Source organism: Acartia tonsa, chromosome 4 (genome assembly GCF_053477335.1).
Source record: "Acartia tonsa isolate MP-2025a chromosome 4, ASM5347733v1, whole genome shotgun sequence".
NCBI classification, from domain to species: Eukaryota; Metazoa; Arthropoda; class Copepoda; order Calanoida; family Acartiidae; genus Acartia; species Acartia tonsa.
In genome coordinates this window covers 32,710,841-32,782,929 of record NC_137263.1, presented here as the reverse complement: position 1 = coordinate 32,782,929, position 72,089 = coordinate 32,710,841, and the positions used below count along the sequence as shown (strand labels likewise).

The window sequence follows — 72,089 nt, the reverse complement described above, 5'->3', positions numbered from 1 at the left end:
TTTAGATGGGATTATGTTCACTTTCTATCCATAAAAAAGGATGATAATATCCATCAGTAAAAAAGCTTATGTATAAAAAACAAGTAACAAAATTATACCATTAGTAGGAACTGTATTTTATAACTTTTTCCCACAGAATCGATAGACATACCGACAAAGAGAGTATTAAGTTTATCAGATTGGTCGATAACGAGAATATTCCAGTGAAAATCTAAAGAAACTAGCAAACCACATTTCATCATTACCGTGTCTTACAGACACAAATGTACATTTAAAATTATGGAGTAGCTTCGCTTTCAAAGCAATAAAATTTCAATAATTTAAAATGCATAAGAAGAAAAAGTTGAATATGTAAATACCTTATTTTATTAGCAGTGCAGCGATTCTATAACTAAGGTCTGTCCGTAGTAGCATCTCTATTAGTACAAGATATTAAGCAATCAGGTTATCAAGCTTATTAAGCCATGAATTTAGATCAATGTGAAAACACATCCGCTAATTGTAGGGGTGGAGATCAGTTCAATTCTTGATCCAAACCACGTCTCAATTGAAATGACAAACATCTATTATATTGCTCCTAGTGTGTGTCAATATTAATTTTTAAAAGGGGGTTGGCTGCATTTTCTTTTTTCGCCCTTACAATTTTCACAATACATACCTCTTGCAAAACCCTGTGCATGCCACTGTTAACAACAAATTACCATCTACAGTTAATATGTAGTTAATGTTATAGTTTCATTATACTTCAAATTAGTCGATTTTATGTGAATCATGACCACTTTGTATTAAAACCAAATAGTTGACATAGACTGACGTATGACCGTGTCCTTGGTTTATTAAAAATTAGAGAAACTTAGAGAATTTTAGAGAAAATTCGGGTATAGTCCTTTTCACGACATCCCTCCATAAGGAGCGATTCTTCGTATTTTTTACAGTAGCTTTTCTCCTATTTCTAGCCCCTGCGGGGGGCTCTAACCCTGCGGGGCCAATTACCTAACCCTGTGGGGCAATCACCTAACACAATTTAAAAAAGGAAAAAAAAGGAAGTAGAAAAAAGATAGATTATTAGAATACAAGTTAGAGATAGAGACAGAGAGAGACAGAAGGAGAAAAGAGAGAGAAAAAAACAAAGATAGATGGATAGATAGCACTTTTGCAGATATTTAAACATATTTTGATTGCTATTCTAATGCAAATTACTTTGAAGATTTAAGAAAGCGATATCTCTTTATGCAGACGTTCAATTTTAAGATACTTTGAAGAGTTAAATAAAGAAATTAAGCTGTTTTCTGTACGGACCGTAGCAACCAAAATTAAAAAAATATTTTCGGGAGGATTATCACCCCATTACCCCCCCCCCTTACCGTGTACATCCTTGGCTTCAAGGCCCTAATATGTTTGATAATATGCTTTTATACTCCAAGTAACTTTAATTTTAGTTCGAAGAAGAAAAAAATAACGGGGTGATTTCTCTTCAAAGAGGAAAGGTAGCCGCCTTCAAAATAGATTTTAAAAAAATACCTGGTTCAATAAGAAGCTTAATCTTTAATATAGAGGAGAGAGCAGTTAGTGAGATCTTTCTTTGAAAACACACAAACAGACATCCTGCCTATTCATACAGAATAAAATTTTCAGTTTCAATATTAAAAATAGAATCATGTTAGCAAGAAAGTACTAGTTTTCTATTAAAAATTCTTTCTGTTTTTATTGTCTTTATTATTTGGAAAGTGGCAAAAACCTATTTTACTTCAACCAATTCTAAACAAGAAATCACAGAAAGCAACCAAGGACACGTAACAATTATTTCAATTTGATAATTTTAAAAAAAATCTTTAGTGCAACTTGATGGGCCAACATAAAAGATCTTAATCCTATGATTTTTATTTACGTTGGCTACCTGAAGCAATCAATATCTTTCAAGAACAATCATGTCTTATCAGTTCCTGCTGTTTACAGCCTTTGAGTAGCAATTTTTCAAGAATTTTTGAGAATAAGACATTATTTCATCTTTAACTTCATATCAAAATCAGCTGAAAATGATTCGATTTGATTCCCTTTTTATATATTAACATTTTCACAAAATGTTTGCTTTTCTAATACTAGTTGATGCGTTCCTAGCGTCTAGGGGTGGAGGAATATGTCACAATAACACATATATAAACCTACCCTAAAAAGATTTACCCATTCGGACCAATCATTCCCAAAATCTTTAGCTACAGACAAAAATACCTAACTACTTTATATTTTAGTATAAATATTTTATAGTATATCTCCCTACCCCAAAAATCTTGAGCAAAATTTCTTGGAATAATATTAGTTGTTGATAGAGTCGTTATTTCTGTTCTATTCTTTTCCCATAATTTTGTTACAAACTAATCAACGCAAAAACTATTTTTCCCCCTCTAAATATAGTCCTGAGCTCGGGCACTTTGAAGGCATTTTTAGGTATATTTACTATGTAGCAAATAAAGTTTTAGTTATGCGTATGTCTGTTAAGAGTATAGAAACAACTATACTAATTTGGATATAAATAGCATATAAGTGGATATTATGACAGGGGAAACACTTTAGTCAATTTAGTTTGCTAATATGGACATCATCTAATAGAATTGGAGAGGATGAGAGAAAAGGGGTGATTTGGAGTATCACTTTATTAGAGTACATGATAATTTGTTGTAAGATCCAAGTATTAATAAATCCATTATACTATGGAAAATTTAAAACCAGAAATCTTTTTTACCAAATTGAAGAAATCATTATTTTTAATCCCAATCACGCACACACACACACACACACACAAAAAATAAGCAAAAAACGCAAAAATTCAATCATTTTAATTTCAATATTTGCTTCAAAATATTTGAAGAAATTTCTGTTTTTGTTTAGAACGTTCAAAACAGTATTTCTAAATAAACTTTTTACTTTAATTATGGATTTAATAATACTTGGATCTTACACTATATTATCACGTGCTCTAGAAAAGTGAAAATGTAGCTGGCTAAAATAACGATCCCCCTCATTTACTGTACCATTCTCCATTCCCTCCTATTGGATGAATGAACGTACCAATAAGTGATGTCCATGTTAACAACTCAAATTGAGGTCAATTTTTCTCCTGTAATAATATCTACGTATATTCTTTATTCATAACTTATGCTTATCTTTTGTGTTTTTATTATTTTAAAATGATACTATTAAATTGTGATATAGTTTTCCATTAATAATGTTTATTGATCGATGTTGCTTATAATGTCAGTGTAAATTAATCATACAAAATCGCCTGCACATAAGTCAACAATATTCACGTCATGAAGTCGATATATTTAAAAATTGTACGTCAGCAGAATCTTCTTGAGTCTACATGTTGATTTTTTAAATGTTTCTTTTTAAATAGGATTTAGTTCATGAGAAAAAACATTGATAATCAAATTAAAAAATTCCCTAATCAAGTAATAATAGCATTTTATAGTAATAACCGATGCTAGGGGGCCTAAACCTGCAGTACCCTAATCTCTCCGGGCCTTCCCAATACCCAAAGAACCTAACCTGACCTAAAGTAATAAACAAACAATCAAATAACTACTCCCATCCCCGTATTTTTCGATTTTATTCCAATGATGTGGAGGGGGTTACTTTGCTAAACTTAGCACTTTGAGGGAATACGCCAAATAATTTAATATTGTTTAATTGAAATTTGTGAAATTTTGAGTGGAAAACACAATTGCGTATTTTGAACAGTTATAAACGACCGCACACACAGAAGCTCAAAAATATTTGGTAAAATCGCAGCATTGGGAGGTGGACCACCCCGACTAGAATAAAGAGGATGTACTTATTTTATTTAGAATGATTTTCTGTTGTTACTGACCCCAGGCTGACACAAATCTAAACTTTATAGGTGTAAAAAAATTGCTTTGCTCCTCACTCATCCCCTTAGAAAATTCTGGGGACGTTTCTGATCCTAAATTTTGTAAGTTGACCAAAAAATAACACTTATCTTTACCTAACTCGTGAAGGTATAGATAGCTAGCCTAAAACCTACGTGGCCTTTTTTAACACACACAATCTTTTAACCAAACGAAAATGACAACAGTATAAGGTTGTCAGTGGCGTGCGAAGCACTTTGTCTAGGGGGGGGCATTTTGAAGATTTTGTAAAATTTTGCCCCCCCCCTAAATCAAAGTGCCCCGGGGGGGTCACTTTGCTTTAGGGGGGGGCATTTTGATTATATATACTAATTTTAAATAAGGGCGTTTTAAGGGGTGGGATTATTTGATTATGGGCCTTCTAGTCCTTATCCCTTCTTCCCCATCCCTTCCCCCATCCCTATTTCCCATTTATATCCCCCATCTCTTCCCCCCCATCTCTTCCCCCCCATCTCTTCTCCCCCATCCCTTCTCCCCCACCCCTTCTCCCCCATCCCTTCTCCCCATCCCTTCTCCCCATCCCTTCTCCCTTATCCCTTCTCCCCCATCCCTTCTCCCCAATCCCTTCTCCCCACCCTGCAATGACTGAAGGGAAGGGAGCTAGAAAGCATCTTCGAAAAAAAAGTACAGAAGATAATTTAACCTTCCCCCCCCCCCCCCAATAAACATTTTTTATGGGTGGAAGGGGATGTTATAAAATCTCAGCAGGAAGGATGAATAACCCCATTAAAAAAAAATGGGGGGGGGGGGGAAGATTAAAACACTCATTTTGGAAATAATTTACCAAAAATTAACCTAATATGTAAAACTGATTTTAAATATTTCTTTATTGTATGACAACAAGGATGATAACATCTTTAAGTAGCCAAGCACAAAAAATCATTAATAAGAATACAGACAAGTAGATTTAAAGAGCATCTGTTGAAATAAATGTATATTTTAGATGGAAAAAGTCACAAATCCTTTTTCCTGTATGTTGTGTGATGACAGTCAAAGTAAATTACATACTGGATGCTCGAAACAGCGAGAATTTTTTTTTTTTTAATCTTATAAGAACTATGTAAAAAATAAAAAAATTACTTGTCCTTTCATCTACAGATAGTAAAATCTCTTAGAAATATGGAAAACTTTGGGGTATAGTCTCTTTTGTGGCAGCGCCTCTTAAGGGGCATTACGTTGTATTTTCATAGTAGCTTTTAATAGGTTATTCTAGGTTAAGTTAGGTCAGGTGATTTCCCCGCAGGGTTAGGCAATTGGCCTCGCAGGAGCTATAAATAGGTGAAAAGCTACTGTGAAAATACGACAAAATGCACCTTAAGAGGCAATGTCACAAAAGGGACTATACCCGAAATTTAAAAGATACAAAAATAGCCAAAAACGTCCTGAAAAGCAGTCCGACCTCCATGAATTTTTAATAGTTAATTATACTCCATAATGATGGGAATGTTAACATTAAGTTTTAGCCTTCTATCTTTAATTGCAATTGAAAAAATCACATTTCCCCCTTAGAATTACGTACTGACAGCCATAGTGAATTATAGAGAAGCTAAAAAGTTATATCAACATATCCTACCATCTTTAAATGGCACTTTAAAACTCTGTTAATTTTTGATTAAGTGGTGTTTCCAATGATTTATAAGGGCGGTGCGTGAAGCGCACCTAAAAATATTTACTTCCCCTTTGAACTAAAATCAATTAAAGACAACAAGAGTGGTGTATTTTATCAAGTTAGGAATATAGAGTGTAGTTAGTTTTAAGGGTTTTTAATGAAAATAGCCATATAAAAACATGTCTTTTTGTAAGGGTATGTACACAAAAAAATGATAAACTTATCCTGAAAATAATATGACATCATATATAGTTATTCATTTAGACAGACATACAGTGTTGAGAAAAAGGCTTAGATAAATATCAACGCTGTTTCTTTTTTATATAAAATAACTTTTTGATTAAATATTTGTTGTTTACGATTGTTTTTATAGAAATAAAAACAAATTATACAATGTGATAAAAAGCAGAAACCATTTGGAAGGATGCGAAGCGCAAATTTTTTCTTCAAATATGCAGGGAGGGAGGGGTTTTTGGGCTATTTATTACACTAGTCCCCAATATTACATATAAAATTTTCTTATTCGTTGGCTCAACAACTTTGGGGACTTTAATGGAATTTTGATTGGTTGGTTAATTAAGTCGAGTTTCCATACATTTCATCCACTAATTGTAATCTATATAAGGGGTAATTTTGTGTATCATCATTGGGGATGTACAAAATTTCTTTGGTAAAAAGTTTATATTATACAATATAAAATACTTCCTATTACCTGGTTTGTTATGTTCAGTGAAAAAAGATTATAACCTAATTTCTACACTAAATAAAAAATTTGGCAAGTTTAAATGAATAGTAATTGTCTGTTTGGCGCGAAGCGCCAAAATTTTTTTTTGAGTATTTCTTGATCTTTTTTTATGGAAACTGGGATAGTTTTGCTTTTTGTAGGGTAGGGGGCAAAAAGGGGCATTTTTGTTGACCAGGGGGGGGCAAAATGGGGCATTTTTCAACATTTAGGGGGGGGCAGGGGGGGCGGTGGCTAGGGGGGGGGGGGGCAGGGGGGGTCGTTTTGGTCGCTAGGGGGGGGCGATTGCCCCAAATGCCCCCTTCGGTTCGCACGCCACTGAAGGTTGTTTCCAAGAAAAGAAGAAAGGGTTGTTAAGTGAGTGTTTCAATTGAAAATCAGGGACATTACTAAATATTTTCATCGTCTTATCACAATGGATTGGAATAAAAGTACTAAGATTTTTTTTGTAATAATGAAACCATTTTTCCCAAGAGAGCAAAATCACATACTTGACCTATTATTATGTTTAATTAGTAGAATCATGTTTGGGTTATATTTATATTTTTAGTAGCGAAGCTACTCTATAATTTGAAATGTCCGTCTGTCCGTATGTCCGTCTGTCTTAGTTTGGGGGAAACGTGATTTTCTCAGCTCTTATAAAAGATAAAAGGCTGAAATTTTTTGACAACATTCCCTTTATTAAGGAGCACAATTAAATATAAAACATCAATGGCGATAGGACCGCTTTTTAGCAGGTTTTAGGCTAATTTTGTATTTTTCACATTTTTCTCCTTATCTTTGGTGTTTATGGTCCGATTTCCAAAATTTTTTCAGTTATAGTATCAAAATTAAATTTCCTGTCGTTTCAAGAAAACAACTATGACGGTCAAACTGCCTTTAAGCAGGTTTAAGGCTGTTTTTGTATTTTTCACATTTTTCTCACTACCTTTTATGTGTTTATGGTCCGATTTCCAAAGTTGTTCAGTTGTAGACATCAAAATTAAATTTACTGTCGTTTCAAGAAAACATCAAGGGCGGTCAGACTGCCTTTTTGCAGGTTTTTGGCTATTTTTATATTTTTCACATTTTTCCTCATATCTTTGGTGTTGGTCTGATTTTTTAAATTTTTTGTAGTAAAAAAATATCAAAATTAAATTTCCCGTTGTATTGAGCATCCAGTATGTAATTTACTTTTACCGTTGTCTGTTAGTCATAGTACTGAAATATAAATATTAAGAAATTAAAAACAAATGTTGAAAAGGTTTCGTGATTTTTTCCTAATATACATGCTTTTGACAACTAATATTTAAATTCTCATACATATTTTTTGTGCTTCGCTACTTATGGATGTTGTCATCCTTGTTTAGTATTGAGAACGCGGTAGTGTGGCTCTTATTCACAGTAAAAATAATTGATCATACGATAAATTTATACTTTTCAATTCATGTAAAATAATGAAATTAATTTCTAGAACTCTTATTCCAAATCCCCAGTCCTCTTTCCAAAAATGTAAAACTAAATATGTTTAGTTAACAAAGAATTTTTGCTCCAAACTTTTATCTATAAAATCGTCCAATTTAGTAACCAATTTAGAAGATAAATTGAAAAAAAGTAGCTTCATGTTTTTCAGTCCTTACTCTTTATTCCCTCATACCCCCCCCCCCCCCCCCCACCCCACATCCCAATCTTTAAATCTACGCTGTTGTAAAATAAGCAAAAAAAACTATTTTTAAAAAGGGATTATATTTGTCAATTAAGATATATGTACCTAAACAATTGTTGAAAAAGCTTTTACTGATTCTGTGCAGGTTTTGGGCTATTTCCTGAGTTTGATAATGAATAAGTGAGAGAAAAGGGAGGAGGGTTAAGGTTATTCAAATTTTTTCAGTCACTAGGATATCAGTTTGACTTTGTAGGCATGTAAAAATAAATTTATAATAAATTTACATTACAGGAAATTTTTGTTATCTAGAGAAAATCTAATGAAAATGTTTTTTATTTTATTTTGAAAATTAGAAAATAGGAAACCTTTTAAGGGTTATCTATTATTACTAATTTGCCTGTCCAACGTCTGTGTTTAACTTAATAAAAACCAGAACTTTGATTCGTCGACTATTGTATGAATGTTCTTTATAAAGGTAACAGGTAGCAGCAAAAGAAACATATAAAATTTGATCGTGTTTGAAACACTAGACTAACACACACTCTAGACTTCAAGCTATAATGTTATGCCATGGATCAGTCTAATGTTACTTTTCTATTGTATGTTTATAAGAATGAGGAGGTGGAAAGTTTATTGTTTTCATTGAGTCTATTGTTTCACACAAGAAATTTCATCAGTTCTTTTGAATTTAGGTTTGGACCCACCTTTCTTTTACTATGGTATGAAGTTGTATTAAGATTTATATGTATGATCATTAGGTATAGTCACTTTGAAAGGTCAGTCAAATTTTGGATTAAACAGTAAAAAATATAAAATCTAGTTTAAAACTTATTTTAGAAAAAAGTGATTTTAATAACGCTATCCTTTTAAAGTTACATTAAAGAATAGATTTTATTTCCAAAAATGTTATTCAAAGTATTCCCTTAAAGCAAAGGCAAGTTGGTTTAGCGGTTAGCAAGACCTTGATGGACAGACAGTAACAGATCTACTTTATGTAATTAGATATACATTTTAATGAAAAAAGTTCTACTTCTGAAAAAAGAGGTCTATTTTAAGTTTGCATGAATGTTGTATAAAATGTTTGTCTAAAGAATAGAAGGGCAGGAGTGTGGTGACCTTTTAAATCTTCACTTTAATAAAACCATTAATGGATGTACAATGAATATACTTGTTTTAAACAGTAGAAATTAAATACTTTTATACTTAACAAATTTATAATTTATAGAGCTAAAACTATATCAAACATTTGTAAAATGCCTACAATAAATAAGAACATACAGACAGACAGACGGTCGGACGGATAGACAACGTTCTACTTTGTACTATAGATCAATAGCATTGATTGATTGATTAAATAACCAAAACCAAAGACAGAAAATATTGGACATAACATTTATATTTCCTGAATGTTGTTAACTGAATGTACAACACAGGTCTTGACTCTTCTGTCATAAAAATCCAGGATCAAATGAATTATCCTTGTAAAACGCCACTGCTACATCTTGTCAAGATTTTCATATAAAACAGCCATTATAAAATTTACAAATGCATGGAAGAGGGGTGTCAACAACCCCTATTGAAATTTAAATTGGGAAGGCCTGCCTTTGATTTTTACCCCCTAATGGGTTTACACCCCCTTGGTCAATCGCTGTGCACGCTGATTTTTATAACAAGATATACATAATGATATAGAAACATTCTGCTACGAGGGTGTAAAACATTTGACTGCATAGATTCTGTAATATTAATAAACTTGCCTTATAAAAGCTTTTTGTATTTCTGAGAGTTCAATATTAACTCATAAACTCATAACAATATAAAGTTCATTTTTAAATTTTTGTTTAGATTTCTTCCTAAATTAGCAAGTTTATATGGTACACAACATGTAAATGTAAAATTATCAAGGTTCCATAGTTTTATCCTTGTTGTACACCTTATCTTTAAAAATATCAATAGGGCGAAAATTCTTTGGGATGTCAGCACTTTAAAGAAAAGTACACTTCACACATTCATAAAGTTATGTTTAAAGCTCTTCTACATCTGCAGTGTGTCTGTAAGCAGTAGCAAATAACTCAAATTTTTATATGTTAGAATTGTCCCATAGATCTTAAAAGTTTATGAAGATTTATGTACTGAATTCTATGTCAAAATTAATAGAATATTTGTTTTATTGACTAACTGATTTTTCCAAGACTTTAGTGGAGAAGTTGGGCTCTAGGAATAAATGGGAATGAAGCGTCTAAATCTACTGACTTTCATGAAACTTCCCAGGAAAGAAGAACTCCATCCCAATGTGCAGATTAACTCGTGGCAAAATATCTTGACCACCCTCTTATGAGACTCTTAGAAGTTTTTTTTTATATTTGAACTTTAGAAATCCTATACTGGACAATTAATGGATGTACAATGAATATACTTGTTTTAAACAGTAGAAATTAAATACTTTTATACTTAACAAATTTATAATTTATAGAGCTAAAACTATATCAAACATTTGTAAAATGCCTACAATAAATAAGAACATACAGACAGACAGACGGTCGGACGGATAGACAACGTTCTACTTTGTACTATAGATCAATAGCATTGATTGATTGATTAAATAACCAAAACCAAAGACAGAAAATATTGGACATAACATTTATATTTCCTGAATGTTGTTAACTGAATGTACAACACAGGTCTTGACTCTTCTGTCATAAAAATCCAGGATCAAATGAATTATCCTTGTAAAACGCCACTGCTACATCTTGTCAAGATTTTCATATAAAACAGCCATTATAAAATTTACAAATGCATGGAAGAGGGGTGTCAACAACCCCTATTGAAATTTAAATTGGGAAGGCCTGCCTTTGATTTTTACCCCCTAATGGGTTTACACCCCCTTGGTCAATCGCTGTGCACGCTGATTTTTATAACAAGATATACATAATGATATAGAAACATTCTGCTACGAGGGTGTAAAACATTTGACTGCATAGATTCTGTAATATTAATAAACTTGCCTTATAAAAGCTTTTTGTATTTCTGAGAGTTCAATATTAACTCATAAACTCATAACAATATAAAGTTCATTTTTAAATTTTTGTTTAGATTTCTTCCTAAATTAGCAAGTTTATATGGTACACAACATGTAAATGTAAAATTATCAAGGTTCCATAGTTTTATCCTTGTTGTACACCTTATCTTTAAAAATATCAATAGGGCGAAAATTCTTTGGGATGTCAGCACTTTAAAGAAAAGTACACTTCACACATTCATAAAGTTATGTTTAAAGCTCTTCTACATCTGCAGTGTGTCTGTAAGCAGTAGCAAATAACTCAAATTTTTATATGTTAGAATTGTCCCATAGATCTTAAAAGTTTATGAAGATTTATGTACTGAATTCTATGTCAAAATTAATAGAATATTTGTTTTATTGACTAACTGATTTTTCCAAGACTTTAGTGGAGAAGTTGGGCTCTAGGAATAAATGGGAATGAAGCGTCTAAATCTACTGACTTTCATGAAACTTCCCAGGAAAGAAGAACTCCATCCCAATGTGCAGATTAACTCGTGGCAAAATATCTTGACCACCCTCTTATGAGACTCTTAGAAGTTTTTTTTTATATTTGAACTTTAGAAATCCTATACTGGACAATTCCGCAGGTGAATAGTGTTTTAACGTTTGAATTTTGGAGAACTTGGGAAAAGTTAAATATACAACATTAATTATTTAGTAACTATTAAAATAAATAAAAGTCAAAAAAGACCTCTGGACAAAATGTCATGATTATTTTATATGTGAACATTTCCTGAGGTTAATCCTTACCTTACCATACACCACGAACATCCAAGAGGGATTGTAAATAGTATAAAAAAATTCCAACCTCTAAAATTATTGGAATTGTCAAACTTAAAAAAAAATAACTTGTGCTAACTTTGATTTTCGCATAATTCCTGAAAATTTTACTGGTATATTTACAAATAGATGAATTACACTACTCATAGTCAAGTATATATATAAATTTACATATAAACACTTAACATTTACATACACAAGAAAGAAAATTTCCAAAGACTACAGCATTTTTATTTCTTAATTTCTAAAAATAAAAAAAATTGGGATAACAATAAATAAAATCACCTAAAAAAATATTTTGGAAACAAAATATGAAAATTAATGAATTCATCGATTAGTTGTGGTATGGAGTAACATTGCTATTCAAAATAAATAAGTAAACAAATAGAAACTTAATACTCTAAATCCTAAAAATAAGAATGGCAAGAAAAGGCCAATAAAATTAAAATCATGAAAAAATATGTTAGTATATTTGTTTTTATGACAAAGTTAACTAACCAATATGGCTTGTAGGTTGGTCTTCCTGCCTGTAATCATTTGTCTGTTTCTATTTGATCTCTCATCTAACAGTTCTCTATAATGTAGATATTCTTCCTATTTATTTCTTACTTTTTTTAGTGTGAAATACGTTTTTCAAATTACGCAACGAGTGCATGGGAATGCACGGCGGGACGAATAGAGACATTAACAAATATTCCACTGCTACATATCAGATTATTTCCAGTATAAAAAATATTTATATCATGATCTTAGTAATAGCTTTTGAAAACCTAATTAAAAGTAAAAAATACTACTTATTTACCCTGAATATTTTTTTCATTTCTACATCTGCAGACAACTGTCCATAAATCAATGTAGAAATCTTCTTTCTTTTTTAAAATTATTTTCTTGCTCGAGCTAAAAAATGTTGCAAAACCTAAATAGTGAAGACTGAACTATATCTTTCTATGCATATGTAAGAGCTCTATATATTTTGTGCCAGTGCAGAGATGAAGGGGAAGGATCAAGAAAATATGGACGCGAGGTCAGGATGAAGGCAGGGTCAGGGACTAGGGGGTACTCCAATCTTGAAAGTTGGATGACATGTCATCGTTAGTTGAGAATCTGCTTTGTTACTATGATTTGTCCGTAAGTCTGTAAATCTAACAAAATAAGTGTTGCATAGGAAAATAAGCAAATTCAAAGCTAATATCTTGACATTATTTAATTTTTCATTTTGTCCGATATTTTTGCTAATACTGTATAACAATTTACTATTCATATTTCACTTCAAACTTAAATTTTACTGTGCTTCCTATGTTGATCATTGTTCTTGTTGACTTTACATGTCAAGACCAATGACAATATAAATAGGAAAGTTATATGGGGACCCATTTATAATCTTAAAGATTTTTAGTAGAATTGCTTATTTTGGTAAGGGGCCATTCTAACCTCCCCCCCCCTCCCAGTCCTCTTGTACAATATTTTGAGCTTGTATATTTCCCAACCTATAATATTTGTAGCACAGCTACTCTATATATATACGCACGTCTTTAACAGAATGCACATCATTAAACGACTACTGATTTTTTTGCAGTAGATTCCCATAATCTAAAAGCATTTTCTAAAGCAACATTAGCAATCGTCCTGCTTCTTAACTTTTTTAACCACATATATTTTTCTTACTTTATTTAACTGAGAATTTCATTATTACTATCACACGTTTGCATCATTAGAACGTTACTGTCCTTGTTCATCAATAAAAAATAAAATCATGGAGGGATTTTTAATTGCTAGTAAATAAAGGACATCACCAAGTTTTGGATATGTGAATGATATTTTTTAGAGTCATAATACAATTTTTAAAGCATAAATGAAAATTCTAAAAACACAATTGTAAATTTAAAAACTGCATTTAATTATCATACTATCAATAATTTGGTATTAATCAAAGTTTGTTAACAATGATGTCCTCATATTATAAAATTTTAAGATTTAGTCATACCTGTATTCTAAACAACATATTCAAAATTCTAATAATTCATCTTACTAAAAATTTGGAAAGACTTGAATATTTTTTGAATTTTTATTTAAAGCATGTCTTAAGTTTAAAACGTGACAATATATGTAATTAGAGGGGGAATAATGATAAGGGTGAAGTAAAGAAAAACAAGCTTTGCTTTAAATACAATTAGAAGTTTTGGTAGTCCTCAATCTTAATTAATTTGTTATTCTAAGATTTTTGTGGGTATGCGTGAACACTGACTCTAGTACTGGAGATGATAAGTGTCTCGTGACATTGAAGAAAGGAAAATATATTTTTATCCTGCCCTTTTTTGGACATCATGTTTGTTTCATTTAGAGAAAGTTTTGAGTAGCGCAGCTACTATACAATCCATTCATAATTTTTAGATGGCCCTACATAGTGTACTAAAACCAAGAGTATCTACGCATCCGAAAACAGGGTGTGGTAATTGAAGAGAAAAAATACAAAATCAAAACTTTCTTTTCTATCAAGATATATTGTACCTGCACAAACAAATATTTACGTAAATTCTTAGATCTTAGATTACTAATATATGGTGTTATGCCCGGTCCATAGCTAGTTATCATTACATAAAAACATTATATTTATTGAATGTATCATCAGATTTTTAAATTTTACAAGTATATTTTTTTTCAGATTTATATTGATGTGCAACAAAATAATCCTTGTTTTATGATCTTCATACTTTAAAATTCTTGTCTTACTAAAATTTTAAGAGGCTTGATAGAATAGTCAAAATGCAAGAGCCGCTCGTCCAATTTATGGACCATTCACAACTTAAAAACAAGATTTTCACCTTTCTATATCCGTTAAACAACACTGAAATGTAAGTAACCCAACAAGGTTTTCCTTTTGGGTGCAGATATCTCTCTAAATAATGGATGTAGAATAGACGTGTAACGTGGATATTATGACAGGAGAAAAATTGGCGTCAATGTAATTTGCTATTTCTCCTGTCAATTATTGGTCAGGGGAGGGGATCTGGTTAAAGAAGGGGATAATCGTTAATTTAGCCCTCTGCGTGTTTCACTTCATTAGAGTACATGTAAATCTGGTGTAAGATCCAAGCAATAATATATCTAGATGCTGGCTAAATGTTTATCTTTCCAAAACGAATTTTTGCCATCTAAATGTATATTTGTTGAAATGTTCAGTACAATATTCAATATAGAGTTTAACGTCTTTATTTCATTTATAAAGTCTGTAAGTACTGAGTATATTTATGAATGTGAATTAAACTGGAATGACCAATGACCAGTGTCCCCTGATCAGGCTAGGTATTCAGAAAATACAGGGTGTTCAACAAAATTTACTACCTAAAGAATTTGAATTTAAAACAGGGTTGTAGTGGGGCTACTAACATTCTGAAATGCTGTAGAATATTTAGGATTTTTTCTTAAAATGTTACAATTTCTGATACCTACAAAAAAATTATTATTTTATTTTCTAAAATCTAACTCTTGATTATAATATGGTATATGAATTTATGTGTCTATTTTTTAACATAATTTTAATTTTGTTTTCGTTATAGTGTAACAAATTAATGCATTATAATTCTGATTATACTGAAACAAGGATGACAACATCCATAAGTAGCGAAGCACAAAAAATCGTCGATTGGAATACGTAGATTTAAAAGGTTTTTACTAAAATCAAGAATAGATTTATTGGATAAAATAAACACGAAACCTTGTTTTATTTTGCATGATGACGATGGTCAAAGTAAATTATATTAAAGATGCTCATAACAATGGGAAAAATTATTTTGATACAGATATCCCATAAAAGTTTGAAAATTGCATCAAAATATACAAAGATATGGGGAAATATGTAAAACATATAAAAATAGCCTAAAACCTGCTAAAAAGGCAGTCTGGCCGTCATGGTTATTTTGTCTAAAAGACGGGAAATTTAATTTTCATATATATAACTGAAAAATTTTGAAAATCGGACTATAAACACTGAAGATATGGAGAAAAATGTTAAATATATAAAAAACAGCCTAAAACCTGCTAAAAAGGCAGTCTGGCCGTCATGGTTGTTTTCTTTAAAAGACGGAAAATTTAATTTTGATATCTATAACTGAAAAAATTTTGAAAATCGGACCATAAACACTGAAGATATGGAGAAAAATGTGAAAAATATAAAAATAGCCTAAAACCTGCTGAAAAGGCAGTCTGGCCTTCATGGTTGTTCCTTTAAACGACGGGAAATTTAATTTTGATATCTGTAACTGAAAAAAATTTGAAAATCGGACCATAAACACTGAAGATATGGAGAAAAATGTGAAAAATATAAAAATAGCCTAAAACCTGCTAAAAATCGGTCCGAACGCCAATGATGTTTTATAGTCAATTGTGCTCCTTAATGATGGGAATGTTGTCAAAAAATTTCAGCATTCTATCTTTTAAAGGAGCTGAGTAAATCCCATTTCCCCCATAGCGTTACGGACTGACGGACTGACTGACGGACTGACTGACGGACGGACAAAGTGAATTATAGAGTAGCTTCGCTACTAATAATAAAAAGATAGATTTGAAAAACTTTACTCAAGAGAAAACTTTTATGGAACACCCTATACATATGTCCTGGACCTTTGAGAAATGTTTGCTTAACACAGAAGCAATAGTGAACCATAAATCAGTATATAATTAGTTTCCTCCAACAGTTAAAACGGCCCCATTTACATACCAAGGATGTACAGATAAAACTTAGACAATTATTACTATTAACAGCGAAGATTATTTTTGTATTAAGCCATGCTTGTGAATGTGACACGTTCATAAATTAATGCTCCTTATCCTAATATATTAAGTAGTACGGTTGTTTTTGTCTCAAGCTTAAGATTTCAATAACTACTGAAATGACTGAGTATTCCTTTTCAGGGTGGATTTAAATAGGTCCCGGGATGGTTCAGGCTTCTTCATTTTTAGATTTAAGCCTTGGAGTAGCTTTAGCCTATTATTCTGCCCCCTTCTTAACCCTTTAAACACCGAGCCCCTAGTTGATAGGGGCGCAGCTGTTAGTTTTATAGTGGATAAAATAGTTATTTATCGCACTGTATTATAGACAGCTTTTTACGGATATTAAAATGAAATTTATAAGAATAAAACCAGTTTTGTTATTTTTTTTAATAAATGTTCGTAAAAAATTGTCTGTAATACGATTCTATTCATAATTTTTCAGCATGACTGAGAACCGGTTCTAATCCACCATTTCTGTGTTTGTGATTAAAAATATTGAATTTATAATATTTTGAATACTGACAGACCAGAGCAACGGACCTAAAGATAGACCAAAGGACCAAGGATGCTACATACAGACAAGGGTAATTGTAGAATAGTAATACACTTAAAGCAAATGATCTTATGAAATTGTTAATCAAAATATCAAACCTATATTAAAAAAAATTTGTTTAGTTTTAAGATAATTTGGAAGGTGGGTTAAAATCAAACCCTATTGAAAACTGCCTAGTAAGTGTAAAGAAGCTAAATTAGAAATCAATACCGGGCTAAATTTTCAATGGGTTAACAACTTGATATTATACAATTTACAATGAGACATAACACAAAAATCTAAGGACGATGTTGTCCAATACTGTTTTTAATATTTGTGCCTAACTATTCCCCCTTAATTTGCTATAAATTAAAAATACTTTGGGAGGGGAGGGGGTGGGGGTGGCTTATTTACCTTTGTTTGTTTATTACTTTAGGTCAAGTATAGTTAGGTTTAATTGGGTACTGGGTAGCCCTGCAGGTTTAGGGCCCCCTGCAAGTGTTAGGCATAGGATAAAAAAACTATCACCCTCGTCCATCTCACTTTTAGTTTATTTCAAATACAGTGCTCTATATGCACTTATCGGGAAAACACAGGGGAAATCTATCTAGTTATAATTGCAGCTTAAAAGCAAGAGGACCCGTGACAGAAAAGAATAATTATCTTCAAGATTCAGATTAGTCCAGCAATTTACAAGATCTTAAAGAACATGTACAAACAGACGGAAATCCTACCACTTCTTTTATTTAGGATATAAAAAAGGATTTTTCATATACTCCAAAATCATATTTGACCTATTGTGATGGGGAAAGTGTTTTGAAGATTAAGATAAATAATTTCAATAGATCTCATTAATTGGTGAAGATACAGTTAGAATCATAGAAAGAGAATATTTAGCGCATCGTATGGGTATACAAATTTTCAAAATCGAAAAAATATTTTTAAGAGGATAACGCCACTTATATTGTAAAAAATGCAATTTTTATGTATTTTTTTAGGAAAGGGATTATCATGTACTCTAACAAAATAAAAATTGTAGCTTGCTAAAATAACAACAACTTTCCTCCAACCCTTTACCCAATCCCCTTCCCTCCTTCTGGATGAACGAATTGACCTATATATGAAAAAAAAAATTGAATATTTATTGTTTCTTAAATCATTACTATTACTTCATAAAATCAAATCAATGGAAAAATGTTTGTTTTTAATCTCTTATTTTTTCAATGTTTGTCAATATTAGCAGCAATATATTTAAATTCATAGTATCTCTTTTTAAAAGCGAAGCTTTTCTATAATTAGGGTCGGCCCGTCCGTACGTCCGTCCGTTCGAGATAGATAGCTTTTTTCGTTAATTTAGGTATGTTAGAATTGTCCTATCGATTTCAAACTTTGCATGGTGATTCCTGTAGTAGTCAGATACGATTTAGAAGTAACGTAGCAACTCTATAATCATTACCAGAATGTCCATACGTCCATTTTAAACATGTCGTTTTTTTTTACTTTTTTAACAACAAATTTTTATGTGATCTAATCATTCAATTGATCTGATTTTTAGTATTTTAGTATATTAATTCCTGGGACAACAAAGTATAATGTTATAAGCGAAGCAACTCTGTAATCAAGTCCTAAAAATGTAAGTATGTCCATAAAGATTATCCTGTATTAAGCAGTTTTTCAACAAATTTACTTACAATTTTGGTTCGACTCTTATAATTTATATACTGATTATTCAGTTCTGACACTATACAAATGTTAATGTCCGTTTGTTCTACCGTTTCAGTGCTTCGCTTTTATGGATGTTGTCATCCTTGTTCTCTAGTAGAGAATGTTGCCAAAGAAATTAGCATTATCCAATAAAAGTTACTATCCTTTATCTTATAAAAAAGCGTAGCTACTCTATAACTATGATACGTTCGTTCGTCCATTGATGCAACTTAATAGGTGTCACTGAAATTTAACTGTTTCTTTCTTGTTTATTGATGAATTTTAAAAGTTGAAAATTAATTATAATTATAACAGACGAGTCGAGTTAACAGATTTTTCGATATTATACCTACTGAAGGTTGAAACTCAATTTTGTCGTTTTATATTTTTTCTTCTTCACATTTGTTGTTAGTTTAAAGGGACTGTGAACGTAAATTTTTCTCATCTTAATATCAAATCTTAACATTATCTCATTCATAATATCTCACAGATAGAGCAAAACGCGCTTTTGTTTGCTTAAAAAACGGCTTTTTCCAACGATTTTTATAAGGTACGGGAAATGGAAGAAATTTTCTGTATTATATAAAATGTGCATTAAATTGCTTTTTTCTCCCATTATAGCTAAAATTAAACTTTTTCACATAGTTCTAGATTTTTCCTAACAGTTAAGCTGACTTTTAACATAATCCTTGCTTTAATCCAATGTATAGTTACGTAGAAATTGATAAAATAAGCAATATTTTTTTATTGAAAACCAAATACAATAACAAAGCCAGAAACAAGTTTTTTATTAGTATCCAATTAACTTTAAATGGCCCATCTCTCGCCCACCTTTAATTACAAATTTGTAAATAATAAAGACGCAATATTTCTTTATAAACAGTCTGATAAACTATAAACAGTGTAAACTAATTCTCCAAAGTGGGTTATTTATTGTTCAACACAATAAAAAAGGATATTATTATTTTATATAACCTATGAGATTCAACCCTTTGTAGACAGTGAGGTATTTTTTTTGTCAATAATACGAATTTAAAATATGTCTTTATTACTTAATTACTACGTTATAAAAAAACGAATTGGCAATTTTATAGCATAAGATAAATCCTTAACAGTAAGTAAATTGTTTCAACTATATATGACAAGTTAAATATCCCTACAAACATTATAAGAAACAAAAACGTTCAGATTTTCCCTGTTTTTTCCATTTTCCCTCTCAAAGTACCATAAAATCAAGGCATTATTCCTGGATATTTTTGTGAATAGGACATTTTTGGTTGATCAGTGTAGTGAAATGTGCTTAGTAAATGTTAAGATTTGATAATCAGATGAGAAATTTTTACGTTCACACTCCCTTTAATATTGCTGCGCTACTTACAAGTTTTATAAACAAAATAATTTTTAAAGATGCGATATTATTGAAAGCTTTTAGCGTGGGGTAAAGTTCTAGTGATTAGGACACTTTAGTCAACATTTTTGCCAATTTTCAAAAAAATTCAAAAAGTGCATCAACTCTAGTTTGATCGTTTCTGTAAACCAGGCTTCGGCTTTTATTGAAAAGAGACGGCTGAGTTTTGAATTGTTAGCTTACTGGCGTTTTTAAACTGCTGCAGCTGCTAAGTGCTTGTCTTAAAGAAGCTACATTTAAAATATAAGCCATGAGCTAGAAAAGATAAACTTGATTTGCTCAAATAGAAGCCGTTGTTTGAACAGGGTAATTTTTTCTTCATTTCTTTATATCTTTAAATGATTTTTATTGTGGTTAAAATATAAATTTTTAGATTATAATTTGAGTTGTAACTCCCCTCTCAGTTATCTTGGTACATATTTATTTATTTTACTGAGATTTACTTCCGAGCATGATTTTATGAATCCTTAAATATACAACAAGGATATATGCACAAAACACACACACACATCCACACACGCAAACACACATACACTCGCACATACTGCAAACACTAATTTCATACTTAATGTGAAAAATTATGAAAAACCGACAACAAATTAAAATTTATAAGCATCTTCCACCAGGATATTTTCTATATTTTACAAAAACCCTATGTATATTTTTTATCTAAAGGACTCAGGAGATTTTTTTTAAAAGAAGGAAAGGGCTTTTAACACCTGAACTGGATTCTTAAAAAACATTAAATTGACAATCCGGCCATAATATAACAGCACCATCTGATCTTAATTTGTAAGAATTGATCTTTTGATCTAAAAGTTTATGAAGAATGGTTAGTATAGAAGATCTTTAAAGATTTTCAATGATAAATTGAAAGATTTTTTCAAAATTTATTTTGGTGGTACCTCTACCTCATCACCAATTCTCTTAACTTATTTTTTAATTACCAACCTCTGGAAATACACATTCCTTAGATAGTGATTAGAAGAAATATAGTCTAAAACAACATCAAGCAAAAAAGCTCTAAATAAAAGCTAAATCAAATTAAATTGTTCTTTTCTTAATAATCACTTAAAGTTCAATTACTTGAAAATTCTCCTTTTGGGTTTATATTCTTTTCCAATCCATATAAAATCAAACAATTAAAAAATTTTAAAAATCAAAGTTTTTTTTTGCAAAAATATGATTGAGTTTTTTCTTTTATGCGAGATAAAGTTTTGGGAATAGTCCCTTTCGTAACATCACCCCATAAGTGGCGATTCGTCGTATTTTTAAAATGGCTTTTTATAGGTTATTTTAGGTTAGGTTAGGTTATATTGGGTTAGGTGATTGCCCCGCAGGGTTAAGTAATTGGCCCCGCAGGGTTAGAGCCCCCCGCAGGGGCTAGAAATAGGAGAAAAGCTACTGTGAAAAACACGAAAAATCGCCCCACAAGGTGCGATGTTACGAAAGGGACTATACCCAAAGTTTTTAGTCATAAGGTGAAGTACGATTCTGACTGAGACCTTTTTAAAGTGGCAGTGAAGCTTCTCTAAAATTTCAAATGTAGACTGCAATAAATAATCAACAGTGTTGTAGAACATAGATGAATTACATTTTTTTTGTAAAGATTCCCTTGCACAATAAGTATTTTTCTAATTGACTCTTTTTATTTTTCTTGAAAACTTTTCAATATATCTAGGAAGGAAGGGGACATCTAACTGTAAATTTTACTGGCTCCACTCCCAAAAGTTTTATAAATACTAGGGTTGGGCCGGATATCCGGCCACACCGGATATCCGGATACCGGATATTGAAACTATCCGGCCGGATATCTGGCCACACCGGATATTCGGATACCGGATATTGAAACTATCCGGCCGGATATCCGGCCACACCGGATATCCGGCCCAACCCTAATAAATACATTCATTATATGACTTCTAAGTTTTGGGGACTTTTACTGAATCTTGATTGGGTTGTACAAAAAAATTCAAATTTTTCCACCAATATTTTTGATCAATAGAAGAGGTAATTTAAAAACCACAATTGGGATTGTTCATCATTTTATTGTAAATTTTTAAAGATCCCAAAAAAATTCCTAAATACTTTTATGCTTCGCTACTTATATATGCTATCATCCTTGTTATATTTGTATATGGTATCCAAACACCAACACCAAGTAGGTCCTTTTTTACAATTTAGGCTTTGGGTCTTTGCCAAAATGAAAGATGGAAAAGGGTTTATCTAAATGGTTTTGAATATGGGGGGAGTATTAAATGGGGATGATACCATTAAGGTGTGCAGATATTTTAGCGCAAATTTTAAATTTAAGAAAAATATAATATACTAAGCTTTATTTTTATAAAACATCAATTCGAACCACAATAGCAAAAATTTTGATAAATAAAATCAACTCATTACTTTACTTTCGTCCCTAGCCTAATCACTTTCGCCACAAGTTGTGGACTTAGTCAACATTTATTTTGTTCAAAATGAATAATAATGAAAAATATGACCCTGTCTTGAAAAGAAGCAACCTATTGACGCTATTTTTGGTTAAAGCAGAGTGCCGCGCGGTAAAATACGAGCTTAAAAGGGCAAATAGCGAATAATTGGAATACTTTCCGAGAAAAAGGATTAGATAAATTGTAAAACGTTTAGAATATTAGAAAAACAAATGAAAAAATATTAAATTTATGTAAATAAGGAAAGACTCATTCTTTAACAAATAAAAGTACCAAATTTTTCAGCATCAAGCAACCAGAAAAATTATTATATAAAAATGCATAGTCCAAACATTTCCAATGTACACGGACAAGTTTTAGAAAAGCCTTGCTTTAAGAAAATAAATTTGATTGTGTGTTTACTAATAATACATGAAAAAAAATAAGATTTAGAAAAGTACTTGAAATAAATGAAAAACAGGAGTGTTTTGCAAAAAGAATTGATTTTAATTTTTATTTTATACGCATTTTATACTTTCTTTGTTAGTTTAAAAAGATTTTAGGAGGGGGGGTTTGAGAATGTAAAGATTTAACCAGACAAAATTCTCATAATTGTATAAAGTGATTTTATTATATTTGCACAAATTTCAAATATAGATTCTTACAAGCATGCACAGCTAGCAACAAAATTGAAGATGATTAAAGTCCCTCCACATATTATGACGTCATACGATAGAATAGCCAATGAGAGGCCAGTATATACTGTAATTGACCAATGGTAAAATTTATGCTGACCTCTCATTGGTTATTTTATCGTATGACGTCATAATCTGTTGAGGGACTTTAATCATCTTCCTAAAATCCTGCGGGGTTGGTTTAAAATCGGATCTTTTAATTTTTGCATAAACTTAAAATTGACCAAAATATACAAACGGATAAAAAAGCTTATTTTAGAGTATCTATTCTTTTTTTAAAAATTACAGTCAACAACAATTTTAAGTATATAAATTTGACTGACCTTTTGGCTTCTGAAATTATTTGCAATATTTTTATACAAAATTTCTTTCTTTGGGGTCTGTTACAGCGAAGTTTTTCTATAGTTAAAGCCTATTTTATACAATTTCAGTAGTGCATTAGACAAATGGACCTAAAAGGATAAAACAATGGCCGATAAATTGATGTCATCCACAATGATAATGCTCGTATTTACCCCTTCTTTAGATTACAATAAGTAATTGAAACGTTTGGACACTAATAAACCAACCAATCAGAATTCAATAAAAGTCCTCAAAAGTTGTTGAGCCAACGAATAAGATAACGTAATTATAAAACTTTGGGAACTAGTATAATAAACAGCCCAATGTCCCCTTCCCCTCTGATTAGACTTTATACTTAATAAATGTTATCTGCTTGACAGTTGCGATTAACTTTTTGTCAACACCAGCTATATCGAAGGCACATAAAGACAACAAAATATGACCATGAAAAATTCAGGTATTAGATTTTAAATTATTCTGAATATAGTTATTCTTGATATCTTTGATTTGGGCAACGTTAAGAAATTTTGAAAGCATATTTGAGATATTTTCTTTACAAATTATATATTTAGACATAAATATTTGTTGTATGTTTTAAGGTATTTTTGAAAGCGAATTTTCAACTAAATTCAGAATATTTCGGTCGTCCGTCTAACTGTCAATACTTCAGCATTTTCGTAAATTTAGCAAAACCCTTTTCTCTCCCAATCCTTTTTTGTCTGTCCCGAAGGATCTCGCTAACCGCTAAACCGATATTGTTCTCCTTTACAGTGAAGCTTCTTACATGTCCTGGGAAGGTTTTAAACTTTTTTTGAGAGGGTGTTTTCACCCCCCCTCCCCATAAAAAAAAATATTTTTTACTCCTTTGAAACTCAAATTTAAATGGGATGAAGTCGACTTTTCCCCCTCCTACTTCTAGGGGCGTAGCCGCTAGTATAATATAAGCTACTTATTTACAAGGTGTAAGAATAATTTAGCCATTGTACTTGGGTTTCTGAAAATTATATTTAGGTTCAGTGACATAGTGTATTGATGTTAAAAACCCCCCATAATATTGTACCTTTACCTTTCTCTATCACATGATGGTTCACCCTCCCCCTCAACGCGTGATGAATAGCTGTGCACGCCACTAGTTAGGTTAAGACTTGACTTTCTTTTAAAACTTTCTCCCTCAAAATATTTGTATGTAATGTTTATTTGCAACAATAATTATCCACGGACAATGGATCATAAATTAATCTTCCCTCCAAAAAGATCTAAAACATTTTTACTATTATAACTTAAAATTATTTTTAAAGTTTGTAAAGAAAGTATTATTGATTAATTTAATCACCATTGTCCCTTCCCTGTCGGATAATTTGCACAAAAACCGCACCAAGGCGAGAATTAAAATACAATCTGCCTCACATTTGGGAAGTCAAGTTGAACTTTTTCTTCGTTCCTTTCTATTTTTCAAATATACAAGAATGACAATATACATAAAAGCAAAAAATGCATATTACCTAAATTATCAGAAATTTTACGGAAGTTCTACCTACATGTTTTGTCATTGTTATAAGTTTGTTTTCTCTACATAAATCATGCTTATTTAATAAAATTAAACCTACACAAATTCTAAAATTACATAATTATAGAAAAGCATCGCTGAAAATAAAAATATGTACAATGCATTTGGTAACATTAGAAAGTATTTTGTAAATTGTTTTTTTTTTGTGTTGATTTAAATATCCAATGTTAATAGTTATTAGGTAGGCTTTGTATGTGTGTATGTGTCTGTAACCCCCACCCGCACTTCCTTTCATATTTCAAATAGATTGAAAAGTAAGGGAATGTGCTAGTTTTATTTCTATGCCTAAACCCTGCGGGAGGCTCTAACTCTGCGGGGCTACCCAGTACCAAATATAACCTAACCTAGCAAGACCTTCGTTGATATTCAAACAAACTAAAAGCTACCCTTATAATATATTACAAAATAAGAGGGGGAGGGGGTTTTAAGTACTCATGAGGGCAATTTTTGTGATAGCGCCAAAATGTATCTAAGAAAATCAATTTGGTTATGTTTTTTAGGAAAGCTTTATATAATTCCTGGGCAGGTTTTAATCTAAATTTAAGATGAGTATAGATCAACCCACAAAAGAGGAACCTCGTAAAAGTGTCTAACTATGACGTCAGAAAAAAAAATAACAATTAACCAATGATAAGCCAGTATTTACTGTATTTGACCAATGGTAAAATATATAGCGGTCTCTCATTGGTTAATTGTAAATTTTTTCTGACGTCATAGTCAGACACTTTTACTGGGTTCACAAAAGAGATATCAGTTTAATTTATAATTAGGAGACAGCCTTATACATTTATACTATATCAAGGATGACATTGACAACATCCATAAATAGAATTATAAGAGAAGAAGCATAGCCTGAACCCTTTTTTCGTAAATCTGACAAAGGAACTCCTCCAGCTGACAAAACACCTTAAAATTTTTCGATTATATAATTTCTAGAAAGCTAACTTTATATTAAGGAATTCAACCATTCATAGCTAACTTATTAAAGGATTTGTAATATGTTTTACACTATACTAGAAAATAAATTTTTACACGATATAATTTACGTGAGAAAAGCTTTATCTTAAGAAATGAGACTATTTACAGCTGACTCTTTATTTGAACAAAATGAAAAAATATATGCCCTTTCCTTTTACCCATATGTGTACAGTGTATACACAGTACAACGCTAGGTCCTGTTGAAAACGTAACGAACGTACTGTTGTATTGCTATTTGTTGTTATTTCATTTTTATATAATTTATTTCGAGGTAAACATGAAACAAACTATGAATTTATGTATTTTAAAAATTTATAATAGATACGAATTACGAATTAAAGATTAAAAATCATGTACATTTGAAGTCTGAGATATTATTTTTTTTGGTTTTAATAGAAACTCAAGAAAAAAATATGATTTTATTAACTTAAATTCATAAAAGGATTTTCATTATTTTATAACGATTGCAATAGATAAAGCATATTTATTATTAATGCACAGATAAAACATAGATGTGAAACTACAATATGAAGGCAGTACTTCACGTGATGGACTTGATTCGAAATGTTTTGGTAAGCTCAAAATGTGTACATGATTTCAACCAATGAGATTTCATGTATGCTCCGATGCGATTCTCCTATTGGCTCAATCAAACATTACCTCTTTTTCTTAGTACCTTTATTCATCCATAATAGCAAAGCTCTAAAATCAGAAGGAAGAAAAACTTAACAATAACTCATGTCAGAACTTAATAAGCAGAACATTAATTTGTAAGTCTAACAAAATTGTATATAAATTTGTTGCAAAATTGCGTAAATACAGGATGCAGTAAAGGGACAAGTTTAACACATCTAAATTAACGAAAAGAGCTAAATTAAATTGATATTTAAAGAGTTGCTCCGCCTATTTAAGATATAACGCTTATTAGATAAGCTAATTTATTGCCCCCCTTCTACAAGATCTAAAACTGAGATCCTAATTGTAGGTAAGGCCTAAAACTGAAACCGTATCAGACTGCTAGAACTCACATATATCAAATTTTAACTAGTTAGTGTGTGACAGGGGAGAGGGCTAAGTGGGGAGAAGCTTAAAACGAAGCTTTTCTTAGGTTTGTGTCATTCCGTCCTTAACGGTTAGCTATGATAGCCAATTTTTATTTAGGGTATATATGATTTTATAAATATTGCAGAAGATAATTGTCTCCATTGCTTTTAACAATAATTATTTATTTTATTCTCATAACGTTGATTCTTTTGGCGATTAAGCATAGTTTAAAATACAAAATTCAAGGATTGTTCTTACATTTAACATGTTCAGCTTTGCTTCTATAGATATTGTCATCCTTATTTCTTTAGATATATTTGCATACTTAACTTACGTACATAAGATACAAACTTACAGTTTATCTTTTTTATTATACTAGTTGCTTCGCCCTTATCCTCTAGTTATGGGCAGAAAATCGGGGATCAGAAAAATGGTAAAAATCATCCAAAGATATTTGAAAAGCTTATCTGATAGTGACAGCCTATTCGGACCAGAAATTTCGGAGATCTTTTGCTTTAAACAAAAGCATCTAGGAGCTCTGTATTCAAAAGAGGAAAACAGTAAAAGTGTCGAACTATGACGTCAGAAAAAATTAACAATTAACCAATGAGAGGCCGCTATATATTTTACCACAGTGAAAACTGGCTTCTTATTGGTAAATTGTTAATTTTTTCTGACGTCATAGTTCGACACTTTTACTGTTTTCTCAAAAGAGCAGAAAAAACGCTGCTAGAAAAACAGCTTAAAACCATTCCAAGACCTAAATATGAAAATGAAACAGCTTAAAACCATCACGGGGCCTATGTGAAGCTTACCTGAAATATAGAACCAAGTCAGTTCGGTAGTTATTGAGATCTTAAGGTTCAGACAAAAAAACCTTACTACTTTATTCAATAGGATGATTAAATGTATATTTTTATAAAAAACTTGATAGGGGTTAACACAGTGTCCGATTTTGTACAGTATATTGTTTTTAGTTTTGCAAATATTTTTAAGGCTATTCACTAAAATGAACACAAGAAATAAATTCGTGAATATGAATTAAACTTACAGAAGCGGTGTTGTACAGTCTATTTGCCTTTTGATAAAAAGTATTGGTTTAAAATTTTGGACTCTGCTAGTTTTATTAAAAACTCACAAAGCCATCGAATGAAATCGTTGCTTATAAAATTTAATGTTCGTATTAGTATATTTTTCAGTCAAATGTTCCTAATAATCCTCTTCTATTACTAAAAGCTAATGTTTTTAAAAGTAAACTCTACAATTTCAATTTTATATAGTAATTCAGTAATCAGTTAAAAATATAATGATAGCTCCAAGTCTTTTATATATTTTAAATTAAATTCAAGTTGAGATGCTCTTGGTATGGGGAATATTTACTACAAGTTTCAGAAGCTATCTTTTCAGCTGAGAAATTAACATTTCTTTTATACCGTTTCTTACGGACAGACATTTTGATTTATAAAGTAGCTTCAGGAGCAAATCGTCTGTTGCTTAATAATCAAGAATGTGGCACGGCCGCCAAACCCTGAGACTATAATTAGAACTAATGTAAGTAACAAATAAATGATGTCACTTACTCTAATGATTATTTACCTATTTACTTAAACATAATTATTAGTGGTGCAGCTATTTTATGATTATGACATGTTCATACGTCAGTCTCCCATTAATTCAATAAATGAACTATTTTATGATTTGGTTACTCTTAGGCATATAGTCATTATGTTCCCTTTTGATTCGTATTATACTCTAAGTAGCAAAACCGTCCTCAAACTTACCTTTTTCTTTTTTTATACCCATTTATTCATTTTACTCTTTAACAATCGTTTAACATTAACCGTTCTTTTTTAAAATAATTTTGTTTTTTAGTTGAGTTACATATGGGAATAATTGTCCTTGTTTGTTATGCTAAATACATTTATTTACTGTTATATTCAAAGACATAGCCAAGTATTCTTCAAAATTTAATTGGAAGATAAATTGATATACATTCCGAATGATGATAACAAAAATTATCCCTTAGATATTAAATATATTCTTTTAGATTTTAACTTTAACAGTTAGGAAACATTTAATAAAAATTATATTTAAGTATCTAAAGTTTTTAAGACAACGAATAATATAACGTGGTTTTAAAACCTGTCTAATGTCCCCTCCCTTCATGATAATTATTGTCTAGTTTTTACCAAGATATATCTTTACTCATCAACCACATTTTAAGTTCCTATTTTCCATTTTTTTTTTCAATACACATCCCTGTACACTGTTATAATTGAGATACAGATCTAAAATTCTGCTTTTAAAATATTGCAATAATACTTTGGTAAAAACCATTATTTTGCAATTTAAAAAGCAACCCCCTTGGCCCCTTAAAAATGTTATTGCTTTTTACATAACTACAGACAAACAGACATCGTTCTACTTTGTATAATTGATAATAATGTCTTATATACATGAAAAGTTTCTAAGATAATAGTCATTTATCGCAACGTATTATAGATAGCTTTCCGCGGATAACAAAATGAAAAATTATGAGATAAAAACCAGTTTTGTTAGCCCCGAGGATCATAGGATTTAAGTTAAAATTATGATTTCAATTTTTAATTTAGTATTATTACAGAATATTTTGATTATTTTATATTTACTTGTCAATGTTATATCAATATTTTTGATTTGTACCTGGAAGGCGATCTGTGGCCAACAGAATGTTAATGTTATGAAAATAAATCAAATATAAGGTTTTAATAATTATGAGTCAGTAAAGATTAGGATTCTATCTTCTAATTACTATAAAATTAAGTTTGTATTCTTTTTTAAAAATATGGTATACATTCGATAAAGTGTGTGTAAGTTTTTCTGTGTGTGCGTATGTGTATGTGTGTGTGTGTGTATGTGTGTGTGTGTGTGTGTGTACCTAGGTATAGTTCTACAAATGTCTCATAAATCCTGAAATCTTAAGGAAGAGGACAGATTCCATAATTCAAATTTAGTCTACATAATAAATATTGTTGGGTGGCTGAGAATATGCCTCATCTCTTAAAAATAAACACAAAGATTATTGTATCCAAATGGAGCGATTTTAGTTGTTATAAAGGATATAGAATATACCGGGATATTATGCCAGGGGGAAAAATGTCGTCAATTAAGGCTGCTAACATAGACATCATTTAATGGTCAGTTCATTCATCTAGTAGGAGAAGAGGGTATGATGTAAAGCGGGTGGTTGGGGGGTATCATTATTTTAGCTAGCTGCGAGTATTACTTTAAGATTACTTGAAAGTTAAAAATATGGTGCAACATTCAAGTTATAATATAAGGGAAATAATGTCCACCTCCCAGCACTGTTAAATGGTCCCCTTTACATATTTTGTTTCTGGGGATACGGAATAAAATAATGGTTAAAAGATATCTGATAAACTAATCCCTATATCCCTGGAACAATATCTCCCCCTGTATTTGATATACTGATCCCTATATCCCCGGAACAAAATCTCCCCCTGTATCTGATATACTTATCCCTATATCCCTGGAACAATATATACCCCTGTATCTGATATACTAATCCCTATATCCCTGGAACAATATCTCCCCCTGTATCTGATATACTAATCCCTATATCCCTGGAACAATATCTCCCCCTGTATCTGATATACTAATCCCTATATCCCTGGAACAATATCTCCCCCTGTATCTGATATACTAATCCCTATATCCCTGGAACAATATCTCCCCACTGTATCTGATATACTAATCCCTATCTCCCCCTGTATCTGATATACTAATCCCTATATCCCTGGAACAATATCTCCCCCTGTATCTGATATACTAATCCCTATATCCCTGGAACAATATCTCCCCACTGTATCTGATATACTAATCCCTATCTCCCCCTGTATCTGATATACTAATCCCTATATCTCTGGAACAATATCTACCCCTGTATCTGATATACTAATCCCTATATCCCTGGAACAATATCTCCCCCTGTATCTGATATACTAATCCCTATATCCCTGGAACAATATCTCCCCCTGTATCTGATATACTAATCCCTATATCCCTGGAACAATATCTCCCCACTGTATCTGATATACTAATCCCTATCTCCCCCTGTATCTGATATACTAATCCCTATATCCCTGGAACAATATCTCCCCCTGTATCTGATATACTAATCCCTATACCTCTGGAACAATATCTACCCCTGTATCTGATATACTAATCCCTATATCCCTGGAACAATATCTCCCCCTGTATCTGATATACTAATCCCTATATCCCTGGAACAATATCTACCCCTGTATCTGATATACTAATCCCTATATCCCTGGAACAATATCTCCCCCTGTATCTGATATACTAATCCCTATATCTCTGGAACAATATCTCCCCACTGTATCTGATATACTAATCGCAAATGGTCTACTGAGATCACCCAAAAGTGGTCAAACAATTCAGTTACGAGGAATACATATTTAAACAAGGACAATTTCGTAGATAGTTAGTAGGGGTATCCGGAAACAGAACTTATACACGCATAAGAGTAATAATATGGAAGAAACGCACAAATACCCTAAAATCTTTTTTCTAACTTTACATAAAGGAAAAAAGAGAAAAGGATATATGTATATTCAGATAATTTGAGAAATGGCGCAAAGCAGTAAGGTATCTATTATATTTTGCTCATTACAACCCGTTTAATACACTTTCACCGACCTGCAGGTAATTTTCCTTTGTCGTATCCTGTGTATTTTCTTTACAACATCATGTATGTTGAAGGGTTTGTAATAAAAATTGGACATTCCTATCATTACTGAAAGTCAGACAGACAGGCGGAGGTGTAAACAGACGGACACAAACACTAATAGAGGAGCTTTGCTACTAAAAGCTCTCACGATATTACAAGTACAAAGATACTGATACAAGTAGATTTAATACCTACAGAAAGGCATCGCTACTAAAATATAATCTATAAATTTATGACGCAAAAATCAGTTTCCGATGTTTTTACTTACATACATAGCGTGCCTTTCCTATAATTTGTAAAGAGACGAGAGGCAAATAATATTTTAACTCATCAATAGGTTAACAAGACTAATTGTATTGAATGCACATGGATTTTATGGCGGTAGGAAATTTTCTTCAATTTAGGTTGCTAACAAGGATATCACGTATTGGTCAGTTCGTTCCTACAGTAGGAGGAGAGGGAATGTGGTAAAGGGGATGGAAAAATAAGTAATAAATCCATAAGACTTATTATTTTTATATTTTAGTTTGCAGAAGACATTTTGTATACTGATGCTGCGCCACGTGCCTCCAGTTACATCTTTAGTTCAGAAATTAAAACTATGAAAACTTCCTCGAGACCGGTATAAAGCTTATCTAAATTGGATAGTTTAAGTTAGCGAGATTTTAATGAATTACTATTTCACCCATTTAAAGTTTTTATTTTTTTTATTTTCTCTATTGGTTTTTTTGTTCTGCTTTTTGTCAAGTTATTATTTTTATTTTGTTTTCTCTCTATCTGTTTTTCTTACAACTCAAGAAGAAACAGTTTTTAGACTATCAAAGATATAGACCAAAACAACTTAAAGTATATACGTTCATTGCTTACATACCAAACTAGAGAAGTAATTACAATTTTTTTTTCTGGTATAACGTTTTTGTCTGTTATTTTTAGTAATTGAAGTAATGTCTTAGTCATTATTTAGAATCTTTTAAACACCTTAAAACATACTAAATGACTTTAAATCTTATAGATCTTTGGAAAAGAATTCTTTACACAGGATTTTCCAGCGAATTTAAGGGATAAGATAATGGACAATAAATGCATGTACATTCCCAGAAAAGAAAATCAAATTACTATTCTGTAAATGAAGATTAATAGTGTAAACGTAAGAATTAATTATCATTAAGATTTAATAAAAAATACAGCACAATGTTCCCTCTCTATTAGTATTTAGATTATGGAAAGAATACGAAATAGATGGTTTCGTCGTATTTGTGCAGTAGCTTTTGATAGGTTTATTTAAGGTCAAGTTATGTGAATGTTAATGATTGCCTCGCAGAGTTAGGAAATTAGCCCCATAGGGGCTAGGAATAGGAGAAAGGGTAGATTGAAAATACGACGAAACCCGCTACTTCGTTTCTTTCCATGATCCTCTTCTGTTTTAAAGATTTTTGATAGGTTAGTCTAAGTAAACTCTAGCCAATGATGTAAAGAAAAGCTTTTTGGGGGAGCACAATATGGAGGAAAAACAGGGACAACATTATAAGTAGCGAAGGAAAAGCCAAACAGATGAAAGAACATACAAAGTAAAATAAAAAATAAGTTGTAATGTAGAAAATCATTAACAATTTTCGCGAGAAAAATCAAACTAATCAATCACTTAATTAGTCCAATAAATTACTGAACGAGACAAATTACATCCACATACAAATTTTATTGGCCAAAAGAATCTTCACAAGTAATTGTTTTTAACAGATTCAGAGAAAAGCACATGTTACAAAGAATATCTTTTTCCATAATTACGTAAAGGACTGACGGAAGGGATAAAGTAAGTAAATCCTCAAAGACCAAGAGAACTCATTTGGGATTTTTTGGGACATCTATCTATTCTAGCAGCTTTTAATTAAATTCGCGTATTCCTCGAAATGTCTGAGACATACGGACATCTATAATCCTAGAGTAGCAATACTTCTAAAATCATGGATGGGACTGTGTACAGGACAATTGACCAAAATGATTAATTTCAACATGTCAAAACCATAGAATTTATTCTTTTTCAATCTACAATAGACATAGAAAGTTAAACATTTGATTTTATAAAATAAATTTCTTGAAAATTAAATTTCCAGAATGGCTTCGAAACAGATTAATATTCGCCGAATTAGAACTGGTTGTCAGCCATACTGAAAATTCATATATAGCATCCTATTACAGAAAATAAAAATCATAAAATTGATAACAGTTTTGTTATCCTGGGCCTTCAGTCCCTCGTCGCTAACAAAAATGGTTTTAATCATCATTTTTCATTATAATACCCGCGGAAAGCTTATAGAAAACGGATAGAAAAATGGATATATGATATACGTGTATATATTGACAGGGGAAAATTTTTCAATTTAGCTCACTTAAATGGTAAGTTCGTTCATCCAGTAGGATGGGGGAAGGGGTAAAGGTTGTTGATTTGAGATATCGTTATTTTACCCAGTTACTAGCATCACTTTATCAGAGTGCATGAAAATCTGGTGCAACAACCATATTATAATATATCGATTGATGGAAAAAAATCAAATCTATACAAACTTGGTTTATTTTAATAAATCTACTAAACAGGAGACATATGGCTACTATTATCTTTTCTTTTCCTCAAATTATTTAGAAATTCTTTGATAAAAGAAACTGAAACTTGGTGTTTAATAAGCTGCAACTGTTTGTATTGTTCATAGGAGGAGAAAAGTATATAAAAATATAAAACAATTAACATCAGGTTTATTAAGCATGGTGGCAATTAAACAAGCATGACAAAAACCATAAAAATCAATAAATAAGATGTGTGGACAAATAAACAGTATAAGGAAGCATAATAGATGATAGCCGTCATTCAGTGTGCAAAAAAGATATAAACACTTGTAGAGATGCTACAATTCTATTAGCATCGAAAACCTGTATTCTGAAGTTTTGAGTTTAAGAATACTTGAATTTTTCTTTATTTTATAGGTGATATTAGACTTTAGTATGAAAAATATTAAAAGATATTTTGTACGAAATTTTTATACATATTTATTTAAAGCTTACAATAAATATCGCTATAAATGAGAAATTGCTATGACTTCCAAACCTGAAGAAATTCAGTTGCAAAGAGAGAAATAAAAATTTTAGGAATGTAAACAGAAAAAATAGATATAAAACCCCCCAGTTGACCAACAAACTATGTCATTGTTCTCAAATAGATGACCAATACTAAGCAATAGGTAAATGTTGATTTTAATCTGATTTAAATTGACATAAAAATATATGTATAGATAAAATTATAGATTTATAATCTAGACAACTACCTGGTTCAAGTGATAGGGACCTTTTTCGTCTGTTTATTTCTGTTCTTTTGTAGCGATTCCGCTGTAGGTTTCAATTAAAATTCTTATCAATAGTATTGAGCTTTCCATTACAAAAAGTAAAAACTTTGTATGCAAATAAGATGATTGTCAAGTACATTTTCATTCTTGTTAGCTTAAAGTAGAAGTCATTTTGATTCTACAAAATATTAAACGTCATTAATTTAATATTTAGGTTTACTACTGCATTCTTAAAATTATTATAAAATTATTGACTGTTGATTTTAACAAAACATCCATAAGCAGCAAAGCACTGAAAATTAATAGTAAGATAAAAATAAAATCATCCTATTTTAAGTTATTTTTGGCTTAAACTAAGGATCTCCGAAAATGTTGGTCCAAATAGTTGTACTTTTCAGGGAATCTTTATAATTGTCTAGGGGTAGTATCAGGCTATTTTCCTCACCACCTACTCCCTCCTCATTCTTTCTTAGAGGCTATGGGTGAAGCATCTAGTCTACAAATATAGTAAGATAGTGAGCAGCTATAGAACTGGAAAAATGTGAAACCGCATTCAGTTAAGCAGGACAAAGGTGGAGGTTGGGAGGGAAGTGGAGAAAAAGCAACAACAATGAGCTTTTAAACCGTTTGGAAAACAAGGATTACAACATCCATAAAAGGCTAAGTAAAGGATCAACAACTTTTTTACTCAAATATTGGATTGTAGAACAATGTTTTTACGCCGTCTGAATGAAGCCTATGATCTTACTTACCAGTGGTCCTATTGAGCTCTGATTTTTAGTAAATATCACTACTGGTTATACCATAAATCAAGAATAATTTCTTAATAGGTGTTATAAAAATTGTTTTGTAAATTGTGTCAATATAAGTTTGTAGTTATAATGTCTTGTTAGCTATATAGTGACCTAATAATTATCCAAAAAATGTCCGCTTCGGCAATTTTTCATAAACCCAACAGATGATGTCCTGTTACTGTAAAATTGGTAAACAACTTATCTTAAACATCAAAATGACGTTAAAATTATTACATTTTAAACAATAGCCATGAGAAATGTTGGACGGATGAAATTTAGAGTGGCTACGATATAAAAAATGACAAAGCTCGATTGTATTGTTTTAGATTGTGAGTTTATACCATAGATTAAAATAGACAAGGAAACATATCATTTTTAAAAATATTTTAATCAATTTCTTTTACCATAAACTAATAACAAATACTGATGAAAAACTGTATTTTATTTTTTTTGCTTTTTTTGGATTAGTTTAGGTTAATTTTGGTTTTATGACAGTCCCACAGAGGTTAAAAACACGTCATTTTTTTCTGTGGGAACTTATTGCAAAGTCTTGATTGGGTGATAAAAACCAGCAGAGTTTAAAGTTTTTTTCTAATAAAACTAACATATCAAAGGGATAATTTTGGTTAACATAATTGCAATGTACATCATCTTATCGCCTATTGTCTTATACCTTCAGATCAATTGGCAATTTTACCAATGATGGTATTCTATAATTCTCTATGATTTGATACTTATTTGTGTATGAAAATAAATGGGTTAAGAGAAGTCCTTGTAAAAACAGTATCGACAATTACAGAAATAATAAAATACCAGAGAGGATAATCTATTGTTAAGCTTTTAAAATCTTATTAACTGTTTTGAAAATTGAATTATATTTTTGTAAGAATAGTCCCAAAAGATTTAAAAAGTGGCTTATTCGATTGATTCGAATTTTCCTGAAACTGTATAAAATTTTGGGTGGTTTTAGGCTATTTTTCTTGCCTTTGATATAAAAAACCTTAAAGAAATCATATTAATCTCATTGAATTATGAAATACAAACTAGAGAACTAATATATAAATATATAATTGTATCTGGTATTGCCCCAACTGTTATATGTCAACATTAAACAATAAACCTAAAAAGTGATTTATTCTTGATATTAAACTTTTTTTTATTGTCTTTACTTTCCTTTAAGTTAATTTTTCAAAAAAGTTATTTCCAAAAATAGAAACAAACATCCAAAAAAGCAAAAATAACTCATAAGGATTAAAACTCAAGGGCATTGATGCAGTATTTTGGAAACAAATGACATTTATAAACATGAGGAGCGCAGCAATAACAAGATAACTCTTTGTATAAAAATAAAAAGAAAGTTTAATTCGGCATAGACGTACGGATAGACTTACCCCTAGAGTAGTTGCGCGAATAAAATTAAAATTGGGATGTCTAAAGTACTAAAACTGCATATCAACAAAAAATTACAAAGCACAATCTGATTAATATTGAATAAATTTAGTTTAAGTTGTATGGAAGGTGTCTAAATTCAATTTGTAGTTAAACAGTATTGCACAATAATTTTATTATGATGGTGACTTCGACAGTAGTTTCTATGTCTTCCTTTGGATTTATATAACATCTCTTATAAAGTTAAAGATATGATAGCACTTAAGATAGCTTTTAATCTTTCCACCTGTCGAAATAACAGTACCTTTAGTATATGTATGTATGAAAATATTGAATATACTTGTTTTGTTTCTTTATCATAATTACAGCAGAATAATGATATATTTGATCTTAAAAGAAAGGCATATGCTTAATAAAAAGAAAAGGACAAAGGCAAAGTTCTCAAGAAAAGCCCAGCTAGAAAAAGCATTTTGGGGCAAGGTATTCTTTGTCATATTTAATGGTTAAGTTGCAAAGCTTCTTAAGTTTAATGTTACTTTTTATATGAAACTTACCCCATACCAAGTTTGATATCAAATAACCTAATAATTAAACAAGGATGATAACATCCATTTAAGCCAGACTAAAAAATAAAAAAGCCGTACAGAACATCATTAACAATGATTGAACAGCTGAACATTATTGCCAATCATAATAGGAATCACCATTCTAATAATCAAGATAATAGAATAATCATTATTCAAAATTAGGTAAAAGTTGGAGTCAAAATATCTAAATTAAATCAATATCTTTTATGATAATTTGAAATAAAGCCATTATTTTTTTTGCAAAAGTTTTAAAAAGAATTTTTGTAGGTAATCAATCATTGTTATTGTTTAAATGCTAACCCCTAAAGGGGCTATAATTAAAACTCATATTTAGGGGAGATTTTTTTCTTCTTCTAAATAATTCCAAACATGTTAAAATATGATAGATGTATATTTGCAAGTGCGATGCAGTTACTGTTAGCTACTATAGGTAGTTTCAAATTTGCTAAAATTTTACAATTCAAGCAGAGAGAAATAGGGGTGTTCTTTCTTTTATGCCCATTTTTTTCCTATAAAATAGCATCTCAAATTTTAATATAGTCAACAAGAGAAGTTATACTCATAAGTATCGCATCAGTAACATGTTTTTTTTTTATTAAATGGAAATTCCCAAGCTGAGGTTAGCTGCATTAATAAGTAATTATTTTCAAACATTCAAACATTAAAGCATAAAATTATTTAATGAAATTAGAAAAGCATGATAATTTATTAAATAAAGACAATTTTTATTTAAAGGTAAACTTATTAAAAAGACATTTTTTAAAACAATTCAACCAATTTTTTTTACAAAATTGAAATGTATTGACACCGAGAAAAATATTATTACTTGGGTGGCCTTTCTTATACCATCCCCCTTTTCATCATTCCCAATTATGCCGATGCTTTGGGGGGAGGGGGTATGATAGGGGTGTGGAGGAGAAGAAAGGAAGTGCAAAGGGAATGGATGAATTTAGAAGAAGTGGTATTATTATATGCGCCACCCATAGTATGAGTGTGTGTGTGTGTATGTGTGTGTGTGTGTGTGCATGTTTGTGTGTTTGTGTGTGTGTGTGTGTGGTGTATAGTCACATTAAACTCCGTCAACTTATAACTCAGTTAGTCTAAAACCACTAGAGTGACTACACACTGAATTTTTCCATAAAAAATGTTACTTAGTGACTTGAACAGAACATAAAACAGTGTCGTCTTTAAAAAAAGACTATAAGTTTGAACCAGAAATGTTAAAAAGTTTATAAAAAAAAATGAGAGAAATAAGTTTAATATTGCTAGTTACCCGACTGCTGGTAACTGAAATAGTTCCAATATTAGGGGAGAAGCAATTTTCTCTGCCCGAAGGTAATTTTCCCACCATTCAATAAAAAGTAAATAATAAGGAACAAGGATAAACATATTCATAAAAGCTTACATATGTATAAAAATGACGTTTAAATGACTTTGCCTTATTTTTATTTTTTAAGGGAGGGTTGTTAAACTTTTGAAAATAAATTGATTGTTATTTAAGATGTTTTATTAAAAATGCCTTGTTTAGTGATTAACTGACAATTGTATCAAAAATCTATTTTTTTTACTTCCTGTGCCCTTCTCTTAGAAACTAGGTGTGAAACAAATAGTTTGTAATAAAGTATAATAAAAAAATCTTAAGATCTATTTACCTATTATTCTGGCTTATTTATTTTATTTACAAAAATATATAAAGTAATTGAATTGATTTATACAGAAGCTTTGCTTCAAAAAATAATAAGGCACATCCTGAAATTTGTGTCCAGTAAGTTTTCTATTTCGGTTGGGAGGGTGAAAACAACACACTTCCCTTAAAAACATATTTAATCTAATTTTACTATCCCCCCTCTATCTTTTAAAATGGATCAGTTTAAGAAAAGTTAATGCGTAAATAATATTTGAATCAGTAAAAATTATTAATCATTTAAAGCTAGTTAATTAAAACAGAAAAAAAGCAGAAAACCACTAATTTCCAATTTTATTGGCTCGAAGCATTTTTAAAATTTAAAGATACTTACATATAACCAATAAAAATAGTCATTATTTAAATATGTAAAACAAATTGAGTTCTCTATTTTAGACAATCTTAAGATAGGTCCTGGGATGTTTTTTTGTAAAGAGATGTGTTTTGAAATTTAAGTCTTGGAATTGTTTTAGCCACAACCTTACCTTGATTCTAGGAGGACTGCCGCTGGTATTGTAATAAATAAGAACATTTATATCTATCACATGGTTTAAGGACATTTTCGCGTATTTAGAAATGTTTGTCAACTTTATTTTGATTGTGTTTTAAGAAAAGATACTTATGGTCACACTCCTGACTTAATTCAATTTTACTATACACATGTATGTAATTAAATTTAGCTAGAAAAAATCAAAGGACATTCTTCGCGTTAGTTCATCCCCCAACTTTTTTTTAATAAATTGAAATTTTATTTTTCTATGGCTAACCCCTGTGGGGTGCCCTAACCCTGTTTGGCTCCCCAGTCCCCCATATAACCTAACCTAATCGGATGTAAAGAAATTAACAAACAAAAACTTAACCCCTTCCTCCCTTATTTTCAACTGATTTCAAAACAATAAGGAAAGGGAGGATTCTCTGCTCAACTAGGCACGTTTATTAATAAATATGACTAACACAAATAAAAATTTAGTTATATATGGGAACAGCATTACAAGCAGTAATTTTCTATGTGGGCCAAGTAGTCTGCTTTTTATTTTTACTGAGCTTAATATTAGTCAATGACAGGTTTAAGTCTATTTTGCGAGTTTAGACAACACTTTTCGACCTTTCAAACTCAAATTGCCAGAAGAAAAAATTCATGTGGAACCTCTTTTTAGTAGCGAAGCTACTCTATAATTCACTTTGTCCGTCCGTCAGTCAGTCCGTCAGCCCGTCAGTCAGTCCGTAACGCTATGGGGGAAATGGGATTTACTCAGCTCCTATAAAAGATAGAATGCTGAAATTTTTTGACAACATTCCCATCATTGAGGAGCACAATTGACCTTAAAACATCATTGGCGTTCGGACCGATTTTTAGCAGGTTTTAGGCTATTTTTATATTTTTCACATTTTTCTCCATATCTTCAGTGTTTATGGTCCAATTTTCAAAATTTTTTCAGTTACAGATATTAAAATTAAATTTCCCGTCGCTTAAAGGATCAACCATGAAGGCCAGACTGCCTTTTAAGCAGGTTTTAGGCTATTTTTATATTTTTCACATTTTTCTCCATATCTTCAGTGTTTATGGTCCGATTTTCAAAATTTTTTCAGTTATAGATATCAAAATTAAATTTCCCGTCTTGTAAAGAAAACAATCATGACGGCCAGACTGCCTTTTTAGCTGGTTTTAGGCTGTTTTTTATATATTTAACATTTTTCTCCATATCTTCAGTGTTTATAGTCCGATTTTCAAAATTTTTCAGTTATAGATATCAAAATTAAATTTCCCGTCTTTTAAACAAAGTAACCATGACGGCCAGGCTGCCTTTTTGGCAGGTTTTAGGCTATTTTTATATATTTAACACTTTTTTCCATATCTTCAGTGTATATGGTCCGATTTTCCAAATTTTTTAAGTTAAGGATTTAAAAATTAAATTTTTTGTCGTTTTAATAAAACAACCATGACGGCCAGACTGCCTTTTATCAGGTTTTTGGCTATTTTTATATGTTTTACATATTTCCCCATATCTTTGTTTATTTTGATGCAATTTTCAAACTTTTATGGGATATCAGTATCAAAATAATTTTTCCCATTGTTATGAGCATCTTTAATATAATTTACTTTGACCATCGTCATCATGCAAAATAATACAAGGTTTCATGTTTATTTTATCCAATAAATCTATTCTTGATTTTAGTAAAAACCTTTTAAATCTACCTGTACGTATTCCCATCGACGATTTTTTATGCTTCGCTACTTATGGATGTTGTCATCCTTGTTTAAGAATAATACGGACATTAATTTATATAAGTTTAAGTCGCTTAGTTTCCTTTGCAAGCTTTCCTTTAATTCTTACATGTCTCATAATCAAGAGAAATCATATTTTTTTGTAGTTGGTGTCTGAAGAATAAATAGTAGACAAGCTATAATTTCATAATTATCCTAACTGAGTTTTAGGCTTTTTTATCTGTAATTTTAATGACATTTGGTCGTTTCTCTTGAAGAGGGTGGGTATTAAATTTGACGTAATTGTTGTGTTTTCTTTTGTAAATAACTTTTTATGGAGTTACAAGAAATCAAAGCTACTTTTTTGTACTTATTATTTGGTTTATAATGTTAATTTTTGCTACAAGAAATTTAACCACACCACACTAATCAACTTCTTTTTTAAATTTAAGTTTCTTAACTACTCTTAAATCTAAGGATAAGAAGATGGGGCGGTAAAATAATTTTTATAATTTTGATACACAAAAACACCACTTCTGTTGATTAAATGATTGTTTTTGATACCGTTACTTCCTAGTTCAACCTTTTATCAATAAGAGTTATAAGCTTACCATTAGCAGAACTAGGTCATTTTGGGAGAGGGTTCTTCCAGCCTTCTTAAAAATCTCACTAAATAGTGCCTTTGGAGGCCTCTGTTAATTGATAAAGATGTAAAGTAGCAGTGCTTCTATAGTCATAAATATAAATGAAAAAAAACCTAAGAAAATCTTACTTCCCGTTGCTTTATATTTTGTTTTAAATTATGTGTAGTTTCATTCAGACAATGATTTCGAAAATTCGAATCAACAAATAAAATTAGAATATAGTTATATGATTGTTATATAGACTCGTTTGCTAGAATAGTTTCGCTTTTAGAATACAAATTTAAAGACTATAACCATATTAATATTTGTAATATTTATGTGTGAGGTCTAAATTTGTAAATTTTCTTTAATGTTGGTCTTCATTACTTTTTAAGTATTAACATAGTTAGGTAAACAAACTTGGATTTGTTTATGTAGAGCAAATATTTTTTTTATTTCACGAAAACGCTTAATGATGACGACACTTTATCTTCGTAAAAAAACGGAATATTATGAAATTGATTCACAATTACATTGTATTTTTGTCAGCTAAGTGGCTTTTCTTGGTTATGGCTGACGCTCTATTTGATGTCAATTTGTCTAAAGTATTAACTGTATTATTTGCAACAAATTTCCAAAAATATCAGTTTCTTGGCCTAACTGTTATAAAGCGTGTAGAAGTTGGGTGGCGTAAATATTACCATGCTTATACAATGGATCCTCAGCTCCACATTTTTTTCTAGGGATCTGCAGCCGTTATTGTTCAAAGTAATCTGCCAGATAGTCCAAAAATTGTGCAGATACACTGCAGCTGCGGCTACTGCCGTCGGCTGTATCTTTAGGAACCCAGTAATAGTGTCGGACTGATTATGACGTAAAAAAAATTAGCCAATGAGAGGCCATTATTGACCAATGGTAAAATTTATAGTGGCCTCTCATTGGCTAATTATTTTTTTTACGTCATAATCAGTCCGACACTTTTACTGAGTTCATCTTTAGCCGAAAAATATACTGCTAAAGGATTGACTAGATAATTGTTAAAAGCTTAGATTCTGTAATAGTAAAATATATTTTTAGATTTTTAGCAATCTGCTAAAAAAATAATAATCCTTAAAACATTTAAAAACTTTTTTTTAACTTTTATTGGAAATAAAGCAAATATTAAAAAAAACATAACATAATCAAAATGATTAAATAAACACGAGATATATTTTAAAAGAGCATAAAGAGTATTGTTTTATAAATCATAATGTTTAAACGGAAATATGGAAAATACTAGTAAGAAAATGCTTTTTTTAGATCAAAAAATAACAAACATAAAAACTCTCTTTAAAAAGTAGATATACTATTATAGTGTTTATAAAAGTTAGTAATTTCTCAAATTTAGAGTCTTCCTCCTTTCCATAATACATTATACCATGTACTTACTCTTACTATAGCGCAGCTGTGCATTACAAAATAGCAACTAAAAAGATATAGAGTAGCTGTGACAATGAATCTAATAGTGGATGCATCAGGGATTAAAAGGGATAAGTCAATAAACAAAATATTGATATACATACCCAATGGAGATAAACATAATTCTGTAAATCAACTATTAGCTAAAATTTTTAACACTCCTTTTTTAGAATCGACAAATCAAAATATGTACCCAAAGTTTTTAACCAAATAACAAGATAACGTGGTTATAAAGCTTTGGGTACAAGTGTAATTTACAGCCATGTGTCCCCTGCCACCCTGGGTTATATTCAGCAATTTTGGCTCACACAACCATTTTCATGTCGGCAAGAATTATAAGTACTCTGAAAAAATTGCATTAAAAGATTATAATCTTGAAATTATTTAGCACACAGAGCTAGTGCTCCTTGTCTAGGGGCCTTTACCCAGGGAGAGAGGGGCAATTGGACTGTAGATTATACTGATATATCTACAGTTTCATCATTTATTGATTTAAAACTTTTGGGTACTGGCATTAAATCTTGACTAGTTGGTTGAAAACATGATAAATTTACAGTAGAGGTTATTTTGTTTATTGTGACTGGGAACTTATCGTCTATTGTCTTATCCCTTAAAATCTCTGGTCTTTACCTATCTATTTTTATTCTATTCTGGTGTACATCCAAAGTCAAGAATAAGAAGCGAAGCAATAATTATTAACTAATAAAAATCCAATAGGACAAAGTACAGTAAATCAAATATAATATATAATGCCGAGGTTTTATGCCCTTATGTCCAATTGTTCAGAGAAGCAATTGGGGCACGGGCAAATCCACTAGTAAAAAAACCAATAACATTTAAAAAAAAAAACTAATGTTCATTATTCAGTTAAATCTATTGATTTTATAAGATTTATGGTGTGTATTGGAATCAAAATAATTTTTTCTTTGAAAATTTTTTTTTCTGATTTACATGATAACCCTTTTCTTCTACTTCTTATCCAATTCGTGCATATTACATATTAAATATATCTTCCAGCCTACAGTACCCATGCATTTTGTCAGGTTGTACCACAGAAACTAGAACACATATGAGAGAAAAAATAGTAATAAGTAAAATATAATCATTCTCTTTTGAATTACTTGAGAAAATAATTTCAAACTATTGATGAAAAAAAAATTTAATTAATTCTATAATTCTGTACCTTAACATGGCAAAATCAGTGGAACCCGTAATGTTTATAAATATTCTCTCATCTTTCGTTAAATTTTTAGTGATATAATTATTGATGTTAGAAAAACGTTATCAAACCAGGTACAGTTTTGAATAGGGCTAGTAAGCCGCGCATAAACTGCTGATTTAAACGTTTAAAGTTTTAAAAATTTTACTTTAATTTAGGAGTGGCATCTTATTATGAGTTGATTGGCGCCTACCTGAACTTATGATTATTCGCAAAAAGCTGCAAATTGATAATGAGAATTGACTAAATACGATAGATGCGGTTATCGAGCCCTAGGGGGCAGTATTTAAAAGAATGTAAATTTTAAACACCTTTTATCTTTCTGCGCATCCTATTTTACAACACTTTAATTCCTACTATTTAAGCGACTTTTTTGAACCAGCAGATTTTTAGCATTTTATTACACTAGCAGTTAGTAGTTGGTTATATGGTGTAAAAATACATAAACAAGGATTGTTATTTACAAATTAAAGTAGGCTTTGAAAAAGCTAGGTTTGATTTTCTTTCAAAAATGAGGAATGTGGTATTGTAACTAATTCAAGATTACCCTTTAAATTGGTTATATTGATAGTTACTTTTTATTTCTATTATTTACTTTATAATAAACTAGCGTCTGCGACCCTGGCATCTAGGGACTCTATATTCGAAGGAATATGGAAGGGCAGAAAATAGCTTAAAACAATACCCAGGCTTATTTTTAAAAATAAAATAGCCTGAAACCATCTCAGGGCCTATAAGAAGCTCTCCTCTAAAGAAGAACCATATCGGTTCAGTGGTGAGCGAGATCCTTTGCTACAAACAAAAAAAGCTTAGTACTTTATATTATAGGATAATTTTTGTCTCAATTAGGATTAGAGAAAATTTGCAGAAAATTAATAAGAAATGTTTTTTTTTCTCAAATGACAAAATTTCTGGTTCGTTTTAATCTATAATAATGCTTTGTGTTTAATTATTATAATGTTAGGACTGGTTTATAGAACAGAATCGCTGCTAAAATTTGCTGTATGAGTAGTTTATCTAGTGTCATTTACACACCATTTATGCGCATTACTTAAACTTTTCTATAATTATTATTTCAGTGTCTAAACTTTTATCAATTATAAGGATAGAAATTTGTTTTAACAAGGGCAATTTGATCCTAAATAGGAAATACATTGCAAGACTCACTTTCCAAAGAATAATACTTTAAATTTAGATAAAGAACTAACTTTGATGTTTTTTTTTATTTAAAAATAAATTTAGATGGAAAATCAAATATTTAAAGGCAATTTAGGTTTTACAATAAATAATTGCATTATATAAAGATATATGATTTAATTAAAAATGGACGATGTAATATCGTTATAGAGACGTTATGCTACTTACACGAAAGAAAATTATAAAACAGTATTTACAAATACTATAAAGTTAGAGGCTATTTTAAAGTGGTTTTAGGCTGTTGTCGAAAGAAATCATTAAAAAAAAACTCATGGCTTGCTCTTGTTTATTAAGATACTTAAAAATAACTAGGAAGGGTATTCGGATTAGATGGTCGCTTGCAAGTTTATCATTATGTGCCATATCCTTACCTAAAATTGTTGTAGACCTACTAGGCCTTCAATTAGGAATTCTAACTTCCTTTATTAAAGTTTAATAACAGTTAGATTGGTGAATGATACCAACTATACCGAGATCGTACGCAAGTTTTTAAATACAAGGAAAAATAATTACTAAAGTACTGCTTCGTAAAATTTGGATTTAGAAATCTCTTTTTGTACATTCTAGCAAATTAACAAAATATTTGAAAAACTAGCGAAAAATCCACATATACTGTACAGAATTGGACCTTGAATTTGTCTGGCATCGTTAGAGTTATATCTCAGTTGTAATAAGTAATTTTGTTTCTATTGAAATTTTAAAATTTCTCTTCTTGATTATATCTTTTGTTTCTACATATTAGATAATATCCAACCAAATTATAGAAATAATAAGTATAATTAAATAGGCCAAACATTATTTAGATTATTAGTAGTACAGCTACTCTATACTATTTGGTTGTCCGTATGTAAATCCGTCAAGTAGGTTATGGTCTAAACTTCAAGATCTTGTAAATTTTATAGAGCTTTAGACCCAATTATATCTTCAAATAGAGATTTTTACCTGGTTTTATAGGGCAGTTGCTTTCAAAGTTTCGGTGCTTTCCCTCAAAGTGACATAACTATGTGGGGTACCCAGTACCCAATATTACCTAACCTAAAATAAAAAAAGAAACAAACGAATATTTATACCCCAACTTATTTTCAATTAATTTTAAAATCAAGGGATTTAGGTTATAGCTCTACTAGGGATTTTGAGGGAAAACCTCCAATTTTTTTTAATACTATATTTCAATAACAGTTTAATGTTCATTTGTTATTGTTAGTTGTTGGGGATAAATGTACAATTAATTTGGATTACAAGATCTTATTGTTTTTAACAAGGATTATGAACTCATTTTTGGTCGAAGGCCTTTGGTTCAATAATTTCCATCAATTTTCTTGCCCGATGGTCTACTTAATTGTAAGTTATATCTTGGTGGTTTCAATGAAAGATATGTTAATATAGAACAGTAAAAAATTACCTACTAATTTAGAAAGAAAATGACAAAACAGTCAAAAAAATTCTTTTTCCAAAAGACAACATAAATCAACTAGAATCTAAAGCTAATTTTTGAGTTAAGTCTAATTTCATAAAACCAAAAAATAGAGGTTTTAAAAATGCCATGAAAGTGATTAAACATTTTTGCTGTTTTTGTAGGACACTTACTATAAGAAGGATGAGAAATCTTCGGATAAGATCTGTCTGATAGTAATAGTGAATGATTAATGTGAAGGCAGCTACCTAATTTTGCTTATATTAAGTAAAGAAATTTAAAACAATATTATAAAATAAAAAGTTAGTGATGTTTGGGGGGGGGGGGGTGTGCAATGCATAGATTGATTTTTTAGGGATACCCTTCCCAAAAATTGTAGCTACAGTTAACTGGGAGCTCTATATTTGAGGGGACATGGAAGGGCAGAAAAATAGAGTAAAAACCATACCAATACTTATTTATAAAGATAAAATAGACTAAAACCATCTCAGTATCAATAAGAAGCTTCACTGTGAAGGAAAATCAATCGATATAGCAATGTGCGAAATCCTTTGATACAGACAAAAAAGCTTACTATGTATGATAATGATATTGAAAAGGGGGGAGCCTAGGATAATATTTATCTATCTCTATATCCCTGACAAATAATATTGAAAAGGGTGGAGCCTAGTATAATATTTACCTTTCTCTGTATCCTGACAAATAATATTGAAAAGGGTGGAGCCTAGGATAATATTTACCAATAAATGAGACAAATAGGATGAACTATATCATTATTTATCATTATCTAACCAATTCTTCTTGATACAGCTGGATAATTCAGTGGATTCCCGTTTTCTTATGCGGCCATTTTATATTAAAGATCTTTGGATGCACAAAATTACACATTCTGTAAATTAATATTAGGGGTTGAAACGTTTTAACACTCAACTTAATGAACCAATTCAATTAAAAGCCCTTAAAGTAGTTAAGCCAGCGTATAAGATAACGTTATTATAAAACTTTAGGGTAATTAACTTTTTTCATGACAAAACATGTTTAAAAAGACGTACGGATATTCTGGTATAATTATAACGATTTCTTAATTGTACCCAACTCTTACAGGAATCATCATGTAAATCGTAAGGACGATTTAGATATGCCTAAAATAAATGATATAATCTTTCCGTTGGGTACGACTACGCATGTATGAATGGACCTTAAATATGGAAAAGCTCTTTGAAAAAGTGGAATATTCCCATAACAGCATATAAATCTTTTCAAACACACATGACTATGATAAATGCTCAAATTTTAAACACACAATCGCGCGCTCGCGCACACACACAGACGCTCACAATTATATGAAGAGAGCAACACCTATATAATTTCATTGCATAATAAGTTATTTTCTATTACTGAATGAAACCTCATAACAATTATGGGAAGCCAATGTCTCTGGGACTTATAAATTGCACCTGGATAGGAAATTGTACATATGAATTAAAGACTTAGACTTGCCTTCTAAAATGGGGAGTGCAACCCTTCCCCTCAAAAAAATATATTCCTTATCAAATCCAACACATAACCAAATTTTATAGTAAGTTTTCATTAAAAGAATAGACAGTGTCTCAAAAATATTATTTTACTATAGGTTAGGCTTTGTGAGTAAATGAGTTCCGCAGGGTTAGTCTGAAAGAGTTTATGCACAACAAACCGCTGCAAGTGTCTTTATATTTCAACCTACTTTCTAATAATCATTGATATTTTAGATTTTCGTATATTCAAAGTTTGACCTCTTACATCAAATTTTGATTTTGATGTTCAATTTAATTAACTAAAACATTTGCATAATTTAGTGTATTTATGTTAATTCATGCATAATTTATTTTTTAGGTAAGTTAGGATTTTGATTAAATAATTTGATTTTAATCATTTTAGATGATTTTTTGCTATTGTTATCAAGAAATATGAAAATTTCCAAGGAATTTGTCTTTTGAATCACAAATTTTCATTACAAATAAAATACAAGATTTATTCTAAAAGGTCTGTTTTTTGATGACTTATTGAAAGCATAGAAGTTTTTCCTGTAGATGAATTATCCTTTCAGTTGATAAAAAAGATTTATTTACTAAGTATATTTGCGATTACTTTTATTTAATGAAATCTTCCAATTTTTAACATGTACAAAACGGCCTGCTTAATTGCTTCAAGATCCATGTCAGATCTAAATAGGAAATAAATGTCTATAAACGAGCTCAAGTTTTCCAAGGAATATATGATTAAAACTCATAGTGCTCCAATAATCCATAATAAACTCTCATTGCCCAGAACGATAAGACCCATTATTTTACTTTATTAAAAATAAATTCATTTTTTTCATTTCATGTTGCTATTTACCTTATATTGATGTATTTAATTTCTAATCATAAAAAAGAAAATTTAAATTTATAATATGATAAATTTAAGAAAACTATGTTTTAAAAGAATTCGATTGTGGCGACATTTTGTGTGTTCAAATATTAAACTAAAATTGTAATCATCATCATTAACCCTTTGGTGATGGTAATGTAAAGAAAAAAATATAATTTAAAAAAATCTTTTAAAAATCATTTAAATTATTAAATATTTACTTTCTTTTAGATAGCAATGCCGGGTGAGGAAAATAGATTTATTGAGAAATAGATATGCATATAGAAAACTAGCCAATAGGGAGATAATTATATCGAGCCAACTCTAGTAACTGTATATTGATATAAACATTCAACACATGGAAAAGATGACAAATTAAAATCAATTTAATTTATATCTGTTATAGCATAGTATGGCAAATGATGAAAAAACTCCCTTCGTAAATATTGTAAGGCAAAATCAATGTTAGCTCCCTCTTAGATCTTCAAAAATAAATATTGTAAGATAATTTTAAGTATTAATGTGAAACATAATTAATTGTAATTAAATTAATTTTTAAAGCATATGAAAAATTAGTTCAGATCATATACTCCTAAATGATTGTGTTTGCCCTAAATGACTTGTTATGGAATATTACTATGCATATTTAGTGCCTATAAAGACATAAATACATTTGATTAGCACTAATCCAAGCACAGTTGGAAATAACATTATAGATTACATTACATGTGTATCAATAATAAAGATGAATTCATTTATAATATATTTAAATATATTATATATTTCTTATATTTTGGTTATATTCTTCTATGCTGGCCTAAGAGTAAACCAAAGAACCGCCACCTCTCAGTTTGTTTCAATTCGAAAATATGTTTCTATCCTCTGCGTGGCTCTCCTAATTCAGAAAATATGTTTCTATCCTCTGCGTGGCTCTCCTAATTCAGAAAATACGTTTCTATCCTCTGCGTGGCTCTCCTAATTCAGAAAATATGTTTCTATCCTCTGCGTGGCTCTCCTAATTCAGAAAATATGATTCTATCCTCTGCGTGGCTCTCCTAATTCAGAAAATATGTTTCTATCCTCTGCGTGGCTCTCCTAATTCAGAAAATATGTTTCTATCCTCTGCGTGGCTCTCCTAATTCAGAAAATATGATTCTATCCTCTGCGTGGCTCTCCTAATTCAGAAAATATGTTTCTATCCTCTGCGTGGCTCTCCTAATTCAGAAAATATGATTCTATCCTCTGCGTGGCTCTCCTAATTCAGAAAATATGTTTCTATCCTCTGCGTGGCTCTCCTAATTCAGAAAATATGATTCTATCCTCTGCGTGGCTCTCCTAATTCAGAAAATATGTTTCTATCCTCTGCGTGGCTCTCCTAATTCAGAAAATATGTTTCTATCCTCTGCGTGGCTCTCCTAATTCAGAAAATATGATTCTATCCTCTGCGTGGCTCTCCTATCTTTATCTAACCTATCATAATCTATAACAACAGTATAAGTTTTTCTTATTTGAATAAATTTAAAATAAAATTAAATACTTATCAGTTCTGATCTTATTGTTTATTTTTTTTCTAGAAGTTAGGGGAGGGTTCATGAATGGCAGTAAATAGACTAAAACCATTCCAGTGTTCATATTGAAAAACGATTATCTTTAATCCATCCCGGCATATATTTGAAGCTTTCTTGAAAATCTTAAGACTAACAGAACCTCACTACTTTATACAAGGTTGAAAAGAAATTGGTTACTAGTAATGTTTGACTATTGTTTATCTCTAAATAGCTCCTAATCCAATCGTGTATAGATAACTCTTATATTTCAATATTAATCCGCCCAAGGCAAATTAATTTGGATTGATTCTTCGCGCAACGCCACGTATTTCTATTCTACTTCACAAATAAAGGGAACTGAACATAAAAAAAATCATTCAGTTTCATACTGATCCATAACACGAATGGGTTTTTCATTTTAAATAAGCTTCATATAGGCCTATGAATACTAAATAGTTGTAGGTTAAGTAACATCCAAGCAGACAACCAACCCTTTGATCGCACGACCTTCGTTTGAAAGTCCTAACTGGTGCACGGTAAAAAGTTGAGCCTGTTTATGGACCAGGACATTGCCCCTACTATTATGCACTTATTGCCCTCTCCACTAGATGCTAAGGGAGCAGTCGCTAGTACGATAAATAGAAATAAAATGTTTGAAAATGAGAAAACCTAAAAAATGACATAATAATGTGTAACAAATGATTTTATTCACTTGTAAATTTTTCTTTTCCCTTTATTTCTGGTTCAATATTGGATGATTCTGTTTTCATACAAAGAACTATCAAATATTGTTTGGTAGCTTTTAAGCCAATAATTAATATAAAATATTAATAATGATCGATTAATTAAGTACACAAGTTTTAAATGTAATAGTTATTTCTCGCATCGTATTATAAACAGCTTTCCGCGGATATAGAATGTACAATTATAAGATTAAAACCAGTTTTTTTAGCCCCGAGGTGCCGAAGGCACTAAAAAAACTGGTTTTAATCTTATGATTGTACATTTTTATATTCGTAGAAAGCTGGATATAATTCGATGCTAGACATAGTTTTTTCGTATGGATCCGAATGAATACGAGAAAAAGATTTGAAATATTTAAACAATAAGAGTAGATGTTTATTGTTTACAGAATAAAATAAAAAAATTCAGACATCTATAAAAAAACAGACTGGAGGATTTTTTAAAATTGTAATAACTACGTTACTTGATATATAAGCTTTTAATTACAACTAAAATAAAGCATAAAACAGCACTTTTAATAGTTCAGAAATAATATAACTATTGTTCTAAATGTTTTGAAATATTATGAATAAAAAATGAAATTAGATTTTAATGTATTTTAACCTACCTACTAAATACAGGAGTGTCCAGAGTAAAAGCCAGATAAAAAGAACAATAATATCCATAGTAACTTAGCAAGAACGTCCAAGGGGGGGGGGGGGGTAAAGGTGTGATTACCCCCCACAAAACGAATTTGAAGGTGCCGTAGGCACCCCCAAAATAATTTTCATTTTAACCCCCTCCCCCATTTCAAATTTACCCCTACCCCCCAATTATTTAGAAGGGGGTATTTATTTAACCCCCAAATAATTTTAGGGGGGGGGGGGGTAAATACCCCCAACCCCCCAAAATAAAATTCTCAAAAAAATTTTTTTAAACACGTTCTTTTGGTTGTTAACTTAAAAACTTTGGGGACTTTTCCACTGATATTTTTTATCTAATATAATTCTTGAATTGCATTAGGTTAGGCTACTGTTCTAAATAAAAGTAGTAATTATAGAGAAGAAGCGCTCCAAATAAATCAATTACGTCAGTATAAAATATTTTACTTGGTCGTTTTAATGTGCATTTAATATTTTTCAATCTTAATAAAATTGGACCATAAAATATTTCTCTTTTTGTGGCTTTCTTTTTATATTTTTTTTCTCTCGATTGTTTCTCTATCTTTTCTCTTTTAATAATTTTATTTTAATCTCTTTTTTCCTAATTTTATTTCAATTTTCATAATTTTATTCTCTCTCTCTTTATCTTTCTCTCTCTCTTTGTCTTTCTCTCTCTCTCTCTTTCTCTCTCTCTCTCTCTCTCTCTCTCTTTCTCTCTCTCTCTCTCTCTCCCTCTCTCTCTCCCTCTCTCTCTCCCTCTCTCTCTCTCTCTCTCCCTCTCCCTCTCTCTCTCTCTCTCTCTCTCTCTCTCTCTCTCTCTCTCTCTCTCTCATAATCTCTCTCATTCTCTCTCTCTTATCTTATCCTATAATTTGCATCCATATTTTTCGTCACCTTTTACTATTAATATAAGAACAATATATTTCTATAGGTAGCGCAGCAAAAAGAATTTGTTATTGAATAAGAAAACAAGACAAAATATTTCATATGTCTCTCTTTCTTCTGCCCTTTGTAGCTCTGTAGACAGACATTAGAAATTATATAGTAGCTACACTGCTTTGAAGAAATAAAGTCTTTTGTTTTGTTTTAAACCTTACATCATTGCATTAAAACCAAAAATTACAGACAAAAATCGGTTAGTTATAGAGTAACTTCCAACTGACAATAATTTCATAAAAGTCTATACACCCGATTATTATTTATATTTATACTTTACAGCTACAATTTAAATTCAAAACAACAGAAGAAAACCTTTAGAAATAGATTTAAATCCAAAATTTTTAAAGTGCTCTGGAAGTTTTTATTTTATATCAAGTTCTATGTGCCAAGGTTATATTATTATTTAAATTCGCTGTTTTAAACGCACAACCTGTAATTTTACTGTTGGATTGAATAGACCAATTTTATTTGATATAACCGAAGATGAATATTACCAATCAGGCATAAGGGAGTCATAACTATCAAATTAATAACCATTTAATAAAGTTTATATATTGAAACATGCATAGCAATACTGTTTTTTACAATAATAACAAATAACAATGTAACCATTTATTAAGGCTTACCTTATCTATGCCAGGGACAAGGGACTAGGATTCTGACAAATAATTCTAGGTAAAAATTGCCTAGAGCCCATGTTTTTCTTTACACCCCCGCCCTTCTAAATCATTCCCCTTTTGTTAAAGCACAAAACAAATTTTAACCCAACGTTACGGCACTCAAATATGAAAATTTTCAGCAATTTATAATAAAATTATTTTGCTAAAATAAAAAAACTATTTTTCGCAAGCTTTTCGCCAGTTAAAAGTAACAGTTTCTGTGAAATTTTTCAATACAATTACCAAGTGGTGTTTTATAATATGATATAAAATTGAATCTCGTCTCAATAACATGATGTAATATTAAGAATAGTTATTTCTCGCATCGTACTACAAACAGCTTTCCGCGGATATAGAATGTACAATTATAAGATTAAAGCCAGTTTTTTAGCCCCCGAGGTGCCGAAGGCACGGGCTAAAAAAATGGTTTTAATTTTATGATTGTACATTTTTATATTCGTAGAAAGCTGGATATAATACGATGCTACACATAGTTTTTTCGTATGGATGAGAACCGGTTCTTATCCACCGGATTCGAATAAATACGAGAAATAAGGTTTTCTTATGGTACCATTTTCCTTTCCCCTTCCTCGGTGCCAGAATGGTAACTGAATTGGTGTGCTTTCACTTCTGCAAAGTTTGTGTATCCACCGGGATAAGACAATAGACAATTAAAAAATGTCCTTCCCCCCTCACTGTCCCCATTAAATAATTATGATAACAAAATAAATCCTCTTGTAGATTGAAATTATTTATTGAAAAGATTGGATACTCATTACTCATAGCTTGTAAATTGTACAACCCAATCATGATTTTATAATTACTAAGGTTTTAAGCCAACGAATAGCAGAGCTTAGAGGGTTTGTTCTAAAAAAAGTCTAAAGCTTGAGGGAGGAATAGATTTATTAATACTTGGATCCTAAACCTAATTATCATGTACTCTATTAAAGTAAAAGTTCTAGCTGGCTAAATTAACGATTCCCCTTGTTACCCCTTTACCCCAACGAACTGATCAATAAATCTTATCCATTTTAGCAAGCTAAATTAACGACAATTTTTCCCCTGTCAAAATATCCACGTATATATTTTGATTCTGTTCATACATTTGGTGGAATTGATGAGACACCAAGTGAATTGTTAGTTAATGATGTGTTATTAGAGTTATTATCATCTTAGGGCATTCATTACAGACACTCAAACAATAGGCACACACATGCGCATACACAAAAACATTTGCACGCAAACACTAACGCATACTAAAACACACATACACACACAAAAATGCACATACAAAGGACAATTATATCCATATGTATGGGTGCCTTACCTCTAAGTTCCTATCGAGTATAGAAACCTATCAACCCCCTCTTTTTTAAATAAATTTATTTTTTTCTTATTGTGTAAACCCAGCCGATTGGGGGGGGGGGGTGGGGAGGGAGGGCTAGCCTGCAGTGTCCTAACCCTGCGTGGCTTCTCTGTAACCAATATAATCTAACCTAATCTTACATTAACACATACTACCCTACTTACATTACACATACAACCCTTTTAATGTTCAACTTATTTTAAAAAGAAGGGGATGTGTTACTGTGTCATTTCGAAGGAAATCGTCTACATATGTAAAACAATAAAATTATGTAAAGATTCATAGAACAGAAGCCTAAAATTTGAAATAAGAAGAAATATGCAAAAATCTCAAAAAAAATACAAATATGCATGATGAAGTAAAAGGAACTCTGTCTGTCTGTCGCTAACGAATGAACTGATATGGTTCCTCATTACAGGGTAGTCTTTCTTAGGTCATGTTGCAGAATAGCTTTATATCACTCCAATCCAATTCTATTTTATTGTAACAACATGCTAATAACTCTTTTGTTATGTTTAGTATTCAAACCAGCCATGAATCATTTGTACTGTCCACACTGTTTGAGGACTCCTTTAAGTCCTGTTCACAAAGTAATATGATCAACAGCTGTATGAAGCTCTTCCGTTGCCGGGAATGTTGTAAAACTTAAAATTATTCGCTTCATACAATATTAAATTAATCCTTATATGACAGAGTTGCTATTATATACTTTTAAGAATTTGTGTTTTAATTTATTATTTAGAACATATTTTATTTTGTAAGGGTTGTTCTTTTGATATTATACTTTACTTTATTTTTTGATTATTTCAGAGGAAAATGATCAATTCTATTAGAACAACTTGAGTTTTTATTAATGTACTGTAAACAGCAGTGATAAGTGCCAGAAGTCATTAAGTACTTTCGTGAAATAAATTATAAAACTAATCTGGTGTTTATTTTATTTAACAGTGAATAAATCCTCAGACCGTATCAATAATTGATTAATTTAGAATGTGTTTAAACTTTCACTCTCAAGAAGAAATGGTTTTAGTGGAACCATTATTTTCCCGCTACAGTTCTAATAGAAATCTGTTAAGAGTTTACTATACCATTCTAGAAACCAGTGATATTAAATCCAAATAGTCATTCAAACCACAGTATTTCAATTTAGTGTAGGATGATTTTAATATTTTCAAAACACTGCATCTAAGTCATTTTATTTGCTTGTCAGAGTTCTCCCACAGAACTAGACTTTCTCATGAATGCAGTTACCTACATCAGTTCATCAGAGATGGATTCAACATATCAACACCTAGTTTCTGATGCTGAAAACAACAAGTCATACAGTATTCATGAAAAACTTCTAATTACTAATATGAATTGCTTGGGGAGACTTATTTCTCCTAACTTGTCAACCCTATCTGAGTGCACACTAGCTGATATCTACAAAAATCAGCTTTTGAGTATTGACAGTCAACAAAAACTTCTTCAAACATATCTTCATTCCTATATGATTCTTCCTGATCATGATATCTGCCTATGTGAGGAAGTAGTTGACATGATAGAAAATGCCATTAATTGGTGTTCTGATGTTAGAGTGCTGTACCAGAAGCATGGCATGTATAAGAAGTCACAGGCAAAGATTATATATGATAATCTACCCAAGTTTTCAAACAATTCTTTGATATCTGTTTATGAGTTCTTTAGAAGATTTTCAGCATACACTGAAGATTTTGATATACCTGAGCAGAGAGCTGAGTTACTGTACAATAAATTCTTAGAAGTAAACATCCAAGAAGAAATGTCTGAATGTATGCATGATTATGAGGGCATGAAAAGATTGTTAATCCATAGATATGGAGATATTAAAACAATTACTTGTGATTTACTTAATCCTGTGAGGGAACTTTCTAAGCCTGCAAACAATGAAAATGTATTATCAAACTTGGCTTACTACAGAACTTTAAATTCTTCAATTCAAAAAATCAAGAAGTTACTTAATCATAATGACATCCCACATGAAGAAGCTGAAAACTACATATACTCTCAAGATTTTCTATACCTATTGCTTACCCTTGTACCTCTACATGCTAAGCTAAAATTTACTGATAAGATGATAGCTATGGATCAAGACACTATTCGTATTCAAGGAAAGATCTCCTTTGATTTGTTAGTTGCAGCTGTTAAACAAAGTTATCAATCATTTTATGTTATTGCATGAACTGAAGATATTCCTGTGCCTAATCAATTTGTATTGCTCAACTCTTCAAGCAACCAAGCTACCTCTACCAATAGGGATTATCCCAGTTCTGAAGAGTCAAGTGACAATCCTAAAAGCAAACCAATATCTCAATTTGAATTTCCTTGTGTATTAGATGGCCATGATCATCAATTAAAGGACTGTTGTGATTTCTTTTATAAGAGTCCCAGGGAACGAGTTGAAGAAAGAAAAAGGTTCCCATGGAAGCATTGCCTTGTATGCCTGCAGTCATCTGAATTGTGTAACTCTAAGTCTTGTGGAAACCTGGAATATATGCCCTAAGAACTTATTTGCAAGGAGTGCCAATATTTATCTGTGTTGAGAAGTAAAAAATTCAGCTATTCAATTCTCTTCTGTTTTGATCCAGATCATACAAAACCTAATAACATAGACATTCTTAGAGCCTTAGAAAGGTATGTTCCTGGATTTTCTCCTAAATTGCTAAAAGCACCTGTTAGTCTTGCAAGTCAATTTCAAGTTGTAGTTGGTACAAGACACAAATCTACACAGAAGTCAATTGCAAAAGAACCTGATTACACTACTCCACCACCAGTATTTGATACCTCAAGTGGAACAGCAGCAAAGCTATTTCCTTCAACTGTCAAAAAAGAAAGCAATAATGAATCCATGCATATCATGCAAATTTTAAACATTAACAATCAAAAGGTGTTATGTTTATTTGATCGAGGTGCCAATCAGCACCTGGTTGATGGACAACTTGCTCATGAAATTGGCATGAGAGTTGTTAATAAGGAAGTTAGTATCATTAGTGTTGTTTCTGGTGGTAAAGTTTGGTCCGACTATGGAACATATCAGATGATTCTTGGTCCAACACCTACTGGAGAATACTTTGAGATCCAAGCTCAAGGAATGAAAAGAATTTCCAACAAGTTTCCATTGTATGATCTTTCTGAAGTTAACAATGAGGCTGTGAATTTCCTTGGTTATACAGATGAAGTTAATCTTCCTAAGTATATTGGTGGAGCCAAGGTTGGACTATTAATTGGCCTTAAATCTACAGAATTAGATCCAGTATTGCTATTTACTCTTCCTTCTGGCATAGGTGTTTATAAGAGCCCATTTAAAGATATATTTGGCTCTTACTACTGCTATGGTGGCCCTCATGATACATTTAGTAAGGTAAACAAGATAGTAAATGGAAATGTAAATCATTTCAATATTTACCTAGCTGAATCTGTTAGTCAGTATAAAAATGCACCATATCAATTATTGGGAATTGATAGTAATAATTTTAATGAGTGCAGGAGTGAGGAAACCTTCTTTCCTACTTTACCTGAGAGATTTGAATGTGATGAAACTGAAAGTGTTCTTAATTATTTCAATAAGAAAATGCAAGACATTCATGCTGGCAAATTGCCCTCTAACAATTGCATGAGTCATGCCCAATTTCAGTTCAGTTATTTGATTAATACATTGACTTTGTCTTGGATAGTCATTATTGTGTTGGCTATATTAATGAATCTGTCAAGATTGCTACTCTCTGGCAAGAAATATCTCCAAATGAGTTTTGTGTTACTCCAGAATTCAGTGTCACAATCTGAAAAGATCTTTATTTTAAGATATTTAAGATTTATGTTCTTAATGAAGAATCTTTGTGTTGTCTTCAAATTTCTTTTATTAAACTGGGGAGACCAAATCTCCTAGGAATCTGAGAATATTTAAACCAGTGTTTTATCTGGGATCATCCAGCTTCTGATACTCTTTAACATACATGTTTTGATAAAACCAATCATCTAATAACGAGTTTTTATATTTTCATTTTATTATGATTTTATTATGTGATTTTTATTCTGTCTGGCACTTAATCCAATTTTTTATTGTGATTTTTATGTTTAAACTCAGAACTGTGCATAAAGATGTTTTTTTTTCTATTCTCATCTATTGACAAATCTGAGATGTTTTTTTATTGTCATTTTTTATGCAATTGGATAGGAGCTCTTTTGCTGGCGGCAATGTTGCAGAATAGCTTTATATCACTCCAATCCAATTCTATTTTATTGTAACAACATGCTAATAACTCTTTTGTTATGTTTAGTATTCAAACCAGCCATGAATCATTTGTACTGTCCACACTGTTTGAGGACTCCTTTAAGTCCTGTTCACAAAGTAATATGATCAACAGCTGTATGAAGCTCTTCCGTTGCCGGGAATGTTGTAAAACTTAAAATTATTCGCTTCATACAATATTAAATTAATCCTTATATGACAGAGTTGCTATTATATACTTTTAAGAATTTGTGTTTTAATTTATTATTTAGAACATATTTTATTTTGTAAGGGTTGTTCTTTTGATATTATACTTTACTTTATTTTTTGATTATTTCAGAGGAAAATGATCAATTCTATTAGAACAACTTGAGTTTTTATTAATGTACTGTAAACAGCAGTGATAAGTGCCAGAAGTCATTAAGTACTTTCGTGAAATAAATTATAAAACTAATCTGGTGTTTATTTTATTTAACAGTGAATAAATCCTCAGACCGTATCAATAATTGATTAATTTAGAATGTGTTTAAACTTTCACTCTCAAGAAGAAATGGTTTTAGTGGAACCATTATTTTCCCGCTACAGGTCATTGGAAGGTTTATAACTATTTTGGGGAAGATTACCATACGTTGTTCTAACTAACAATATTTTCATAATAAAAACATAAAAGCCCTTAGAAAAAACTTAAGACACAAAGAGTATTTGTTCATGGCAAGGAAATTACTTTTACAAGCTAAAAAATTTTGCATAGCAAAAATAAATAAAGATTTAAACTTCAAATAAAAATGACTAATTTGTGCAATGAACAAATATACACTTTTATATTCTTCAAATTGTTGAGGTAGGGTAAGGAAGGGGGCAACCCCACCCACCTGTATGTATGGAGGGGGGGGGGGGAGGTAATGATTTTACAACCGTCAATAAAGTCGGATCTAAGGATTTAAGATTTCCTCAAATGTCTTCATTGTGTTCACAAAACAACAAATTATTGAATATTTAATATATTTTCGAAACCGATTGATATCCACTAGATTAGAACCGGTTCTAAGTAATACTGAAAAGTCATTTATAGCATAAAATCAAAGACTATTAAGATAAAAATCATAAAATTACCAGTTTTGTTAACCCGTGCCTTCGGCCCCTCTGGGCTGAAAAATGATATTTATCTTATAATCTTACAGGAAAGTGCGTTTTTATTTATCCTAGCCCTGCAGGGAATTGGGATTCCCCAAACAAAAAAAAGTTATACCTATCTTGTCAAAAAAATTCATTTGACTATTTATTATTTTCAGTGTTTTGAATAAACATATTTTTGTGTGTATGTGTGTGTGTGTGTGTGTGTGTGATTGTTTGTTGGGTAAATACTGCAAAATTGCAGCCTATATCCTTTTAGTGTTCCTGTAATTCTGTACCCAATTTGCCAGCACATCCATTGGAAGTTTTAGAAACGTTTTCTTTTTTGTATGGTACATTACTTGTCGATGGTTAAATTGTTTATTAACATCTTTTTCACTTATTTACTTTCTTTTATCTCTATCTTTGTCATTTTTTCTATCTCTCTCTCTCATACACTCTCTCTATCTCTCTCTCTCTCTCTCTCTCCCCCCCCCCTCTCTCTCTCTCTCTCTCTCTCTCTTTCTTTCTTTCTCTTTCTATCTCTTTCTCTTTCTCTCTCTTATCTTTCCTCTGCTTTTATCTTCCTTTGAATACCTATAGCCAATTTTCATTAACCTTCTCCTCTAATTTTGTTTAACCTTCACAAAATTGCAGTTCTCTCACCCTTTTCCTAACCCTACCATCCACTTATTAGAACCTTCCCTTTCCCAGGCCAATTTACCCCCATTTACCACTCTACTATATTTACTCTTAATTATTTCTTCTTCAAACACATCACACACACACACACACACACACAAACATACACACATATACCCCAGGACACCTTCCAAACTTCTTAATTTCTAGGGTGCTATCTTTTTTATTAAATCTCAATATGTTACTTTAGATGTTTTATAGATCAGATGAAATACAAAAACAAGGATGACAACATCCATAAAAGCGAAGCACTGAAACGGTAGGACAAACGGACATTAACACTTGTATAGTGTCTGAACTGAATAATCAGAATATAAAAGAATCGAAACAGTCGAAGCAAAATTGTAAGTAAATTTGTTCAAAAACTGCTTGATACGGGATAATGTTTCTGGACGTACTTACATTTTTAGGACTTGATTATAGAGTTGCTTCGCTTATACTATTGTTCTTTGTTGTCCCATGAATCAATATACAAAAAATAAGATCAAACGGATCAAAATGGACGTACGGACATTCTGGTAATGATTATAGAATTGCTACGCTTTCTAAATCGTACCTAACTACTACAGGAATCATCATGTAAATTTTGAAATCGATAGGACAATTCTAACCTGCCTAAATTAACGAATAAAAGCTATCTATCTCGGACGGACGTACGGACGGACGTACGGACCGACCCTAATTATAGAAAAGCTTCGCTTTTAAAAATATCCAATGCAATAAGTAGCATAAATGGCTATGGCTGACTTGAGTTGAGCTGTTAGAATTTTTATCAAGGTCTCAATCAATTTGTATAATAATATTTATATCTAAAACATGTGAGTTTTAGTTGCTTTCTCTTAAAGTACCTCGCGAGCACTCTGACCCCCCTCACCACCCCTTATCTTTGAAAATTCTGTACTCTGACTCAACTAGGTATTTTCTAGGAAAACTTTCAATTCTTTTTTCTTTTATACATTAAATTTAAGTGCCATCCTATTTATTGAGCTTTAGAATTGATTTATTTTCTACCTACATTGCAGGAAATTGGTTGTTTAAGCCTATTAAGCATGTTTTCGTTTTTTTCCTAACTCCGCCTCACCCCTCCCCTCTTTCAGCAATCGTGCCCAGGGCCTATGTACCATAAAAGCTAATTGGATGTCATTATTAAAAGTTGCCAGATTTTTGTTGGCCCCGGGGCCAAGGATGATTACTGTTTAATTTTGCATTTAGGATATGGCATGTAGCACTTTCAAATTATTTACTTTTGTTGTTGGATATAACTAATTAAGACACTTATTTATTTTTAGTAGCGAAGCTACTCTATAATTCACAATGTCCGTCCGTCCGTCTGTCCGTCTGTCCGTCTGTCCGTCCGTCTGTCCGTCCGTCCGTCCGTCCGTCCGTAATTAATGAATTGGGGGAAACGTGATTTTCTCGGCTCCTATAAAAGATAGAGAGCTGAAATTTTTTGACAACATTCCCATCATTAAGGAGCACAATTAACTATAAAACATCAATGGCGGTCGGACTGCTTTTTAGCAGGTTTTAGGCTATTTTTTATATTTTCCAAATTTTCCCCATATCTTTGGTGTTTATGGTCCGATTTTCAAAATTTTTTCAGTTAAAGATATCAAAATTAAATTTCCCATCATTTGAAGAAAACAAAAATGACGGTCAGACTGCCTTTTGCAGGTTTTTGGCTATTTTTATATTTTTCACATTTTTCCCCATATCTTTGGTGTTTATGGTCCGATTTTCGAAATTTTTTCAGTTAATGATATCAAAATTAAATTTCCTGTCATTTGAAGAAAACAACAACGACTGTCAGACTGCCTTTTTGCAGGTTTTTGGCTATTTTTGTATTTATCACATTTTTACCCACATCTTTGGTGTTTATAGTCCAATTTTCAAAAATTGTTCAGTTAAAGATATTAACATTAAATTTCTGGTGTTTTAAGAAAAGAAACAATGGCGGCCAAACTGCCTTTTAGCAGGTTTTTGGCTATTTTCATATGTTTGACATATTTCCCCATATCTTTGGTATTTTTGGTCCAATTTTAAAACTTTTTTGCATTAACAGTTTCAAATTTTTTTCCCCCATTGTTATGTGCATCTAGTATGTAATTTACTTTAACCGTCTTCATCATAAAAAATAAAACAAGGTTTTGTGTTTATTTTCTCCAATAAATCTATTCTTGATTTTAATAAATACACTTTAAATCTACTTCTACGTATTCCCATCCACAATTTTTTGTGCTTCGCTACTTATGGATGTTGTCATCCTTGTTTTTAGTATAGCATCGCACAAATTAATTTAGTCTGTATGACAGTTTGTTATTTTTTTAGAAAAGAATCCAAGTATTTTAGACTTAAATGTAAAGGGTGATATCATCCATAAGAAGCACATAAAAGCATGAATAGACAAACGGACCGAGTTCTTTCATTGGCCACCAGATATTCAGTGATCATAAAAAATAAAAGAAGAAATAGAACATTATAAATTGCTAAACCTTTATAAAAAAAAATAAATGTATTACGTCTTTTGTTTAGTTGACAGACCGACAGACCAAGTACGTTGTAAAATGAATGCTATTCATCAAAAATTAAGCAATCTACCTTTAATGACAGCCGAGAAAATCATATATTTCCATCATAGTTTTATACTGACAGACAGACAAAGTGAATTTAAGATAAATTCAAATAAGTTTCGCTACTAAAAATCAAATAATAATGCAAAAAATACGTTGAGACTAAAGGAGAATTTACTTACAAGTTATAATTATACAGTATATTTACTACTGAAATGAATTAAAGTGAGTTATTATTAGACCTAAATAAATAGTATTTTAAACACATAAATTTTTATGCACTTTATTTTATTGTAAATTGTAGAAATTAATCATTTTAAACGTATAATTTAACTTTAATCTATTAATCTTACTAAAATGTAAGTTGAAAAAAACAAATAAAGATTATTTATTGCAATATAATTGTTTGAAAATAAACTTATTTCTAGCAATTTATATCACAAATGCATTTAGTAAGTTTTGTTGATTGCAAAGCTACTCGTCCGGTCTTACGTGTCGGTTAATATTATGATTTATTTCTGTCATAATTGCATTACACAAACGTCAAATCTCAAAAATTCAAAATGTTTTTTAAAAAGAATGTCTAGCAGTAAACAAATAATACAAAAGATATAAAGTTATATACTATGGGCAGAAAAAAACTTTGACAGAACAGAATTGTGGCTTTATGAAATACAAGCATCTGCACCCCTTGCCTTGAAGGGAAAATCTTTGATTTGGAAATAAAATAGATAATAACCATACGCCAAGACCTATATAAAGCTCACCTGAATTGAAGAATTCGGTTCTTAACGAACAGAAAGAAACGTCTTTACACTTTAGAAAAAATTACAAATTAAGATTCTATTTATCCTAGGATCTGGTCCTGATGGCAAGAAGTTGACAACCCTCTACCAGTGTGAGGGTGACCAGATCAAGTTGACCTGTCCAGCTGGCAAGGGGATACAGGTCGTCAGGGCTAATTTTGGCAGGTACAGTTTTCTTCGCATTGATGAAAACAAAATGGAATGTGGAAATATCAAATGCTGAAGATTTGTCAGAGGATAATTTTAAAAAGTTAGAGAATAGTTTTTATCGCATCGTATTATAGGCAGTTTTCCGCGGATATTAAAATGAAAAAATGTAAGATTATTTTTAAACGTGCTAACAAGTTTAATTTTATAATCTGTAGTGCGTTCCTTGTGCATTATTTGGTTTGGCCAGGTCTAATGATAGCCAAACTTAAGAAGAGACCGCCAGCTGTTTGACCGCTAACAGCCATAAAAGTTGCAAAAATTAATGCCTTCGCTTTTTTCTGATATTTTTAATATATTAAGGTTTTCTATAGCTGTTTGTAATCAACATGGAAATACGAATTGGTCCACCGACTGTGCGTCCCCCTCGGCTGCTAACACAATTAAGAAGATGTAAGTATTGTAAATAGTTTTAGTAGCAAAGCTGCTCTATAAGTTTTGTGTCTGTTCTTTTGTCTGTATATCCGCATTATTAGGAGTTGTCCTTCACTCCTCCATAACTTTACTTTACCATAACTTTCCCTTTCTTTCAAATTTTGCCTATATATTTAGACTTATGTCGTCAGTTTAGGTTGCCAACATGGATATTACTTATTGGTTAGTTCGTTCATCCAGTTGGAGGGGAGGGTATTGGTTACAAGGGGTAGGTGGAGGGATCGTTCGTTTAGCCAGCTACAAAGTTAACCTTATTAGAGTACATGATAAGCTGGTGTAAGATGATAAGATCCAAGTAATTATAATTCTATTACTAACGAGGCTACTCTACAAGTCTTGAGCTGTATATTTTAGTAGTGATTCAAAAGCTTAGATTTAAGTTTTAAGGAAAAAGTTAGTTTTCTTTGTGTTTCCAAATGTTTGTTTGTCCGTACGTAAGCTACCTTAAATGGGAAATGTAAAACTGCTATTGAAATTTGACATGAAATTTCATGACCAAGAAATAATTACAACACCGTTCGTTTCTCCAACTTTGAAGCTGTGTTGAAGATTTATATTTTGTGAGAAATGTAATTTTTCGGCTGCTATTATAGATAGATGTTTGAAATTTATTGTGAGGGGTCTCATGACTAATAATTAACATCTACTGTATATTTCACAATACTCGTCTGTTTTTTTGTCCTTTCTTGTTCTTTATTAATCTGATTAATGCTTAAGTGTTTGACAACCAAGGTATTCCTTGCTTTGATTTCAATTCTTTAATTTTCATTTTTATGATTTAAGCTTGAAATTTAAAATTTTGGTTGCAAAATGATCAAATTTCAATTATTGCCAACAGCATGTCATCTTAGCGTTTGCAAATTTTTCTCTGCTACCCATTAAAATAAGTATTCATATGTCAAATTTAATAACCTTTTAAATATGACAAATACGACCACATAGTAATTGGATAAGAGTCATGTCGGATATATACAATAGGGACCCACGGGGTTTGATCATAATCTAGTACAGATACCTGAACCTATTTGCAATAGTAGCTGTCCTCAAAAAGTTGTTTCAGTCCAAATGATGTATTATGCCGCCTCTAACAAATCGCTCGTAAAGTTGTACCCAAGAAATTTAGCTAAAAATTGAAAAATTTCATATCGGACTTTCGAAGCCTTTAAAATCAATGTTTAAAGTAGACTTTATTACTTCACCATAATCTAAAAGTTTCTAAAGACTAAAATGTCTTAGAAACCTTGTTCCTTTTAATTTGTAGGTATAAGCAAAACCTTTGAGATAAAGATCAAGCCTCTTTAATTAGTATAAAGCATCCCTCAGCCGTCAAAGTTTTGATCATGTCAGGTTTCTGTACTCAAATATGACCCAATCCTGAGGTCCTCTAATATACAATTACAAATAAGCTAATTTGTTAAATTTAAGCACTGCATACTTTTTATGCAAATATTCTTTTTAAAAATATTTTAGAATACAGTTACTAATATTTTAAATTTTATTTGAAGCTTATATCTAGTCTTTGCAATAAGAATTTATGATACAAGATACAGAACTAACAAATCTGCTACTTTATTCTCCAGCAACTTCATTAAAAAGGCTGGGGGTTTATCCCATTACCTATATTTTTTTAAAGAAAAAAATTTGCAGGGTATAAATATGTTTCTGTGACTATTAAATCTTGGATGACACTACCCTTAAAATAGCATAAAACTTGATCATAAACATATATGTATATAAATAATAAATATATCTCTTACTGAAAACACACAAACACATCCAGCAAACATAAAGCATAATAATAATATTGTTTTAGGTGCAATGGTTTAGAGAGCTGTGTTGTGTATGTTGGTGCAAGCATCCTGGGGGACGCCTGTCCTGGCACTCCTAAATACCTGGAGGTTCACTATTTCTGTGATCCTTACCTACCATCGCCAGATACAGATAACAGGGCCAACGGCCAGGCTGTTGACCGCAACTCCAGATATTCCAGAGATCCAGACGCTGAAGATTTAACCTCATTATGGAAGCACAGCTCTGGCCTTCAGGATCTCAATATTGATCTTGTACTGAAGGCTGTTAAGGAAAAGGATGATGTCACTATTGATGTGTCAAGAGTTCCTATAACATCTCCTCCAACAAATGTCGAAGAAGAATCTTTCAAGAATTCTTCAATAATTAGAAAAACTGTAAATACTCCTAATGTAAATAATGAAAATATCAACAAAACAGCTGATCTCAGTAACAATGACGGCATCACTAATTCCTCTGACGTCACTAAATCAGCTGATGCTAAATATGGCAATGATTTGAAGGCAAGTGAGATTGGGAAAGCTATTGAGGAGGACAGATGGCCCAACAAGGCAGAGTTGGAGGCCGATGACTCGACAACGACCATGTTTGTGCTGGAGGTGATGACTTACATCATTGCAGTCATTTGTGGAGTCATTCTTAATCTTCTTGTTATAAAGGTAGAGTTTATTTTTTAGTGGGTTAGCTACTCAATAACTCAAAATTCCTGTATGTCAGATCGCTTTTCCGAAACACAAGGAAAGAAATGGGATAGTTTTCTACTACATAAAAAATCTACTTTTTTTTATTTTATTTAAAATTAAAGGGAATTTTTGGAATTAGATGAAATTGTAAATAAAATTAAAAACTACTCATCATGGAAGTTGTTACCCCCTGCTAACCTAATAACCGTGATATTATTTCTTATTTCTTAATCCCACTTGAACTATCAATAAAGGTACTAAGAAAGAGAGGGAATGTCTGATTGAGCCAATAGGAGAATCGCATCGGAATTTACATTGGATCTCATTGGTTGAAATTATGTACACATTTTCCTACGAAGGCATGTTTTTTTTCATTTCATACATACATAAAAGTCAGCTGTTAACAGTATATTTTCTTAGTAGAAAGCTTTGCGGAATCAGAATTAATTGCCCAAAAATTTCGTTTACAATTTGAAAGCTTGAAACAAAGTTGGATTCTTAAAAAAAAAGTTAGGCTGGCAACTCGCTGGTGAGGCAAAATTATTTTTGTGAAAAATCCTCCAAAATCGAATAAAAAAATTTACAAAAATGAAATAAAATCTTAAGAGGGTTATTAACATATGATTTTGTTTAATTTTTGTAGATTTTTAATGTGCTTTTGGATGATTTTTCACAAAAATAATTTTGCCTCACTATCGAATAGCGAGTCTATCATTTTTTAAGAATCCCCATCAGCTTGAGTCGAAAGTAAACAATACTTTTGTCTGCTAGGAATGTTCTCTCTTAGATTTGACGAAAAAAGGGTTCAGAATATTCTTCTACTCTTCTATTTCTATTGAACAATCCTTTCAAACATATCCTAATAAAATACAGGAAAAATATATTTTTCCTTTAAATGATTTTTTTCATACATACTTTTTACTTTTTAGATGTGTCGCGCCGGTCGGCTGTCGACCAACTGCTTTGGCCGCCACATCGGAGGAACCAGCTGTCTCAAGCGCAAGGGATCTGACTTGCAGTTCGCCTCACCACCGCCTAACTCTGGCCGTCGCGGTAACATCCATCAAGTTAATACAACAGCTAACGGCACAGCAATGCAAAACTGCTTTTTATCAGCCAATAATGGCGGACTTAACAATAATAAAATTATAAATTGCAGTGGGGATGAGGAAATGCCACAATCCGGAGGAGAGCGCTACTCTGTGGACGCCTCCTCAGGAGAATCTGTAACTTCTATGTCAAATATATCAGGAGGGGGAGGAGAAATGGTAAGAAATAACGGAGATGTTTGCGGGGGAAGGAGTGGAGTGTGGGCTGGGCATAACAATACTCCTCATTATTATGGTAATGGCCAGAACATCAGTCAAGATATTGCCAATAATGACGGCTACTTTGTTCAGGCACCTTCAACAACACATGTTCCCCCCGCATATTGCCTACCCGGAGGGGCCCTCCTACCCGCGAGCGCAGTAGAAGGGGGAAGGCATCTGGGGTCCCCCGTGAATAATGGATATAATCTAGGAGACAGATTTCTTATGAACGTGAGCCCATCAACTGTTTATCCTGACCATAATATGATGCATACAACGCAACTGTCATCAACAAGACAATATACCACTTCCACTCCTACTGAGTATACACGCGACAATGCCGTGCTATCATCACACATACCTTCCAATCCATCAATCATATTACAGGCTAAGCTTGAATCTAGAGGAGAGGCTTTCCATGCAAGTAACGGCAATATTATGAGGCCAGAAGATGGCGGGGATAAGAGAAGGTTGGCATGTTCGCCAACAGTGGAAATGCGGCAAAAGGCGGCATTGTTGTCGCCATCATCTCGCCGCAGCCAAGGCGGAAATATTTTACCTGAACACTATTCAGTTCCACCATCATCTATACATCCGTCTAGGATGACGCCAGATGAGCTCTCCTCAATGTGGTCAGTCCCACCAGCTTCGCTACCCGCGGCAGTTATGCGATCTGTCAACAATACACCTCAGTCAGTCCTAAGCTATAACGGCGGAGTCTACCAATCCCCGCCGCCAGCAAGACCACCGCGGGAGCCGTCAGCGCGTCTTGCTCGGCGCCCACATTCGGCGCGAGGCGTTCTAGCCTCGCCGCCATCGGAGGAACGAAGTTTTAGAAAATCCAGCTCCATAGAGGACAGACTATGTGATGGTTATCTAAATGATGATAGTGAGTTTCGAGGCTATAAAAATGGCGGCTTTAAAAATACGCCAATGGCATTAGATAAAGAAATATGGAAGGTGCCCGACAGAGCAGCTAAACAATATATAGAATATACAAATGACAGACATCAAAACACAAATGGTTCCAGTGTCTAATTGAATATTTTGAAATATAATTTTTTTCTTGCTATGCTTTGAAAATAATATTTATAATAGTTCAATTGTAATATGTAGAATAGATTGTTCTTGAATGGTGTATAGAAAGTTGACCAGAATGTATATTGTCTCTAAGCCTAGTTGTCTATGAGTTTTACCTTGGTTTCTGTGGACGATTTTGCGGATGAGAACCGGTTTTATTCCGATTGAAAAAAAGCCGCGGTGAAAATAAATTATTTATGCTATTTTAGATAATTTATCTGTGATGTGATCTCTTAGAAAATAAATGCATGAATATATTAAATGTAATAAAAGATAAATAAATATTTATTAATATTAAACTTTGACTTTTCATTGAATATAATCGTATTCTTTAATGTGTACTCCAGTATACTAAAGGAGAAATATATATGATAATCTTCTCAATAACAATACCCAGCTACCAAAGGCAAATAGAAACGGATAGATAATTTACTTTCATAAAAAACCTTGTCATTGCCTTACCCCTTCCTGTAAACTAAAATGGAACGTGTTGAAATCTAAAGTGTAAACTTTCCAAAACAATTTGCTAAATTCCTAGACTATGATTCATTCAACAACAATATGGATTTCCATCAAATTGCAAAAACAAGGTTGCAAAAAATGCGCAAATACAAGTTTACTGACGGAGAACAATCGAAAGATTAAACTACAGATGTTTTAATCAATAAATTAATAGGTACACAGATAATTGAAGAATATACGTGGATGGAAAATTGTCGTCAATTTGGGTTGCTAACATGGACATCATTTATTGGTTAGTTCATTTATCCAGTAGGAGGTGTGGTACAGGGGTTGGATGTGGGAATCGTTATTTCAGCCAGCTACAAGTTTCACTTCATTAGAGTACATATTAATCTGGTGTAAGATCCAAGAAATAAAAATCCATTCTTATGTAGCTAATACGCATAACCAAATCTATATTTTTATAATATCATAATATGGTAAATAAATTTAACAAG

General features: G+C 31.3%; 1 protein-coding gene across 1 annotated transcript; it reads left to right on the top strand.

Annotated features, from left to right (window-relative positions):
- Positions 1 to 39,173: 39,173 nt before the first annotated feature.
- LOC145316843 (uncharacterized) lies at positions 39,174 to 71,429 on the top strand. Its single transcript, XM_080157604.1, has 5 exons — positions 39,174 to 39,416; positions 65,657 to 65,771; positions 66,117 to 66,206; positions 68,062 to 68,716; positions 69,670 to 71,429. The coding sequence occupies exons 1-5, from the start codon at positions 39,323 to 39,325 to the stop codon at positions 71,086 to 71,088; spliced, it is 2,373 nt and encodes a 790-aa protein (XP_080013730.1). The 5' UTR covers positions 39,174 to 39,322; the 3' UTR covers positions 71,089 to 71,429.
- The last annotated feature ends 660 nt before the right edge of the window (positions 71,430 to 72,089 follow it).

Coding starts and splice junctions, on each gene's coding strand:
- LOC145316843 (XM_080157604.1), top strand. CDS start 39,323: ATGAGAGAAATAAGTTTAATATTGCTAGTTACCCGACTGCTGGTAACT. Junction 39,417..65,656: donor GCAATTTTCTCTGCCCGAAG/GTAATTTTCCCA, acceptor TATTTATCCTAG/GATCTGGTCCTGATGGCAAG. Junction 66,207..68,061: donor GCTAACACAATTAAGAAGAT/GTAAGTATTGTA, acceptor ATATTGTTTTAG/GTGCAATGGTTTAGAGAGCT.